We start from the raw sequence: 72,089 nt of genomic DNA, 5'->3' as shown, positions 1-72,089 counted from the left end.
CTGAACAATGGAGATAAGTTCTAAGAAATGCCTCGTTAGGTGATTTCATCATTTCGTGAACATCAGAGTGCACGGACACAATCCTTGATGCCGGCTGTGTGAGACAGCCGACTGTTCCTAGGCTACAAGCCTGTACAGCATGTTACTGTACAAAACAACACGAGGGTGAATCAAGCACAAAAGAAAACAGTGCAAGAGACACAATAAGCATGAGTTGCACAAGGCTGCTGCTTGTATTATGCAGCATATGTTGTTTTGCAGGAAACTATTTTTGTAAGTATAGAGTACACTCTAAAATAGCGATATTTAAATATAGTGTAGTAAATACATAAACCAGTAACAGCCATTTATTCTCATTATCCAGTACCATGTACTGAACGTGACAGTACATGTCAGACTTTTATATGACTGGCAGTGCAGTTGCTTCACACCTGCATCACCACAAACACGGGATAAGGCGCTGCGCTGTAATGTCACAACAGCTAGGACGTCCCTGGATGATGCGAATTTTTGAGCTCCATGACAATTTTATGGGACCACTGTCATATATGCAGTCTATACATGTTGACCAAAACATTGTATAGGGCATGACTATGTTTTTCTAGTTCTGTATGCCTCTCTCTCATCTTTAACTTATCAGTGTACGTAGAATTAATATTGTAGCACATCAGGTAAAATATAAGATCCTTGCAACTACATAATTCCATCCACCCCATAATTTTTACTTTTCTGTGTCACAAACCACATAATACAATGCTAATAAGCTTTACTGAAAAAAGTCAGTTGTCTTTTAAGTAAAATAAAATTTTAGTCTTTTCTATTTTAACCATTTCTGGTGCTACTCATTCCCATCTATAAATACTGGTTTCTCTCTAATGGCATTTCCCTTCTGTCTTCTCCAATATATATTTTTAAGTACATTTTATTGATTATGTTATTACGGTCGTCCTATTTTTCCTCTCCCCCTTATCTCCCTCACCCGGCAACCCCATGGCTTCTCCAATGTATTGTTAAAGCTTCCGGTGAATTTTTTGCTTCAAGTAGTTTTTTTAAATTCTAAGCTTTCCATTGGTTACTTTTCTCTATTTTCCACTTCTCCTGCTGAGAACCTCTATCTGTCCATTCATTATGACTATCTTTTAGGTTCATGTACATATTTCTTTTTTTTTTTTTAAGATTTTATTTATTTATCTTTGTAGAGGCAGGGAAGGAGAGAAATATCAATGTGTGGTTGCCTCTCATGAGTCCCCTGCTGGGAACTGGCCTGCAACCCAGGCATGTGTCCTGACTGGGAATTGAACCGTGATCTTGTGGTTCGCAGGCCTGCACTCAATCCACTGAGCTATACCAGCCAGGGCCTTCATGTACATATTTCTAATAGTATCTTTACTAATCCACTATTTGGATTATCTCACATTATGTTTTTATTTTTTTAATTGACAAGACTTTAAACTTTTTTTTAAAGATTTTATTTTTAGAGAAAGGGGGAGGGAAGGAGAAAGGGAAACATCAATGTGTGGTTACCTCTCATGTGGCCCCCACTGGGGACCTGGCCTACCACCCAGGCATGTGCCCTGACTGGGAATTGAACCAGTGACTCTTTAATCTGCAGCCCGCACTCAATCCACAGCTATACCAGCCAGGGTACTATGTCTTTATAATTGCTTCTACTCTTGACTATGGGCACATTCACATGTCTAGTAATTTTTAATTTTATACTGGATATTAGAGATGTGCTGTTATTTTACTCTGGGGAGTGTTGCTTTTTGTTCACACATGTTAATTTACCAGCTCCTAATTTTAAATTTATAGGGGCTTTGTGGTTGGTCTGTGCCCTTAATCTAAGACGAATTGCTCAGTCCTCAGTCAGACTTTTCAGCTAAGGTGTGGTCGGTCCTACAGGGTTTTCAGTGAAAAGCCCTATTATGTTTCCCCTGCCCCTTCTAAGGTGGTGGGACTCAGACTCCAAATTCTGTCTTCCCTGTGGTGGCAGCTAGATGTCTGTTGCCCTCTTTCAGCCTTCCAGCTCTTACTTACCTGTGCTCCTTGGAGTCTCCCCTGCATGTTTGCATTTCAACGTCAGCTAAGATTTGAGTGCAGGGTATATACAAATTTTAGGGCTTTCTCTGTTCCCTTTCTTTCTGAAATTTCCCCCTTAATCATCACTCTGGCAGCCCTAGGATTCAACTTCTAATTCAATGACTGTGGCTTTCTGCTTGTGTTCTAACCTCCACGTGGACTGGGGAGGACCCTTAGAAGACAAATAAATGCAATGCTCGTGCACACAGTTCCTGTCTTTCAGTGATCTAATCCCTTCCAGTTTCTGCCTTTTCATTTTTCTTCAGGGCTTTCAAATATTTGTTCCTTATGTTTTGTACATATTTAGAACTGCTATCCTACCACTACTTAGTTTTGGATTTTTAACTGAGAAAAATAAATCAGATCCAAAATTTCTTTAAAAAGGCAAAGACATGCCTCCTTTTATGCTAACAGTGGGAAATAGCAAATTATTAATTCAGAAGAAATAACAATGTATTTATTATGCATCAGCAATTATGGTATGGAATGAGACTGAAAGAACTGAAGTCCCAGAAATGGAATCATTTAGCAGATTTGTAGGTAAAACTTGACCAAGACCCAGGAAGAAGGGAAGTGTCACAGAATAGTGAGAAGAACTGTCCTGGACCTTCTCCTCGCCTGGGCATACTTTCCCAACACATTTACCGAGCCCTGTTATATTTCAGGTATTATGAAAAAGCACTAGGTATATGGAGATAAGTGGAAAAGAGTATCCCTCATAAGCTTAGAGTCTGATGTTGAGGGATAAGACAACAAAGATGTAAAAACACAAACAATTAAGTAACTGCCAAATGTGAAGTGATACAAAGAAAGTTAAGACTTATGAAGCAGAAAATTATGAAGGTTGGAAAAAACTAATTTAATATGGTGTTAAGGAGCTATCTTTCTAAGTAGGTCACATTTCAGCTGAATCCTTAAGAATGAGAAAGAATCAACTATTCCAAAAAAGCAGGGAGAAGAGGTACCATGCAGAGGGACAGGAAGCACAAATGTGTAAAAAAAAGTGAAAGGAGAAAGTAGATGGAACTTCATGAACAAGGGGCGAATGAATGGCATGTAGTGCTGATGAACGGGTAAACAGGACCTTGTAAGGCAATTAATGAAATGCAGTGGGAATACACTGCAGCTTTAAGCAAGGAGTAACGATCTGATCACATTTTTAAAAGGTATCTCTCTGCTTCCTATGCACAACGAGCAGATCAGGTGGTAGGTGACTCAAGAAAGAAATGATGAGGATATAGATAAGGACAGTGGCAGTGAAGAGTATAAGAAATGAATTGCTTGAGATATATTTGAGATAGGATTGAGTGAACAGCAGCAGAAAGAGAAAATAAAAGTCTGTATTCCAGGTATCTGGTCTGAGCAACTGTGAGCATAAAATGGAGAAGACAGGTTTAGAGCTCATTACATTCTAGTGTGGGAGACAAAGAAATAATGTTAGACAGTAATGAGTGGAATGAAGGGAAATAAAACAAGACAAAGGAATAAAGAATAATGGGGACAGTTTATATCAAATGAATTATGAAGGAAGACCCAAGTGCAGTGAAGAGCATTCTATTCAAAAGAACAGAAAGTTCCCAAACCTAAAGATATGAGTGAACTTAGCCTGTAATAGAACAGGAAGTGAGCAGGGTTGCTGGAGTAGAGCGGGCTGGGGGGCGAGGGGGGAGGCGAGAGAGACACAGAGAAAGGGCAGACAGGTGGCTGAGGCAGTTCACGTAAGGTCTGACAGACCAAGATAAGGACTTTGGCTTTGATCTGAAATATGCTGGGAATCATGATCTCATGGTTTAAAAGGATCACAGGGAATGACTGGAGGACAACAAACTGCAGAGGGCTAGGGTGAAAACAGAGGGACCAGGAAAGCAGCTGCAACTGGTTCAAGTGAGAGATCATGGCATCTTGGGTTAGGATCAAAGCAGTGGAAGTGGTGAAGTCAGAGGTATGTAATCCTAAAATCCCACACAATTTGCTGATGAATTGGATGTAGGATGTGGGAGACAGGAATCAAGGAGAACTACAATTTGTTTAACTAAGCAGCTACTTGAATGGTGGTGCCAACTATTGACACTGGAAGAGGGGCAGGCATCCAGGGACACTGGAATTGGGAACGTGGGTGCTTGCTTGCTGATAAGAATGATCCACAGGCAGTACTTCACAAACATCAGTGTGCACACGGATCACCCACAGGTCTTGTTAAATGCAGATTCTGATGCAGTAAATCTGAAACTCTGCATTAACAAGCTCCCAGGTAATGCTGATGTTGCTGATCCACAAACCTCTGAGTAGCAAAATCACTAAAAAACAAGATAAAGAGAAGAGGAGGATAACTTAAAAATCAAAATTGTTATTGAAGGTAAGTGAAATCCAGAACACATAGGGAGGAATTAGTCTAGAACAGCGGTTCTCAAATTGGGGTTTGCAGGCCAGCAACATCAGAACGATGCTGAAATTTGTTTAACAAGCAGATTCTTGGTATCCCAGCCATTCTGAATCAGACACTGGGTGTGTGTCTCAGCAATCTGTTTTAACAAAACTTCCAGAAGGTTCTGATGCATGTGAAAAGTTTGAGAATGAAAAAAGTACAATTTTTGTTAATCTGACACACACAAAAAGTAGGTAATTCACACCAGACTGTTATTGCTGCGTTGGCTGTCATTTTTTAAAAATTTGACAATCTAAGGGAAAAGAAGTTAGTGCCTTTAAGTAGTCAGGTACTGTATGTTTTAATAATTTTTGTACCACACTGATATGCCGTGGTACACTGGCTGAAAATCACTGCTTTAGTCCCATATACTTACTTTGCCTCCAATTTTATATCTTGAAGCAGATGTTCAAGAGGTTAATCTTAAATTCTTGGGAGCATCCCTCTCTTACCTCTCTTACCTTCATGTGTGGTCATTACATCGGGAAATGCTGCTCTAGGTGGAGCTTAGGCTACTTCCAAGGATTTCTAGACAGTTCAGGACTGGGAACTACAACCTTTGGACCCTACTATCAACCACCCTCCTCTATCCTTCCCTTCATGCTCAGCTATGATTCTATGGATTATGTTTAAATTACTCCCTTGTTGCCCTGGTTGGTGTGGCTCAGTGGACTGAGCACTGGCCTGTGAACTGAAAGGTCGCCTATTTGATTCCCGGTCAGAGCACACGCCTGGGTTAAGGGACAGATCCCTGGTTAGGAGTGTGCAAGAGGCAGCCAACTAATGTTTCTCTCATGTTGATGTTCCCCTTTCTTCCTTCCTCTCTTCTCCTCTCAGAAAATAAAATCTTAATAAAAATAAAATAAAATACTCCCTTGCAATACCTTCTAACTTTTGCCCTTCTTTCTTCTCTTTGTTCACCTAGTTGAGAGATTGGTAACCTTGTCCGGTAAAGGGCCAGATACTAAATATTTTAGGCTTTATGGGCTTGTATAGTCTTCGTTGTACAGTCTTTTTTTCTACACCTCAATGTTAAAACAATTTTTAGCTTACAGCCTGTATAAAAACAAGCCACGTGTTAAATTTTCCCTGCAAGCAAGAGTTTGCTAACCTTTTACCTAGCAAGACCTCAACCTGGATGAACCCAGCTTTTGTTGTGCCTACATGTTAAGTGTTCGTAAAGGAAATCAGTAACTGCAGATCAGTGTCACCATAAAACACAATCGTCAGCCCTGGCTCGTGTGGCCCGGTGGATTGAGCGCTGTTTGATTCCCAGTCAGGGCACAGCTCCCTGAAGGGGTGGCAGGTGAGAGACAGCCGCACATTGATGTTTCTCCCTCTTTCTCCTTTCCTTCCCCTCTATAGAAAAATATATTAAAAAAAAAACCACAATCATCAGCCTCAACTCATATATCACACCTTAGCCGACAAGTTTTTTTGTATTTTTGCTCGTTAGTATAATGGCTATTTCACCCCTTTTCCTCCTCAAACCTGCCACTTCTACTACATACTTTGTGTTGGCCGGGCACTTCTGGTCGGCACCAACCCGAGGCAAACACAAAGCTGTGTGTTTACCAAAAGTACATTATTAGAGATATTGCCTGCCTTGCTGGTCTTGACTGGCTTTCTCACGTGTCTTCAGTCACCACGTAGGTCTGATCTAGGACGGCCTCAGCTAGGAGTACGGGCTCTGTGGTCACTCCTGTTCCAGCGTGTCAGCCTGAACTACTTTACACGGTCGTACAGAGGTCTGAGAGAGGGCAGAAGTGTGCAACGTCCTTGAAGCCTGGGCTCAGAACTGACACCATCATTTCCTTATTCTATTGCACCTAGCAAAGTCATAAGGTCAGGCAGACCCAAGGGGAAGGAAAAGACACTGTACTGTTGATGGGAGGAGCTGGAAAGTTCACTTGTAAAAGGTGTAAACATTGGGAAAAGTGAGGGATTGTAGTTATTTTTACAATCAACCGACCCCAAGGTCATCTTGCCAACCAGAGGATGAAGCCCTCTTCCTTCAGTCCATCAAAATTTTTTTCTAGGCCAGCAATTTTCAATGGGTGTGCTATGTGGCACACTGGTGTGCTACAGAATCTTTAGTGGGTTTTGTTTTTTTTTTTTTAGAAGGGAAAGAGAAAGGGAAACATCGAAGTAAGAGGAAGGAACTTCGATCGGTTGCTCTTCAGGCATGCCCTGTCCAGGGACCAAACCCACAACCAGGCGTGTGCCCTGACTGAACTAGCGACGTTGTACTTTATAGGACAATGCCCAACCAACTAAGCCACATGTCAGGACAAGAGAATATTGGAAGTTTTTTTAAATCCTCGCCTGACGAGATACCCATTGACTTTAGAGAGAGGGGAAGGGAGGGAGGAGAAAACCACTGATACGAGAGAAGCATTGATATAGGTCGTCCCTATGTGCCCTGAGGAATGAACCTGACCAGGAATCAAACCCGTGACCTTTTTGATTTATGGGACAATGCTCCAACCAACTGAGCCACACTGGCCAGAATTTTTTAAACATGCAATACCTATTTAGTCAGGGGCATTCACTCTTTTCCCTTTATATTGTCAAATTAAAAGATGACAGCAGCCAACACAATAGCTGTCTGGTGTGAATGAATCAAAATCATACCAATTTGTCACATCGGCAAAAAATGTATTTTTGGTGTGTCACATTTTAATAATTGGTTTGTGTGTGTCAGGAGATGAAAAAGGTTGAAAATCACTGCTAAAGGCATTTGGACAGTGCAGAGGCCTTTGCTCCATATTGTCCACCACATTGGACAGTGCAGCTTTAGGCTGCTCAGTCTCCAACTGCGCTCATTTTCCTCTCCAACCACCGCTACTCCTGTTACTTCCTGCCGTGAGTACTACCGTACTGTCGCCAGGCAGCTCTCCCGTGGCAGGAAAGAAGATCCGGTCCTAACCTGGCTTTCCCCTCTCCCTCAGTCCGTTCTTATCTCAGTGGTGTCCCAATCTCATCGAGTCTACTTCAGGGATCTACGGACTCCAGCCTCTCCACATCCTTACTGTCACTTCCTTCTACAGAGCCTTCTGATTTCTGGCCTCAGCAGTTTCTCAACGATCCATTACTCCGGCTATGCCCAGTCCAATTTGTTCTGAAGAATGAATATAATTCCCACCCTCTTCAAGTTCCTGTTGGCTCCATGCTACTCATCCTTATACTCTTATTTACGTAATCTAGGACCATCTGTACTCGGTGTTTGATGAATAAATAAATTTTAGATAGTAAAGCAGAGGTATGTTGCCTAGGAAAAACCTAATTACCGATTTAAAGTCCAGATGACAATACAGACAAGCAGAAGCCAGCCCACGCCAGGGGAAGTACCTGCGTTTGTATGAAAGTACATTATACGTTCTGGCAACCATCACAGTTGCAGCTCATATGGAAAAAACTTTACCCTCAGACCTTGCCCCCACTCAAAACCCATTTTCCTTGCCTCTTGCTTTTTTCAGGCAGATCTGGTGGTATTTACCATCTCCCAATATTCTTACAGGGAAAGTAGGAATTACTAATTTTCATGACATTGTAAAATGGCCATATCCTAGTCACTGTTTTCCAATACCTAATTCGGGTACTGACTAAAAGTTCAGAATGAGAAAATATTTAGCAAGTTTGGGTTATCTTCTCGGTGCATATGCCAGCTCCTGTGACGGACACAGCATGAAAGACGTAATACCTGTGACACAACTAGCATTTCTCTTTTACTTCCTGCCATCACAGTGTCTTCCATGTAGAGATTTACATACAGCCTCAACCACTGTCCTCAACTGCTGTCACCTTCACCCTCGCCCATTTTAGTTACTCCCAATTATGCCTAGAATTAGGTGCTAAAGTATTTTTCAGTCTTTTTACTCCCACTCCCCACTTTTCCCGCTTGAACCTCATTGGAAAACGAATCCCTTGATATCTGTCCTCAAGTGTAATGGTCACATGACGGCTTCACTTCCTTCCCTACACAGCAGACACCAGAATGTATCAACTCAACTCAGCAGTATTTCCCTCAACTCCCTTGCCCCTTTTACTACTCACATTTAGCAGAACTTCACCCAATCCACCTAAGTATTCATTCACTTATCAATGCTGAATGCATACTGTATGTTCAACATTAATTTTTGCTTCCACTCCCAGAGTGCCATTACTAGAACTACACCACAGATATTGATGTCCCATAAATCTAAGTACTACATGGATCAGGTGAGGGCTCAATAGTCATTACTCAATCCTACTCGTGCTTCGTCTTTCTCATAAGATGGCACTGCTTCCTAGTTAATGGAGAGGAGGCTTGAGAACATGAACTACCTCACCTTAGTCCACCTACCCACAAATGTCTCAGCGCATATTACCTCCTTCTGTCCTTTATAATGAGACTTAGCTCTGATTCTATCCATTATTAATTCACTTACCTGGGGCTCTAGATCACCTCTTCTATTGAAGGAACTTCCCTGCATAGTTATCATTCTCCTTTATTTTCAACTTTGCCTGTCCCAAGGGCCTTTTCCCAAAAAGCCCATGTCTCCTCTTCATCCTCAAGTTTTAAAAAACCAACTCTCATTTGATTCTGTAACCTTACAAGCTTGATTCTGAGGATGGAAGCAAGAGTAGTATCTCAAGAGTAGGATCTTAACTGTGTATCTCAAAGATCCTAATCCCCACAGGCCCAACTTAAAAAGGGACCAGAATACTTTGTAGTAACTTTGACTCTTTCTCACAGAGAAAGTGACCAGTCACTCCATGTTTGCCTTTGTGATTTTACTCCCTTTTGTTGAGCATACATGACTGACAACTCTCTCACATACAGGCAAATTTGCAGCACTAGAAGCACTTCTAAGTTTTTGTTTTAAAAATTATATCAAGCTTACCAAAAAAATTACAAGTACAAAGAATTCTCCCATTTTTACCCATCACAATTCTTATCATTTTGCCACAATTTGCTTTATCAAAATTCATTCTCCCCATCTATGTATTTTTTCTAAAACATTTATATTACCTACACAAAGATCACGATCTTAACTTCCCACGTAGGTTTCCCTAAAGGTATCAATCACTGGACATGTCTATACAAATTCTGATCTCAGTGACATCTACATTACCACAGTAATTGAGTAAGTCAGCTAACATGTCAATTGTGCACGGGTCTAATGAGCTGAATGTTACAAATGGATCCATGCTCTGAACCTCGATGAAATCCATTGAGGAGGAACCCCTCTCCCTGTCCCCCCATGGTTGGGGACGTGAGGCTGGCAACAACCCAAACCAAGTTCTATGTAGTTTACGGCAGCCCAAAGCACCTTCTGAAAAATTTATCAAGTCCAGGATTGTACTACTGGCGGGCTCCAGGGACCCACAGCCCCACACTAACAGGGAACTGCAATTATTCCCCATTATGGAAGAATTTCAAGTATGGGCCATCGGCTTATTTTGCACAAATCCTTGCCCCTCTACACACTGTCCATCATTACTACAGGGAAGCCCTTACTTAGATTGGCTCCCCCAAGAGCTGTGGTGAAACTTGACTTAGACTAGAAAGTAAAAGTGTAACAAGTTCTGTTGTGAATCTGAGGACCAATGAATGAGCAAGTGCAAACGCTTCGTTACATTTCCTCTCTACAAAGAAAAGTCACAAAATCATTGTGAAATAAAATTTCTTATGGACACTCGATCCAGATGAACAAATTAAAAGAATACAGTATTAAGCTATAAGCTTACAGTGGAGCTTCCTGGAGGCAAAAAGCAGGTCTTAGCTAATTTTTAAAAATCTCTAGCATCTATTCATCTATTCAGTAAGTGCTTTAAGCTCTTCCATATGTGATAGAAATAAAGGTATATAGCAGAACACATACATGTAATTGCCAAAAAACTTTCAGGCTGATAGACATTTAGTAATTAATTGTGATTTGTGATATATGCTCTGCAGGAGTCCAGGGTTAAGACAGCAAATAATGAAGTATTGAAATAGTGGGGAGAAACCCAGTTATAAGAAACTCAGTTTAGCCAGGATGGAATTCAGTTTCTAGCAGAAGAAATATGTCATGTACGAAGGCTCAGAATTAGTAGGAAGCAGCACCTCCATAGATCTGAAGCAAGCTAGTGTGGCCAGAGCACAAACAAGGTGAGAGAAAAGCTAAACGATGGACCAGGAACTGATTAGGCAAATTTGTAAACCATGTTACATTGGACTGTTTACTTGTAATAAATATTCCACTAAAAGGAAATCACTAAAGGATTTTAAAGCAGGCAAATGAAATGAAAAATTTTAACATCTTTTAAAACAGGATGATGTGAAATGGGTTTTCATTAAGTGTTTAACTGAAAATATCATGTAAAATCAGAACATGGAAAAATAACATTTTTGTTTGTAATCCTTAAGAAAAACTAGTTATTTCATAATTTCAAAGTATATTCCTTAATCAACTAGTTTTCCTACAATTTGTCAATTTATAACTATTAAAAAGTCAGTACCAATGTTAGATCCGTCATTTTAAACCAGTTTCCTACAGCCTTTAGGATAAATACAAACTCTACACAAGGCCTACAAAAGCTTGGCCCCAGTCTTTGTCCCTTAGCTGACCCTGCCTTCTTTTAGCTCTTGGAATCATGCAGTGGTGTCCCACCTTTTAGCATCTCTGGGCTATACATTAAATGCACTATCAACAACTGACAAGTGAAAAAAGGTTTTAACTTATGATTTTGTGTTGAGCCACATGCGGCTCCCGGGGCTGCAGGCTGGACACCCCTGTAGCTAGGCTTTTTCCCTTTGCCTTTGGATCTTTGCCCATCTTTCTCTTTGTAAAAGCAACTCTGTACCTACTTGTTTTCTGTATTTCAATTCAACCATCACTTCCATCCGAGATTAGACCCCCACTGTATGCTTTTTATAGTAAATTTTACTTTCTCTCCAGAAAACTTATGTTTTATACAGCTCCCACCACAGGAGGACAAGGAACATCATCTGTTTTGCCCCATCGCTGAATCCCTGAGTACGAAACCCAACAAAACAGCAGGAATTTCAATTTGTTAACAATAAACGAATATCACATTAAAGCAAATGGAAGGCTAAATTTAGATTTAATCCAAGTCCTGCTGTCTATATCAGGTTATGGATGCAGAGCAATTTTTATTATCTCTAAAACAGGATAAAATATAAGAATAGCCACCATGTATAAAAGAACCACCAATATAGAGGTCTGGCAAAGTTTTCTTCATTTGTAAGCTTGGTGCTACATAACTGCATTTTTCTGAAGGTAAAAAGCAAGTAATATACTCTTCAAGATCAGATTAAAGAACTAAATCATTAAAACTGAAATGCAGCTCACCTGAAATTCAGTATCATGATATAACATATCCTTATTTTCACTATAATAATGACTTAAAAATATATTAATACTGCATTGAAAAATTTCTGCATTCTTGTCTTAAAGTGTTACTATTTTATTTTTCTTTTGTTGAGTATACATTTTTTTTTTACTGATAGATCAGATAAACAAGTATATAAAGGAAATAGTAAAACTTTTCTTTTGGCAGAAGTCAAGATAAACTGTAAAGATTAAAATGCCTCAATTTAACCTGAAGTAATGCTTCTGTCATACAAATTTTTAAGAAAAATAAAGACTATTTAAACAGATTCTCTTAGTTTATAACACATTTCCAGAATAACTCTCAAAAAAACCGAATTCAAAAATACTCATTAACTACTTTAAAAATATGTCAATACCATATGGCTTTATGAAATAACTTCTAAAATTATATATTTTTATTTAAAAAGGATCCCAAGTTTTAAATAAACTGTTAGCAATAACATTTTCTTCACTTAAAAGTGCATATTTCTGAGGATGCAACATACTTTTTGAACAAATAATTTTTACAGAATTTTAACACACACACACAAAAAATCACTTAAAAGTATTTTTAAGGGGGAAAAGTTTTCACCAAAAGTCATCTAAACAGACTGCAGTAGATGACACTGTTCCTTTTTCTTCTTGATTTTATAACATCAGAATTCTTGGTGAGATGCTTTGGTAGTTTTTAGATGCATCATGGTCTCTACCAAGAAACACTGACAATGATGTCCATGGAAATGCCAGTTGCCTTGATGGCTCAGTTTGAAGACACATTACTGGGCTGGTCCTCCAAATCAGCAGCAAAGGTGCTTTCTTCTCTTACATCAAGAGTTTGTTCGAATGAAGCTGGCTGAAGTGGAGTATTATCTTCAGCTTTGTTGGCATTATTTAAATTAAATGTAGTAATATCACATTCTTTGTCCAGAACACCAACTTCATCTTCTATTGTAACTATATCTTCAGTTTCAAATGTTTCCAAAGGAGCCAAAAATTTTTCACTTTGTAGAGGATCTTGAGGACCACTATTGTCACATTCTGTACTCTCCTTTACCTCGGAATCCTTGTCACTGTCACTGTCAATGGTAATTACAACTGGGGAACGTGAAACATTATCTCCATGGTGCTTCTTATGCTTCTTCTTATGCTTCTTCTTTTTCTTTTTATGATGTCTAGCTGTATCGGTAGCTTTCCCTTCATAAACTATCTCTACACTTAGGCTCCGGGTTCTTCTTTTTCTTCTCTTGTGTCTTGTCTCTCTGTCTGATGATCGGCTATCTGAAACACTATCACTCTCATTTTTGTAATTTCCATCCAATTTTGATGAAGATTTTTGGCAATGACCTTCCTTTACTTTAGAAGTAAATTCACGAGATGGCTGAGCCACTTCATTACTACCCTCCAAATGTCGAGTTTTGTATTTTCGTTTCCCTCCAGGCTTTTCATTTCTCACCCGGTCAGGTCCTGTAGATGCAGTCTTCGACCTGTTACTAGACAGGCTCCTTGATCTGTGCCTTTCATAGTAGTAGTATTTCCTTTCACTGTGATTATTTCTTTTCCTAGCATTTGTTCTTTCAGAAAAGGACTGAATTCTAAATTCTGGACTTGAAGATTGTCTGGAATAATGAGCTCTGGACAGAGTCTTTCTCCTGTAAGATGATTCATAGCCATCCCTATCCTTGTTTCTACTATAGTAAGTATATTCCCACTTATATCTGCTTCCATAGTTATTTTTTAAATAATAATGATCTCTAGTTCTGCTCCGTGATCTTCTTTTACCATGATCACTGCTACGAGATCTTGATCTGCTTGTGCTTTCACTACTTAGAGAAAGAGTTTGGCTTCTTCTCGACCAACTACTATCTCTTGATCTTTTTTTGTCTCTTCTACTCCTAAGTCTACTACTTTCCCTGCTTCTGGATCGTTTTCTTTTCATTCTTTTCTTACCATGGTGCTTTCTTCGATTCTTCTGATCATGCCCACTTCTACTCTGGGAATGTGAATCTGAACTTCTTGATCTTCCCCTCCTTCTATGCCTGTGGTTATATGGGGAATATACTCTGTCTCCTCTGACAGATGAGCTCAGGTCTCTGGGAGAGGATAGTAACGTAAATCGTTTCTCTTCCTTTTTTGACTTAATTCTTGTACCAGAATCACAATGACCTTTATTTATTTCCTCGTCCTTTCCAAGGACAGAGTGTGGAGATGAACATCTACTACCATCACTATCACCAGAAGTGTAAGACTGCTCTCGTTCCTGTGTCTTCACAGTCTCTATTTTCTCATAAGAGCCTAACTCCTCAGAATCTGAGGACAGTTCAACAAGTTCTGGGGTCCTCTCAGCTAATGGCTTAACAAACCCAACAATGACACAATTATCTGAAGAAGAATCACTGTCATTATTCAGGTCCTCACTGGTTTGCACTGCTGGTACCTGAGATGTGGCTCTTCCTGTTACAAGGTCTTCATCCGAACTATCGGAAGTATTTAACAGGGAAGACATGACAGCATGTACCTGCTCTGAGCTTGAGTAAGATGGCCCTGGAGTTTCATCATCCCACGGTGCCCGACTAACAGTGGCTACGTTAATATCCAGCTCTTGGGTCTCAGCTTCATCTGGAGATATTGTGATGACTGAAGAATCGGAATGGCTACCTTCTTCATAGGAAGGAGCAGGGCAATCATAATTAGCATGTTGATCAAAAGCAGCCATGTTAAAAGGAGATCGAGCAAAACTGATAAATTCATGTATAAAATGTTCAGTCCGATTCAGTAAAAAGGGCCTTAAATCAGACACAAAGGCCTGACTCTCCAAGTCATATCGAGTAACATTACTCATGATAATGTGCTGCACTATATTCACTAAAGATCCATGAGCTCCAAAAAGAACGGTAAGTTCACGTTTTAACCAGGGGACCAATCTGTGAAGACAAGCTGGATTTCTACGAAAGAATTCAGCTGAAATATCTCGGTAGCGACCACCATCTTCAATATTTCTAACACGGGCACCAGCTCGATAAAGAGTTCGCCTAAAATTAATAATATCCTGTTCCTGAATTTTCCGCAAAGATCTTTCATCTGTAGTAGTTGGCCTCCTTGGAATCTGTCTCATTAACTGAGAAATTTCACCATCTCTGGGTCTTGTTGAAATGCTTAATCCTTCAAATAGTACTCCACTATCTGGTGGAGTTGTTGTTCTTCTATTTATGGTACTAGTGGGTGAATAAAAAGCACTTCGCTCTCTTGTCACAGTTGTACGGTAGCGGAATCGCTGAACATCAGGGGTAGCAAAAGAACCCCTGACGACCCCTTCATTATATGGAGGTCTTAGGAAGTACTCCTCAAAGTCATTTTCTGCCCTCACAGAATGCAAAATAGAATCAAAGGGCTGTTTACATAGTGGACATTCAGCTTTGTTTTTAGACCACTCCTGTACACAGCGAAAACAGAACTTATGTAAACAGCGATCTAAGTAAGACACATTATCAAATCTATCCAAGCAAATAGGACACTTAGAATCAGGAGATGCATCAGCTGGTACTGTCTGTTGCAATTTGCTAGTGCCAGCTTTAGGTGAAAAGTTGTCCATTTTAAATTCCTTGGGTGCTGATGACATTACCTGTAAAAGGGAAAAATTTGTATCAGTAACCTGGTAAAAGAGAAATGACTAAACTTGAAACAGGCTTATGACTATGAAACATACTCTGGTGAAAATTAGTTCAGTAGTTCATAATCTTTGTAATATAAAGAGGCAGTGTCACCTAGTAAGAGTACATTAAGTACAAGCTTGAAAGACTAATCTCCTGGGTTTGAATCGGTTCCATACTAGGAGTGTGACTGTGCATAAGTTACTACCTCTATGCTTTAATTTCATCTGTAGGTCACCATTTCACAGGGTTTATGAAGATGTAAAAATCCCTTTAAAAAGTTACCTGGGTACATAGAAACTCTCAAATATGTGACATTCTATTCTTTAAAGTACAAAAGAAGATATTCCAAGTATTCATACTCAGATGTAACACATTTTGTCATGGTTATTCCAGGTCTTTAAAAAAAAAAAGACCACAAAAAAGAAAAACCCTGAAACATCATAGTCTTCCAGTTGGTGTTACTGCTGCTATGTATGGTTTCATATCTTTCAAATATATGCACCCCAAACAGTATAAACTACTAGTTTGTTTTGTTTGTGGTTAAGAGTATATATACACCTTTAAAATAACATTAGTCATAACCTTATATGGTGACAGGTGGTTACTAGACTTATCATGGTGATCACATAGTAGGTATGTAAATGTTGAATCACTACGGTGTACACCTGAAACTAATACTGTATTTCAACTATACTTGAATTTAAAAAAAGCATTCACGAGATAGTTTACCTGAAAGTTTACCTGCTTAAACCAATTCTGTGGTTTTTAGTGAAAGATTCTTTCACACACAAGCAGGATTTTTAGTAAAAAGTAAAATGAAATACTAAATGTAAAAGCACTCAAGTGCAGCGCATGGCTCATAGCAAATGCTCATTAAATGTTAGTTGCTGTTATGATTATTACTACACTGTTGATAACAGCAGTGTAGTAATACGCTATTACAGTCAATTCATCACAGATTCCTTCCACCCCCACTTAAGAAGCCTTTCTTAGCCTTTTTATTTAATCCAAGTCAGCCATAAAGTATCTTGAATTATGCTTTTGGTCCATTTCCCTTATCATCTTTCCCCACAAGAATAACTAGAATCTTAAAGATTAGTTTTGTTTTCTACTAAGTTTATCAGCTTATATTACTCGTAACTTATAAAATGAATTTACCAGAGCGGAATTCTAGTTTGCTTTACATTTTAGCCTTATTATTTTATAAAATCCCCCTTTAGCTGCAATTTACAGTGATATTTTATATATATTAAAATTTTTACAGTAATTAATTACAGTAATATTTTATATATACTAGTTTGTTCCTTTATTTTTTCCTGGGCCTGTTATTCATCTTTCTCTACATTCTCTATCGCAAGAAGTCCTGTCACTTGTCAAGTGAGTCACTCAACTTGCTGTTAAGTCACTCAAACAACAGAACTGTATTTTTCTAAACAATAGACTCATTGCCATACCAAGCTCCAACAACAACATCAACAACAAAAAAATCCCACAACAAAAATCTGAGATTGTGAAATAAGTATTTTACCATAGATTTCAAATTAAACTTACTCATTAGGGCACCTTAACTTTCTCAGAGCCATAACTTAATACATACTCAATGCGGCACAAGTTTTTTCAAGGAGCCCAAATATTTCTAGTCTTCTATTTTTTTACAGTGGCAATGCAAAAACCACCAGTTTTGAAGAAAATAGAATTATAAATACAGAACACCAATTGCTTTTCTGTTAATACAGTTAAACTCTGAAATCTTGATATTGTATAAATTTCTCAGCATTTCCTTCTACTTCTAACATTTTTTATTCTCATACTTGGGGGGGGGGGGTGGAAACCTTTAGGATAAGAATGCGTTTGGGTTAGGAGTAAAGTGTGGAGACGGACCTGGAGAGGTTATCAGAAGACCCGGATTGAAGACCAGGTGTCACCTAAAACTAACTCTATAACTCTAAACTAGAAAAAGCCACATTAACTACTGACTTAAGTTTGCCCTTCAATATAGTAAAGGGATTATAAGACTTTTAAACTGGTGAATATCAAGTTAACACATTCTATTGTTATTTATATCTTTGAAATACAGAATTTTGGTGTTTACTAAACCATTTCCAGTTCACACTAGTGAACTTTGCCTGTGAAGCAAAGTTTCGTTGGTTTGATTCCCAGAGTACATGCCTGGGTTGCTGGCCAAGTTCCTAAGTTCCTAACAGGAAGCATGTGAGAGGCAACCACACACTGATGTTTTTCTCTTTCTCCCTCCCTTCCCCTCTCTCTAAAAATAAATTAAAAAAATTTAAACAACCCCCCAAAAAGGAAAAAATTAAAAAACTATAACCTAAAAAGAATTTACTAAAGAAAATTATTAGGCAGTAAATTTGAAGTTCAAATAAAACAAAAGCTCAACTAAGTATGATTTTTAAAAAATGTTCTCTTAGTCTTACCTAGTTTTATAAGCCCATTAACCACTTTGACTGCACAAGTCCAAAGAATGTCCAGTAATTATCATTCATATCAGATAAAGAACAAATTAATTAAGAGTTCTGTTTTGTATTTCTACACAGGAATATCTTTAGCTACAAAGAATGGCATTCATCCAAAACATCAAACAAGAGCAATGAATGTAAATCATCAAGTACAGGATTTACTTCTTCAAAATCGTCACTCAATAGTACTAAAATTAAAATATTTCTAAGATACAAATGAAGTAGAATCACCATATGACCCAGCCATAGCACACCTATCTATTCAACAGAAATAAAAACACACGTCTACACAAAAACTTGTAAGTGAATACTCCTAGCAGCATTATCATAAAAGCTCAAATGCAGAAATAACTCAAATGTCCATTAACTGGGGAGGATAAATAAAATGTGGTATATCCACACAATGAAATATCTGGCAATAAAAAGGAATGAAGTTAAACATGCTACAAATGGGTGAACCTTTCATTACATTAAATGGAAAAAATATCAGTCACAAAGACCACTTGTTATATGATGCCATTTACATGAAATGTCCAGAACAGGCAAACCTATAGATGAAAAGTACGGGGTTGGGCAAAAGAAGGTTTATAGTTTTTCACATGGAAAATAATACAATAATTAATAAATAATTCAAGAATAAACTGTTTTGTGTACTCACAACTGCAAACCTACTTTTGCCCACTCCTACAGACTGTAATAAAGTTTCTTTTTGGGATGATGAAAATGTTCAGTTTAATCACAGTTGCACTCTTTAAGTATGCTCAAAACTATTGAATTATATATATTTAACAGATGAACTATAGGGATGAAATGTAAATTATATCTCAACAAAGCTCTTTATGGCACAAAACAGAGATGGCTAGAGACTGATTTAAGTTTCTGTGAGAGGTTGTGGTTTAGGTAGCAAAGGTGGGCCTGAGGGTAAATTTAGAGTTTTGGGCTCTAGAAGCCCCACCCTAGCTCTTTAGGAATTAGGACTTCAAATTCATTTCTCCACAGGAAGAAAATCAGTTCTTCTGATCCCATTTTCTTAACTGCTTCCAAGTTTTAAATAAAGCTTACCACCATTAGGATAAACTGATTAAGCCAAGCCTTCAAATCTGTAGGCTTTCACAAGAACAAGAACCCACAAGACCACATTTGGGGGTTATTTCAAATAATTAATCAAGCATTAGTGTCTGGGGAAAATGAACTCAGGGTTAGTGAAGAATCAGGAGGCTGAAATCTTTTTTTTAAAGATATTATTTATTTATTTTCAGAGAGAGGGGAAGGGAGGAAGACAGAGAGGGAGAGAGACATCAGTGTGTGGCTACCTCTCCAAGGGACCCTACCGGGGAGCTGGCCTGCAACTCAGGCTTGTGCCCTCACTAGGAATTGAACCAGTGACCTTTAGGTTTGCAAGCCAGCGCTCAATTCACTGAGCTACACCAGCCAGGGCAGGAGGCTGGAATCTAAATTAGACCAAAGACTGGATATTTATAAGACTACATAGTGATATAAACAAAGTTGCAATAGTATGAAGATCTAAGAGTTTTATAAACCAGATTTCCTATAAAAGTTATCTTCTATGGCATTTCCTAAATTACCACAGAATATAAAATCAAACCACCAGCTGATTATACTTGTAGGAATGATGTTAATTTTAATGCAGGGCCAGGGCTGAGAATCAAAACCACTTAACAGCTGTGTGATCTAAAGGAAGTTATCTAATTTCTTAAAACCTTAAGTAATAGTACCCACCTGAAAAGGGAAATATTCCACAAAAACACTTAGAATAGTGCTTGGTGAGCATTAAGAACTGAATACCATTTCCCTATGTTTTGTGAAAATAAAGTTACTTCTGGCCATTTTTATCACCCATAACTCATAATAAAAGCCCACAGACATGACAGTCTGAAACAACTTATCTTCCTTCCTAACAAAATTATTGTGCTTAATATACCTATGCAAAGTAGCTACAAAAGATTTGCAAGTGGATCAACTGGAAATACATCCCAAGTATTTAAATTTTAAAATGAGTTGGATTCTACCTCTTGTGACCTTAAAGAAATCACTGTACTGCTGAACTGCAATTTGAATTACATGTATTTAACAGATGTAGAAGTTATAGGGACGCTTGATCAGATCCTATAAATTTTAATTCCAATTCCAGCAATAAAAAGAATTGCTTGGGCCCTGGCTGGTGTGGCTCAGCGGATTTAGTGCCAGCTTGTGAGCCAAAGGGTCAATGGTTTGAATCCCTGTCAGCACACATGCCTGGGTTCCAGGCCAGGTCCCCAGTAGAGGACCGCTGGAGGTAACCAACACACTTGATGTTTCTCTCCCTCTCCATCCCTCTCCCTCTAAAAATAAACAAAGAAAATCTTTAAACACACACACACACACAAAACAAAAGCTTGGGAACTATTCCCCTCTAGAGCCTCACATTCCAGACAAGCATGTTTGTTTCCACTGACTATATAGCTTTGCATATCATTGACTAAAAACAAACAAAACCCCCCAACCCTCCCCACTATTAACTAAAATCTTGGCTCTTTCTTAATTTATCTTTTTGAAAATTTATTTATTTTTAGAGTGGAGGGGGAGAAAGAGAGGGAGAGAAATATTAATGCACAAGAGACACATCAACTGATCGGTTGCCTTTCTCACACTCTCACCTGGGACCCTGACCCACAACCCAGGCATATGCCCTGACTGGGAATTGAACCGGCAACCTTTTGGGTTACACTGTGCCACACCAGACAGGGTCTACTTAATTTATCTTAATCTTTAAAATTACCTGCCAAGAATTCTATTCACTTTCCCCTTAAATCACCATTTGCCTCATCTCAGTACCGTCCCTTCCAGTGTAGGGATCTGCAGCCCATGAGGGAAGCTATACCCACTGGATGGACGCAGAATTCAGCCCTAGCCCACAGTATAGAACATTGCACAGACAACCCAAACAATCACCGTGACAGTAGCTTCCTTTGGTAGAGAACTGCTCCAGGGCAGGATTTAAAACAAACACCAGGTGCCTTACACAACCACAATGAACTAAAATACTGTTATTCTCATTTTACAGACAAGCTCAAAGAAGCTGGAGAGCCCATCCAAGGTCACACTTCTGACAGTGGACACGACGTGATTCAAAGTGGAACGTTTTATGTTGGGTTCCCCCCCAAACCCCCACCCAGGCCAAGGTCTTTCCAGTATGGGCACCACCGGGAGCGCTTCTGGGAAACGTAGCCCTCTCCCTCCCACCGCCACAAATCCACAGGTGTACCGCAGATTCTGTCTGCCAGCTCTGCCCAGACCCAGACGACCTGCTCCTTCACCTTTGGGCCTCCCTTCAGACGGCAGTCCCAACTCACTCAGCCCTTTCGACCCCCGCGCCCATTGTTTCCGCTCGCACTCACCTCGGAGAATGTCGGCGCATGCCTGACTGGTACGCTGGAGGCAAGCTCCTGGCGGTTTAGGAAGCTAGGGCGGTGACGGCAGGATCCGCGAAGGCGCACCCGGCGACTTCTCCGCGGGCCCTCCGGAGCCGGAGCACGCGGGGTCGTTTCGCCCTCCTCGCGAGACAGCGGAGACCCCAGCGGCCGTTGCGACCCCTGAGACGTAAAGCGTTCATCACCATGGTAGCTTGGAGGCGGTGGTAGGAACAAAACCCACCCCGCGGTCCTAGCGCGTTAAAATAAAATACCCGCCGGCGAAACGCAGGCGCGTTAGGAGGACACCGGCACTGAGGGCGGGGCTTAGGACGCCCCGCCTCCCCCCCTTCCCCCACCACCCGTCCGGTTCTAGGCCGCAGGGAGACCTGACCCCCGGAGGCAGAAACTGCTATTATCACCGTCTTTAATCTTGTTACTACTAATCTCTGGTCCTTACAAAGGCAGAAACTTAATGTTCACTCCTAACTTACCCGAAAAAAACACAGTAACCAGTTTTATCCTATTTAAACCTCACCAAAGTCTGAGAAGTTACTAAAATTATTTCTAGTGTATAAAGGAACTGAGCTACCTCTTAAGAAATAACACCGAAATTCGAATAGAATCCAAAACCAGAGCCCAACTAGTAAAGAGATTTACTCCAGTCCGGGGATAAAGAGATTACCTTAAAGGACATAGCCTTGGAATCTTCGTAAAACAGAACGCGTTTCTCTCAAGACCGCTCTCTCCCTTCTCCACAACCTGAAATTAGGATTAAAACCCTATTTTTAGATGGTATTTGAGCTGTACAAAGAGCGCATGAGCCTAAGGCGGCCCACTGCCTCAATCTACCCTCTGGCCTCCGCTGTGAGCGTTCCAAACATTCTAGGCTGAACCTGGTATACCTGCCCGCGAGCTAAACCGCCATCCTTTAGGTTAATATTTGATACGAGCTAACGTTCTAGGTAAATAAACGCTCAATAAACGCTTGTTGATTGGCAGACATTAAGCCAGGGAATTGGTGCCACGTTATTTCTTCTCATATCATTCACATCAACAAGCCCTTGGGTTATAAAAGACTGGTTTCTTGAAAACGGGCTAAATTAACACGATTTCCCACAACGAGCCGTCACCGTTATATAAATGTGGTTAGTATTTTTGTTTACGTCAAGGACGAATATAGGAAAGACTACCAATATGACATGGGAACAGATACGAGAAGAAACATTAATTCTTCCAGCGTTAGACCGATGCTATATATAAAACGTTAGTTTTTCAAATAAACTTTTAAATGCACATGACGGTACATTACCTTGTATTAACACTGCACTGCAACTGAAAGGACCGGTTGACGAGGTACGCCTATCTCTCTAAGCGTCAAGAGAGGGGAAAAAAGCCATTTTTAAACATTTTCTCGTTTGTCTAAAACCCTCCCTGAAAGGCGGGCTAGGCCCGCGATCTCGCAAACCGGCCCCCAGCTCCGGGCGGAAGAGCCCGACGGGCCGATGGGAAACGCTCGTGGCGGCAAGTGGGCGGGCATTCGTGCCCAGATGTAAGATGGCCGCTGCCACCCGGCAGCCGCCGCCCCGGAGGTTACTCTAGGGCCTGCAAGTCCTGCCCGTTCCCGTAGACCGCCTTCGCCTCCTTACCATGAAGCCAGTGAGTCGCCGCACCCTGGATTGGATTTATTCAGTGGTAGGTCCCGGGTCAGGCGAGGCTCCACGCTGTCAACTCTAGGCCTACGAGCTAATGCTCCGGTGGTTTCTTCAGCGTCCAGAAACTCTCAAACCCATCCCTGAATTTCACTCCCTCACCTTAACCCCGCCTCTTCCTGGAGGACACGCTCTTCCGTTTCTTACGTAGGGAAAGCCCAGTGGGTACGCCTCTGGAATTCTATTTATTCGTTTGTCACCTTAGCAACGTACATGGCAACCAATGGGAGTGGGGAGCTGGGAGCCGGGAGGAAGTACTGCTCTTACTAGTGAATTTTTTCGCTTTTATTCCCTTTCCTATTTTATTTTATTTTTTTTAGTTGCTCCTCGCGATCGTATTACTCTCCTGGGGGTATGTCATCTATGCATCAACAGTAGCGGCTGGACGACAGCTAAGAAAGAAATACCCAGACAAAATCTTCGGGAATGAATGAAAATTTGTAATTCCTCATGTTTTATTCTATGAAAATACTTCTTTACCTCAATCTTACCTGACACATGTCTAAATTTAAAGTAAAATACATAATACAAAGGTTCCAAATTTATTTTTGCATAGTCCTTTATTTGATTTTTTTAGAGTGAGAGGCGGAAAGACAGAAACATCGACTTGTTGTTCCACTTATTTATGCATCCATTGGCTGGTTTATGTGCCCTGACTGGAGATCAAAACCCGCAACCTTGGCGTATTGGAAGGACACTACAACCAACTGAACTACCAGGCCAGGGCCTGCATACAATCCTTTATAATACACCATTAATATGCGAACTTTTCAAATTCTTTTAAATTCTTATATAACAAAGCAACCTAGATCTGACAGCCTTTGAGTATGATTATAGATGGAATGACATGCTCTTCAATTTAGAGGTTTTAAAATACTTCTTTTAAAATGTCTCAGAAAGCCACCTTTAAAACAAAAGTGTGTAATTTCTGTTCTTATATTTACTGCAACATTTTATTGTTGCATACCTACACATAAGCTAGTTAAGTACTATGTAAGAAAAAAAACTAGTGTGACTATTTTTCTACATCCTGTTTTCTAAGTCAAGAATGGTCAGAAAAGGGTGATTGCTCATATCATTTTTTTAGCATTCCAGTTTTTACTCATCCTTAAATAAATTGCAGTTTTAAACTGTACAGTGTTTGGGAAGAAACAGACAACACATACCCAAGAGTACACTTTATTCAAGTTACTTTTTCAGAAAACATATTCAGTAAATATGGTAATGTAGCAACAAAATTTGGGCTCATATGCCTATGAAATTTTAAATTAATCTTCAATGATGTTGATCAGGAAATTTCTTCATTGGTGGAATTACTTCTCCAGTCTCCAGAATTGTATCACCCTAGGAACATAAACATGCATTAGCAGAAAAATCTTGTCTGCAGAGGTGTATCTATCCACTTGGGCACAACTCATACTAAAAATGTAGTTCAGCTTTGGCATTCCCACTGTAAAAGAGGGTAACAAATCAAAGGCTGTCTAAAGATGGGAAATCAGTATTCAAATTTTAAGGTTTAAGTAAAGGGATAGAAGAAGTTTTACTCAAACAAAATGACCAGAAAGGGCATGAAAAGTGGCTTTCACAGGATGATAAAGAGATGTTTGTTTGCATGGCCCCAAGAAATAGGAGAAGCCCTAGAAAAGTTACAGGGAAATACCTTCAGCTCAGTATAAGGAGGTAATGTATACCCAGCAATTAAATATAGGCAATCACCAGTTTACTGTTTGACCCAGACAGTAGAAACAATGTACACTTTGCCTGGGTAGCTGTCATTTCAAACCTAGATAGAGTGTGTAGCAGAAAAGGCTTTGGAGACTGGAACCAAGTGGTGAGAATCCTGCAGACTCCATGGACAAGCTGTATAATTGTAGGCAAATTACTTACTTAGCTTTAGTTTCAGCTATGTGTTCAAGTTAGATTCAGTCACCATGACAGTTCATGAATGACTGTGTAGGGTAGAATTATCCTCCACCCCCTACCCCTGCCATTTCCTGACCTGTTACCTGGTAAATAAATAAACTTATATTTAAGCCATTACACATTTTGGGGGTAATTTGTTACCACAGCTAATATTACCCTAACACAGAAATTAATACTCTGAAGTGGCACTAATGCTGCTATAAGAAAAACTGAACCACATGGCACGGACACTGGCATTGGAAGGTAAAAGATGGAAATAAAAGGCAGTGATAACTTGGAAGCAGACTGTCTTATCAACCTGAGGTTCTAGAAGAGGTAGCTGGAAAAACAGTTATAATATGTGTTTGAGTACTTGCTGCCTTGAGAAAGTACTTTAGGAAATAACTCAGGCAAGCAAGTGACTGATTTCAAAGAATAGAATGAAAAAATTCAAGTCCTTTCAGGATTAGAAAATCATATTGCTTCTGAATCTCTAAATAGTAAGGGTTAACACTGAAGAAACAGAAGCCCGATGAAGCTCAGTAAACAGAGGAACCTATGGTAAAGATCAGATTGAAGTGAAGGTAGCCTTTGATCCAGAGTCCGTTTCAGGTAGTCTCCACACAGCTGACACTGACTTGAGATAGGCAGTTGCAGGAGGACCAAGTAGAGAACCTGGGAACCGTATAGAAAGCACAGATGAATGTGGGACTAGCTAGAAGTCAACAGACTCCTACCAAGTATTTTTCTTTTCATGCCTACCAAATGTTGTGGGAACTATATGGTCAAAGAAACCATCATACAGACAACTAAAGCCTGTGAATGTCTGAGCTTAAAACAACCTCTGGCACTCAACCTTCTGTGAGCAGAAGGCAGATAAAAAGACTGTAGGACCCTAACACAGTCATATATCCCAGTACCCATTTTAGATGTGGTCAGGGTTGATGATAGAAAAGAAAGAACCCCTTGGATACAGCCAGGGGCCAGGAAGAACAATGAACAAAGGTATTACTTTGAGAAGACAAAATCAGTTTCCATTCAAGTAACTACCTATACACAAGGGTTAGGAGTCTTCATAATATTTGACACTTTCAGAGTTGCCAAGAACCAGTGACTGCCAAGAACCAGTGACCCTGTCTGAAACAACATCACTGAACAATGGGTGTGGTGGTGGTAGGAAGCCAGGGATACAGTTTACTTGCCATCTTAGTTCATCGATCCTCAAATCTCCGAGAGAAGTCATATCTAAACCTGACAGACACTACTATGCATCATCTGGACATCTTGGATTTGAGGCTGGTTGCAGTGATGGAATGGGACTTTGGGATTTTCCTTAGGGAAGGAACTGTGTATACGTGTGGGAAGAAGGAAGCAAAGAACTATTTTGGCTAGAAGGATGGACTATGGCAGGATTCCAGTCATGGGAGGCTGAGAAACAGAAGAATGCACACAGCTACCTGGGACAATGAGAATGAGTTCTGGCCAACAGGATTTAAGAGAAGTGATATAAGCTACTTCCAAGTTTAGGCCTTAAAATCATCTTGAGACATCCAACCCTCTCTTCCCCTTATATGATTTTGGAAGCCTCATTCTAGATGGCATAACCATAAGACAGGAAGATTGCCTGCCTCACAGTGTCTGTGATATCTGTAAGAAACTGTTTGTTTTGTTAAGCAATAGAGATTTAGGGGTGTTTCTTACTGCTTATTCTATTCTGTGTACAAATGAGCATTCTTCAGGTCCTCAAATGGGAAGCTTCTCAAAGCGGTCAATGGCACAGAAACAAAAAGAATCACAGTGGCAAAAAATAGAGAGGTAGGAGAAATGCTATGGAAGGAAAGAAATCATAAATGTGTATATGGAATAATAAATAAATTCCTGAACTGGTGAAACCAGCAAGATAATTGCCTATTTTGAGACTACCTACGCCCTGACACACATCAAGTATACACAATGAAATATAGATGAAACCCCCTACTATTTCCTAAAGCAGAGTTCCAACTGGAAGGTTAGTCAATTTTGATGTTTCTCCCTAAAATTCCCTTCTGTTGCAACAGATAATGGATTACTGTGACTATGTTATTTGACTGAAGCAAGAATCAACACTTTTATTTTTCAAAATTACAGAACTTAGAGATTGATGGTAGTTTATTATCTGTGACAAGAGATAGAAAAAAACAATGTATTTTCATGTTAAACAATACCTTCACAAACCAGGAAAAATACCAACTGACTACTGTGTAATCTTTTAATGCTGAAAAGACTCATTTTAAATTAGAATAGCTTATATTTTCATATTATAAAATTTAAGCACACATTAACAAATTTTAAATTCACAGATAGAGAGAGACATTAAGGTCAAAGTGCCATAAGAAATAACAGTTTGGACACAGTAACAGGAATTCAGTTGCTATTACTATTTATTACATTACCATGCTCAGGTGTCTGCTCAGGCTAAGTGCTTAACTGCGCATAAACACAGGATACTTACCTTCAGTTCACTTTATGACTACAAAAGTCACACAAGTTTTACAGACAAGCTGAAAAGAAATGTGTGCACCTCACATTTCAACTGTAACTGCTACCTCACACTATTTCCTCCTTTTTTTCCCTTTTCGAACAAGAACATACAAAACTGGCACTTGAACTGACAGTGAGAAGAAAGACACATTTTAGTTTAACAATCACTTGGAGGGGGAAAGAAGAAAAACTACAAACAAAAGAAAAAGACTTACTGGGAATATTCTGGGCTTCCTTTCAACAATGGCATATGGTTTTTTCTGAAATAAAAGTAATGCTTTGTTAATTATGGTTTTAGAGTCTCTTCTAAAAAAATAGATCCTTTCCCAAATGTTTAACTTAGTCCCAAATTTTCGCCAGACTCCAGACTCATACAACCATTTACTCAAGATCTCTACTTGGCTGTGAAACGGGTATCTCAATCCTAACCACAAACCCCTATCTCAGTATATGAGCCTTTAAATCTCCCAATTAAGGAGGCCAAAAACTTGACCCCTCAGCACATCCTGTTGGTTCTACCTTGAGATTACATCCCAAGTCTGTTTCTTACCACCCCAGTACTACTATCCTTGTCCAAGCCTCTAGCATTTTTCATCTACGTGTCCCCCCACAGTCTAATCTCCACACTGCAAGCAGACCAGAGTGATTCTTTTAAGATGTATCACTCCTGTGCTCAAAGTTTCTTAATTCTTAGAGAAAAAAGCCCAAGTTCTGGTGGTGATGTCTAAGACCCTGCACAATCTGGCCCTCAGCTACATCTCTGAGCTCCTCCTACCTTTCTCATTTTCCTTATACTACAGTCATGGTGTTTCCTTTGCTGTTAGTCCAATCAGCTGTGCCTGCCTGAACATTAGAGCCCTTACACTTAATGACTCCTCTAGCTGAATGCTCTCCTAGTTATCTGCTTGGTTCATATCTTCATGTTATTTATGTTACTCTTCAAGAAGCACTTCCTCAGAAAGGCCTAATTCAAATAGCAGACTCTGTGATTCTTTAGTCTTTTACCCTATTTAGCTCTTCTTCTACAGACTTAGCACCTCCATTACATACCTCTTTGTTTACCTATTTATTACCACTCTCTAAGACTAAACATTTCATGAGGGCACGGACTCAATATGATTTGTTCCCTGCTGAATCCCTGTGTTTAGAACAGTGCCTTGTACACAGGAGGAACTAAATACATATTTATAAAATAAATGTACTTATTAAGCATATACATCTGCATGAAATACCAAGCCAAAATAATTTAATTACTGGCATGATGTAAAACTCAGAGAAATTGAAGCCAAAAGCAGGAGAGAAACGAAACTTAGAATACAATGTGAAGACATTAAAGTGCCCTTTTCTTTTAAAATAGAAATGCTTTATCTTTCTTTTTTAAGATTTTATTTAATTTTAGAGGGGTGGGGAGGGAGGGAGAAAAAACACAGATGTGTGAGAGAAACATTGATGTGTTGTCCCCTCTCACATGACCCCAACCCAGGTCCTGGCCTGCAACCCAGGCGTGTGCCCTGACGGGGAATCGAACCTTTTGATTTGTGGGAGGACAGCCCACCCACTGAGCCACACCAGCCAGGGCTAAAGTATCTTTGAAAACATTTTACATAATACACCCCTGGCCAGGTGGCACAATTGGTTGAAGCTTTGTCCCATACAGCAAAAAGTTGCAGATTCGATTCCATATCAGGATTCAATCCCTGGCCGGGGCGTGTAAAGAAAGCAACAGATCTATGTTTCTTTCTCTCCTTCTCTCTCTCCATCACTCCATCTCTCTTTAAAATCAATAAACATGTCCTGAGGTGAGGATGAAATAAATAAAAACATTTTACATGAAACCATGTAAAAACATTAAAATCTCTTTAAGAACTCAGGCCTGAGGCAAAAAGACAGTGAAATGTCATCACAGAAAGTAAAATTCAAGTAGGCAGCAAAGGTGTTACATGAAGCAAACTGGCTACAAAGGCTATTAAGAATGCAGTCCAGCCCAAATCAAGAGGATATAAGGCAAAAGAGAGTCCTACTGACATTTTTAAAAAATATTTTACTTATTTATATTTTTAGAGAGAGGGGAAGGGAGGGAAAACAAGAGGGGTTAAAATATCAGTGTGTGAGAGATACAGGGTTGCCTCTTGCATGCCCTCATCTGGGGACGTGGCCCACAACACAGGCACGTGCCCTGACTGGGAATCAAGCCAGTGACCTTTCAGTTCACAGGCCAGCAGCATTCAATCCACTGAGCCACAGCAGCCAGGGCCCTACTAACATCTTTGACTCAGGAAAAATCACCTGGAAGTTTGAAACCCTCAGATAAGCAACTATATTGTTTTGAATTGTTGACCTAGTAACTGATGCTTGTTAAATTTACTTCTAGAAAAATTCAGTTAAATATATATGACAAAGTAAATGAAATCCAGAGCAAACAGGTTAATGTCAAATATAATCATTTCCAAAAATAATGGGTTAATCCGTATATTGTTATTTAGAGTATTTGTAATGTGTAAGGTAATCTGGTTTTAAAACACTAGTTTTAAGATTCTAGTTAAAAGTACATTTGATTTAGACTTGTAATTTTAAGTTTAAAAAGATTTTCCTTCTTAAGGTCATTAATTTGCCCTATAAATATTTTTATTTATTTATTTTTAGAGAGGGGGGAAAGGAGGGAGAAAGAGAGGGATCAAAATATCAATGTGTGGTTCCCTCTCATGTGGCCCCCACTGGGGGTGTGGCCTGCAACCCAGGCATGTGCCCAGACTGGGAATCAAACTGTCAACTCTTTGGTTTGCAGTCCATGCTCAATCCACTGAGCTACATCAGCCAGGGCTGCCCTATAAATACTTAAAAATATATAAAATTTATAAATGCGTCTAAAACATTTATGAGAATTTGATTATATTTGTAAGTGGAATTATTTTAGGAGTGTCCAACTGGGATTGATCCAAAAATAGTAAGCACCAAGAAAGAAGACTGTATTTTACTAGCTTTAAAAGCAGTTTAACAGAATTTTAAAGATAAATTTAAAGAATTAGAAAAATATTTTTAATTTGAAACAAATTGAATATTAATTTATATTCCAGATAACTGTGAACAGTTCTTTTTGCACATAAAAACCACTCTCAGATGTTAAAAAACTGACAGAAAGTACCGTACTTTGCCATGGATAATGCACACTTTTTTGCCCAAATATTTGAGGGAAAAATAAGGGTGTGCATTATACATGAGTAGTACTAATTCTGTATCTACATAAATGTTTTTAATTATTTTATTTATGCTTTTGTATTAGAAAGCAATAAAGATACCTGTATGCAAAATAATACCCTGGAATACAATAATCAGTTTTGTTTGTAAATATAAATAAATAAATAATTGAGTTAAAAGGTTAAAATAAAAGATATTTTCCCTGAAACTTTCAGCCCAAAACATGGATGTACACTATACACGAGAGCACATTATACATGGTAAAATATGGTAATATTTTGTCTTTTCTAGGGTCCTGCATGTTAAGACAGTGAAAAAAACACAGACCTATAATGATATGAAGTGGCCTGCACACTTGCAGGTGAACATAAATATAAAACTTTGTTTAAGCCCATCAACAATAGAAATATAAACTATACTCTCACCTTTGGACATATAAATTGTTAATCCCCTTTAATGGTTGCATTAAAATTTTCTATTGGTGTACGGGTATATAGTGAAAACACTAAACCCCAACTCTAATTCCTATATTAATCTCATATTTTTAAACATAAGACAGGCCACATCCACTGGGACATCCCCAGAAACTAATGTGGAAACACACGTTCCTAAGCAATTTTCCCTCCTCCCCATGACCAGAAAGCCCTCCTTTCCAAAACCCTACTTATGAAATTCCAAGGCAAAGAATTTTAGTCATAAATGGCTCTGAACTTTGGTTTCATCCCCAACTTAACTTGAGCTATTTCTTCCTTAAAAAGTGTCTCCTGCCTTCACTTTCCATTCCTGCTAACCAGATTCTCATCAACTAATACCTACTAAATGGTGACGATCTCCAGCTGGTTTGTCTGATGTCAGTGCGTACTTTCCTCCCTCTAATTCACTCCACCAATCAATGTTTTTTATGTTTTCCTAAATGTATCATTTTATTGTCACGTTCCTGTTTAAAATGGAAAGCTTCCCACTGCCCACCACATAAAGTTCATCCCCTTATGCCTAGTTTTCAAGAGCTTCCATTAATTGGCTCCAGCCTACTGAGCCAAAAGACCTATATTCTAGTTCTTTTCAGTCTTGGGTTAGATATGGTCATGCCCATTACTGATTCCTTATCTTTCTTTTTAACTGGAATAACTCTTCTCCGACACACGCTTACCCAAATCACACCTATCTTCAAACTGTACTATATAAACTTCTTAAGGTCAGGAATTTTGTCTTATACATTTTTGATAGCAGTAAAGGAAGAGAACATAGTAGGCACTCCATAGTTGTTGATCAATGGATATATGTGCTTAGTGAAAAGAAAAAAGATGTCAGTGATCAGAATTTTAAAGAGACCACCCAATCAACAAAGGACAAGTCATGTTAGAAGGAATTTTCTAAGAACCCCAGTTACTTGTTTCTCTCCTTTCAACAGGTTAACTTCAGCTGGATTACCTACAACTTGTTAGGCAGTCCCTAACTTCTGTTTTTATCTTGAAATATTTTAAACTTACAGAAAGTTGTAAGAATTATAAATATATATATATATATATATATATATATTTTTTTTTTTTTACCAAATTACTTCATAGTAAATTGCTGACTGGTTTACTACTTTAGGATATTTCCTACAAATAAGGAAAATATTCTCAAAATAATCACAAAAGCCATCAAAATCAGGAAATTAACATTGATACACTACTACCTTCTACCTACCCTAAAAAACCCATTTAAATTTTACCAATTGTCTCCATAATTGTATGAAATTCTCAGGAAATCCCATCTGACTGGACTTGTTCTTCATTGTTTAAGCTATTTAAAATTTTGACTCTTAATACCATCTTTAATCTTTTGACTAAGCAGATTATGGCCTATTAATCATGAAATGCATTTAGCTGAAATGCCTATTTAGTCTTTTTCAATCTGGAATGAACCTTAGTTAATCTTTAACTTTCACCAATCTTGACACTTTTAAAGGCAATAAGTCAATTACGCAGAAAAGTCCCTCAGTTTAGATTTGTTGTAAGTATCCACATGATTAGATTCAGGTTATGCGTTTTTGGCAGGAATTCTGCAAAACTGGTGCTGTTTGCTTCTTATTGCATACTATCAAGCAGCACACAATTTGTCCCATTATTAGTAATGTTAATTTAGATTTCTTAATTAAGATGTTCTATGCCAGCCTTCACTAACACAAAATTACCTTTTTCCCTTTGTAACAAATGAGTATGTTGAAAATAGGTATTTTGAGATTAATCTTAGTATCTTTTGATGTTCTTTGGCTGAATAAAATATTACTATGACTCAAATTATGACTCAAATTATGACTTTTCTGGTTCTATCATTTCTTGACTGTTTATTATTTAGCAGTCTATTAAACAAAAAAGCTTTCTCTTTTCTCCATTTATACTTAATTATATGAGTATGGACTAATGTATTTATATTTTATATATTAGGTTGTCTATCATCTACTACTATCTTTATATACTTTGATGCCAATGCCAATTCTTTCAAGCTTACTCTGTGTCTTTTTGATTTATCTCCATCATTCTTTGAACAATTCTTTACTTTGTGGCACAACAAGCCAATTTTGTATTTTTCCTGCCCCAGCCCTGAAACTGTCCATTTTTCCAAAGAGCTCTTTCAGTGAAGAATTTTATTTAGAAAATAAGATCAGGCTGCTAGACATGCTAATTTCCATGCGGTAGCTCTGCCACCAGGAGCTGTCAGTGGACAGAGCTAGAGAATATCCACACTGACGTCTATATTTACTTCTGTATCTGTCAATAAATATTAAAAACAAGTTCACACCCAGGCTTCCAATTACATTCCAGTGGCACAGAGTTTTTTCCCTTTCCAATTTCTGGCAATGGGAACCTGAGTGCCCCTATCATCAATATATGTGACTTACTTGACCAATGCTCTGTGTATAACTGATCTCCTGTCACAACCATCACACTCCAATATAAACAATACCCTCCCTTCACTCAGGTTCTGACATTTTACTTTGTGCTGCCACCTCCATCATTGCCCCGAATCACCCTTCTTCCAATATCCCACACCAGGCTGCAGCCACTGCTATTCTCCAAATAGGTGCACTTACCAATACCCCTTCCCCTCGTAGAAACCCACTCAGGATCTAACACTCCTCAGTGGGCACAAGAATACCCCCCTACTCTGTGTGGGTTACAACGCTCCATGCTAGGCAGCCACCACTGCTCTCTCCCATGCCACCCCCGAAATGCACTCTTTCCTCACCATGCCTGGCTCCGACACCCTACACCAGGCTATCCGTTTAGCCTTCTCAATAAGAACTGGCTCATTTCAACCACAACATCCAAGATCTTTCAGTGAAAAAGTTCAAGCTTTTGAACACCTTGGATTCTAAAGAAAAAATGTTGTAAATATCAGATAGAATAAAGGAAAGGGAAATAGAATGATGACAAAGATAACCTTTGACTATTTTGAATTGTTATATTATACCAGATCTCCACTCAAAAAGAGAAACAGAACTTTTTTCTCCCTCCTACTAAAAATCCTGAATTTACACTACTATTATTAGGTCACTAGATCCTAATCAAGTGTAAACACTGTTTCTATGAGGAAATGCATTTCCAATTGCAAGCAACAAAAAGATTAACTTTTTGAAAAACCATACATTACTTAAGATTTATTAAACCTTTTACTTAAAAGGATACAAAGTTGTTCAAAATCAGTTACCAGTGACAATTTATTTCCACTAAGTAAAGCAGGGTAAGGCATACCCACATAGAAAATCATTTTGTACAATATTAAAAATAAATTCTGAGAAACACATGTTTAAAAGGTACTTACATTCACATGATATTTGAGATAATAATGAATAATCCAGGCAGGTATAAGTACATGAGTGAAAACAAGGACACTGTGTCGGTATGTCTTATAGATCTGGGGGGGAAACATACAAAACATAAACAGGTATTCTATGTTACATTTGTGGCAAAGAAAAAAAAACCAAACCACCAATGATATAACCATGTCATGCTTACTTAAAAATTTCTAAGTAATCTTTCCTTACAGTCTATAGCTAACCTCACCCACTCAAATATTTTTACTAAGCATAGGCCCTCTAGGGGATAGGATACCTAGAGTTCAGGGCAAGATGCGCTAAGACAAGTAGCATTTTGCAAATCTATAGTAAGGCATTTATAGATTTTTCTTTTAAAAACTTGTAAAAGATCCTTACAGTAAATTTAAGATAAAACATGACATATAATGTTAATCAACTTAACCAGAGTAATCAAACTTACAGAATTTTGCAGATAAATTTATCTCCCTGATTTATCATTTTCCACAATCAACTCCATTTGCATCATTCTAGGTGTGAGGCAGACAACCTGAGCACACTGATGCTGGAAGAGTGTTTTACATACTGACATAGGAGTGTTTCAAGCTCACTTTGTGATGCCTTTATACTATTTTAAGAGAAAGGCAAAAGAGAACTAAAAAAAAAATGGAACTTTTCCATGGCAGCTAATTTGTCTGAAACACACTTATCCTTTTAGGAAAAGGATTCTAAGTGTTGTAATAGATATGATTGTGGAAGAAAAAATAAACTCAAAGTAAGTTAAGATGGATTTCAACAAATGATTAATTACTTAAAAAAAAAGTTTTTATTTATTTTAGACAGAGGGGAAGGGAGGGAGAAAGAAAGGGAGAGAAACATCAATGCGTGGTTGCCTCTTGTGCATCCCCTCCTGGGGACCTGGCCTGCAACCCAGGCCTGTGCCCTGACTGGGAATGGAACAGGCAACCCTTTGGTTTGAAGGCCTGCGCTCAATCCACTCAGCCACACCAACCAGGACTGATTATTTACTTCTTCACATCACTAGCTGATGGGAAGGATGTCTACTTTCAACCAATGGCTGCCAAAATGAACAAGTAATGTGACGGATATAAAGGGTGAGAGAAGGGTTGAATTAGAGTGCAATTTTACCACCATAAATAAGTATCTAATACCACTTTCTCAGAAAAAAATTGCACCAAACTTTGTAGACTGTAAGAAAGCAGACACACACATTTCAATATAAACTTCAATTTCTAGCTCTATGACCACAAGTAGATCACTGAATTTTTGTAGGCCTCAGTTTCCGCTCATTCAAAATGAGAATTACGAATCGTTTTCTACTTTATAGGAATAAAGCATTAAGTAAAGTAACACATATAACCTTTAGCAAACTGACCCACACAGAGTAAGCACCCAAGTGTTACTTAGTATTACTCCCATTATTGTCAGCCAATGTCTTAGTTGAGAGCAATTCTGAGATAGTGTTCATCCCTCATAACTGATGTGATTTATGACCTCAAAAGTATGTCCAGAGACCCTAAAAATAAAGATAACTTTTTTAAAAAGATTTTATTTGTTTTTAGAGAGAGGGGAAGGGAGAGAGAAAGAGAATGGCAGCACATTGACTTGTGAGAGATCCATCCATCGGTTGCCTCTCACACGTCCCTGACTGGGGACTGGGCCAGCAAGCCAGGCACGTGCCCTGACCGGGAATCGAACTAGCAACCTTCGGATCAGAGGCCGGGGCTCAACCCACTAAACCACAAGAGCCAGGCCTAAAGACAACTCCTGAACGGTGCCTGTCTGCAGAGTAAAGTCCAGGAATGGCATTTCTCTTAAATGAAAAAGTTTGTTAAAAGTACACAGTGATAGTTTAGAAAGGTGGCTCCTGAACACGACTCATTATGCGTACTAACAGGACACTGTCTATTACGGCAATCACACGGGGCACAGCACTATCGGCTAGAGACTTATTGAGCCTTCTAGTAGTAGGCTGTAGTGTTAGTTGGTCTCTGCAACCTCAACCTTAAAAATCAGCCAAGTGTCCTCAAATATTAAAATCACAGAATTTTAACAACTGAATCCTTGGTTACCAGTCTGAGGGAAGATTCGTACAGTCAAAAGAGAACCAAACGTGCAGTGTCCTGCCAAATCCAAGCAAAGATTCCCCTCCTTCTGATCATACTAGAAAGCAGAGGCAAGATTCTCCCAAAGCCATACGTGCTCCCGGATTCCTGACTCCCACCCACTCTTGGGACAAGGCAGCGTTCCCGCTGCACCTGTCTGTTGAACCTGACTGTCCCTCGGGGAACTACCGGGACTTGCCGGCGCAAAGCGATGCCAGTCCTGGGTGTGGCCGCAAGGAGCAGGCATCCCAGCAAGCTGGCTGGGGGTCGCAAAGGATTGTGTGTACCGGGGGTGGAGGAGGGAGGGAGGCCGTTCACTCACCAGGTTCTTCCAAGGGGCCTGGTCTTGAAGAAACTTATTCCAGAATCTCTCCATAGGCCACACCCTCTGAGGGGGCAGCACCGGCTCCCGGGGGCTCAGCTCCTGGTCCTTCAGCCATCGCCTTCTCAGTTCTCGCAGCTGCTGCAGCCGCAGTTTCTCGTCTGGCGTGTACCCTGTCATGTCGCCGCTGGTACCCAAGCAGAAGAAGACGGCGCGTCCCCGGACCCGGGTCTAGTCACTCGAGCGCGCCCCCGCTGGGCAGAGCGACCTTGCGAGGACGCCTGGGAGCGGCGCGCGGTGGTGACGCCACTCCGGCCCTGCCTCTGCCGCGGCCCCAATCAACGTGCAGTAAATGAGCATGCGCAAAGCTCTACACTCACCTTTCACGGTCTCTGGTTACCAGTGAGTGTGCTATAGAGGGGAGGAGACATTAAGAACCAAGGTCAAGAGGTCTTGCGGTTCTGATAAGAAAGAACCGGTGTATCTGGACGGTTGCGAGTATGTGATTCATTGAATTATCCAAATGCAGAATTCTTTACTTGCCTTTCCCACCTTGGAATTCCTCTTCCCCGGAGTTTGTGGAGGCCATGACAGCCAATTTAAAATCCCAGCCGTGTCCGTGACTGGTAAAGTGGCCTTGAGCAGCTATCTCAGTATGTTTCTTCATCTGTACTGCAGAAGTAAAAAGTAGTTTAATATCTAGGAGAATTAGACGCCTTCACAATTCGACTCAGTAATCCCACATCTAGGACTCTGTCCCAAAGATATGATGGTAAAAATATGAAAGGAATGTGCACGACTATTCATTGCAGCACTATTTATAATACAGTAATAGGAGTTGCCCCAAATTCCTCATTAGAGAACTGGTTGAGTAATTATAGTACGACAACATAATGAAGTACTCTATATACAACTGTGGACTGCTCTCCAGAATATTGTGTTAAGTGGAAAAAAGCTACAGGTAGAAAAGTGTATGTAGTGTGTAACCTTTTACCCCCAAAAGGGAGGATGGTAGTAATAATACTAAATACTAAATAATACTATATATATCGTGTGTACACACACACGTTTGGTTACATAAATAATGGAACTCGGTTTTTTAAAAATGTTACCTATGGGGGAAGAGGGGAATAGGATAGAGGAGACAGGGATAGAAATTAAACTTCTCTGCATGTATCTTATTTAATAGAATTAACTCTAGAACTATGTAAGTATTTCATATTACCATAAAATAAAATTAAATTTAAAAAAAGCAGCCTGTGAAAATTAAGAGAAAAACACACAGATCTAATTGATGTGCATGGGGGTATAATCTTGAAAGTACATCATTTGAAGTAACTTGAAACCATCAAATTGCTTACTGTACATCTATACAGAGATGAACCTCAAAGACAAAAAGAGCTACAACAAAAAAATCTCATTATTGTAAGTAATCATATTGTTGGTAGTGATGGTTGTGGAGTTATTGTTAACTGAAAATAAATGGTTATGCTGGGGTTTTTGTAATGGGAGAAAGGAGATACAAATGTAAGAGTTTAAAAACTCTATAGTCTTTAATTTGAATATGTATGTATATATCATTTTTTCTCATTGAATGGCCTAAGAACAATGGCCAACCTAGTAACCACGAACATCTCTAGCTCCTAGATTGTGATCTCTAAGAATCATTTAACATTGAAAGGAACTAAGACTCCTTGGAGCAGCAGTTCTCAAACATTTTGCTCCCCAAACTCCTTTAAACTCTTAAAAATTGTTGAGGACTCCAAAGAGCATTTGTTCATGTGGGTTATATCTACTGAATTAGAATTGCATTAGAAATTAAAACATTTGAAAATATCAAAATATCCATTAACAATTATTTAATGAGAAGAGTACCACTGTTTTTACATTTTTGTAAATTTCTTTAATGCCTGGCTCAATAAATGACAACAGGAATCTTATAACTGCTTCTGCATTTAATCATGATGGCACACATAATGTAGCCTTTGGGAAACTTCATACACATTTGTGAGAGAATGAGAGTTATGAAGGGCAAATAGCAACTAGTATTATTATTAAAATAATTTTGATCTCACAGACCCCAAGGAAGGATCACAGGAACTCCCAGGGGTCCCCGGGTCACACTCTGAGAACCACTGCTTTAAAGAAATAGCTAATTTCAGGTCTGAATTAGGAAATGTAAAAGAAGCCTGGAACATCTTGTCTTAGCAAAAAGCAGGAAAGTTTTTAAGGGCTAGTAGATTCCCGTCAAGATGATTCAGGAGCCAACCTGAATAGACTTCCACTCACCAAAGATGGAACAATTTAAGCATCAATAAATATAATGATGTCAGTGGGTTGAAAAATATTAAATATGTTCACACAAAGTTCATAATGCTTTTTTAAAACTCAGTTATCACTTTTAAATGGTGGTAGGGAATTAATTTCTTATTTGGAAAAGTGGTAAGTAGAGGAAAAATTAAGCATTCTTCTGGCCTCACTATATAAATTGCATCTTAGAGTAATAAAATAGGTGATGAGGGGAAATTTCTTCAAAGAAGCATAAAGGCCTAGTAAAAGAAGGAGGGATGGCAGTTAGAATATCACTTTTCTGCAACCATTAATTCATTAATGAATCACAGCATTAATCAGTAGCTGATCAGGAGCTGCTGATGTCTCAAAAAGAGAGCAACTGGGTCTCCTGGTGGAAGGCTGCCTCACTGCCTGTGAAGGGACTTTGCCAAACAAAAAATTCACCCTGAATCTGATCAAGTTTCTAGATGTAACTACTCATTTAATGGAACTACAGGGAACAGAGGAATTCCTATACAATGCTGAAATGATACGTTCAGAAAAATTCAGGTTATAGAAATGGCAGAGAAGCAATTCCTTTTCTTAAAACAAAATTATATATAGACGTAGACATAGATATAGATAGAAAGAACCCACAGATTAAAAGAGACAGTGGTCATTCAATAACAAAACAAAACCTGATTTAAAAATGGGCCACAGACCTTAACAGACACTTCCTGGAGAAGATATATGATAGCAAGTAAGCATATGAAAAGATGCTCTACATCATATGTCATCAGGGAAATGCAAATTAAAACAACGAGATACCACTAAACAGCCATTCAAGTGGCCAGAATTTGAAACCCTGACAATGCCGAATGCCAGGAAGGCTGTGGAATACGTGGGGCACCGGGAACACGCACACTGCTGGTGGGGATGCAAAGTGGGACGGACATTTTGGGAGACTCTTTGCCAGTGTCTTATAAAACTAAACATCCTCTTAGCATATAATCAAGCAATTCCATTCTTTTGACATGTACCTAAAGGAACTAGAAATTCATGTTTACACAAAAACCTGCATACAAATATTTATAGAACTCTATTCATAATTTCCAAAACTTGGAAGCAACCAATATTTTCCTCAATAGTGAGTGAATAAATAAACTGTGGCACATGAAGACAATAAAATGTTATTTTATGCCAAAAAGAAATGAGCTATCAAGCCATGAATAGACATGGAAGAATTTTAAATGTATATTATTAGTGGAAAAAAAAACAATCTGAGAAGGCTATAAGCTGTATAAGTCCAACCATATGACATTCTGGAAAAGGCATATAACTATGGAGATAAAAAGATCAGTGGTTGCCAGGGCTGCTGGTGGTGGGGAGATAAATAGGCAAAGTGCAGAGGATATGCAGAGCAGTGAAGAAGGTCCGTCTGGAGAAAGCCCAGCCATTGTTAATATAACAAGAAAGGTTCCCATGACATCGGTGTAACCTGACAGACAAGGAGAGTGGACTGAAATGCACATGTGTGAACAACAGCAACTTCACTGTACTAGTCGGTGGGGGCAATAGACGCCACTGAGTGAGCGTGTGTACTGTGTGGCCGTTGGCATTCAAAATGACTGAGTGAGTAAAGGAATGAATCTATGTTAAATTTTGCATTAAGCTTGAACATTCCTCTGGGGAAACTATTTGGATGATTTAGAAGCCACATCTTTGGGCAGCTGGTGATTGGCAGTTTCATCAGGACAATGCGCCCACTCATGCATCACATCCCTTGGAGAGTTTTTTTTGCAAAACGTCAAGTCACCTGGGTGACTCAGCCTCCCTAGACCCCAGATTTGGAGCCCTGTGACTTCTGGCTTTTCCTAAAACTAAAATCATCTTTGAAAGGGCAGAGATTTCAGACCATTGATGGGATTCAGGAAAATACAACAGGACAGCTGATGGCAATTAGGAGAACTGTGTGAGGTCCCAAGGTACCTACTTTGAAGGGGATCAAGGTGTCATTGTCATATGTATGATGTTTCTTGTATCTTCTTCAATAAATGTCTTTCATAGAACATGGCTGCAGACTTTCTGGACAGGCCTCAGATGTTACTATACATTTGTCTAAATCCATTGAATGTGCAACATAAGAGCGAACCCTTGGGTAAACTAAGAATTTAGGTGATTATAATGCCAGTGTAGGTTCATCCTTATTTTTTAAAAGATTTTATTTATTATCACAGAGAGGGGAAGGGAGTTTGAAAGAGAGGGAAACCTCTATATGTGAGATCACATCGATCGGTTGTCACTCATACACCCCCAACTCCAACTGGGGGCCTGGCCCGCAACCCAGGCACGTGCCCTGACTAGGAACCAAACTCACCACAACCGTTCACCTCACAGGCCAGTGCTCAATCCACTAAGCCACACCAGCCAGGGCCATCTCTTTTTAAAAGTACATCATTCTGGGGAGTGATGATAATGGAAATGGCTATGCATGTGTGAGAACAAGGAGTGTATAGGAAATGCCAGTACCTTCAACTGAATTTTATTGCAAACCTAAAGCTGCCCCCCAAAAAAGAAAATCTTTTTTTAATTAAAAAAGAGAGACAGTGTGGGAAATTTGAACACCACCTCAGTCTTTTATGATATTAAGCAATTATTGTTAATTTTTGTATTTGATAATTTTTTTAATTTTTCATTTATTGATTTTTGAGAGAGAGAAATAGTGACATCTATTTGTTGTTCCTCTTGTTTATGCATTCATTGGTTGATTCTTGTATCTGTCCTGATTGGAGATTGAACCCACAACCTTGGCATATCAGGACAATGCTCTAACCAACTGAACTACCTGGCCAGGGCTCTTTTTAAGGGGACAGCTTATCTCTTGGAGATACTTTTTAAAATATGTATAGATGAAAGGATACGATGTCTGGAATTTACTCCTTAGTAACTGGAGAGGGAGAAAGCGGTATGGGGGAGGTAGACTAGCAATGAGTGTGTCATCGTTAAAGCTGTCTCATAGGTAAATAGAATTACAGTAAGTATATTCCTTTCACATAATCTTGTGTATGTTTGAAATTCTTCCAAATAAACTTTTCAAAGAGCTGTACCTTGGAGTAGGTTTCTTAATCCTCATTTTGTTTAGTGACAGCCACACCTCGGATTAAAATTCCGCAGCTTCCTTGGGCTGGAGCCCCCAGCCCTGCCATGAATGTGATCCAAACACTTGGTGCTCAAGTGAGAGTGTGTCCCTGAGTGATTAATCGTCTGGGAAGGACTGCACCGAGTTCCTCAGCAAGGCATTTGATAACTCAAATAAATATTTCCTTTGCACTAGAGTTGAAAACATCAAGTAATTTCTTGAATTTGGAGCCATTTTTCTGACTTATTCTGGAAAATTACTACCCTTTCCCCACCTCCCACCACCACCACCACATTTAGAGGGAGAAAATCAGTACTGTTTTGGAAAATATGCACCTATGCCACAGGCTGCAGCCTACCACATCTCCACCCCTTCCCATTTAGTTACGTCTGTGAAACGCATGAAGATGAGTTGAATAAAAATAAAGCACAGTAGTGGAACCTGTTCAGGTAAGCCCCCCTGGGAAGTGTTTGTTCATAATTACTGTATGCTCCCACAAGGGGGCACTCTAGCTTACTGACAAATAATGCAATTCAATTGGGTTGCATACACAGTTCATTAACCAGCCCACAAAACTTGGAAAGGGCAAGGTTGGAGTAACTAAAGATATCTTAATATTCTTCTGCGGTTAATAAAGCAGAGTAAGCTGGCTTCTCAAGCATTTAGGAGCCCAAGGCAATGTCCATTTGCTCAAGTGTTCACTTGTAGTTGGATCCCTGCACTTTGCATGGCAAGTGATGCCAGTCAGACAGTGTGGAAAGAGCGACTGATTAAAAAATCACTAGCTCTGTGATACAGGAGGCAGCCTTGCCTCAGTTCTCTACAAGAATCAAGAACTCAGATTTGCATGTGTATTTACAATTACTTGGGAGCTCGGTGGAGGCTATGCGATGACGTGGCACACTATGAAAATAGAGGTTTCAGTCATTCGGAGGTAGGGAAGTGGCAAACGGAGCCACCTCGCAGCAAAGACTCCATCTTTGTATATAGGGACTAGCAACAGTTCATTCAGTGAGGTACCAAACAGGCAAAATGAAAAAGTTTTCATTATCCCTCTTTATTGTTAGGATTTCTGTTACTATTGCAATTTGGAGGATGCTATTAAGCACTGAAACAATGAAACCCAACAAAACAATGAAAAGGTTAAAATTAACATCTTTGTTTAAAAGGAACAATAAAAACAATGCTCACTGACTCAAATAATGTTCCAGCATGTTAAGGATTAAGGCAATACACATGAAGCAGAAAACCCTAGAATGCATCTTTCCACTACTCAATCCCACACCTTTGTTTTTGTTTTATTAAAACGTGTCTATTACGTGAATTGTATTAGTATTAGATTTTTGTTTGTATTTAATCTGATAATTTTGGGTTTGTAGTTTAAGAAGAATATAGACACAGATTGTATTTCTTGTGAATATTTCAGTAAAGTTATAATGAAAATATATTTTAAGATTTTATTTATTTATTTTTAGAGAGAGGGGAAGGGAAGGAGAAAGAGAGGGAGAGAAACACCAATGTGTGGTTGCCTCTCATGTGTCCCCTACTGGGGACCTAGCCTGCAACCCAGGCATGTGCCCTGCCTGGGAATCAAATTGGCAACCCTTTGGTTCACAGGCCAGCACTCAATCCCCTGAGCCGCACCAGCCTAAGCAAGTTACAGTGAAAGTATATTATTCGAGAAATATGCAAGAATTTATTTGCCTTCCTATAAAATGGATTATCACATTATCCAAATTTGAAAAACACTGTTGTAAACATCATACAAGTTTGTTTATTTTCTATAATGTTACTAATGACCAACAAACAATAAACAAAAGAAAAAACAGAGTGAACATGTACTCATAATGTTAATGAGAGAGACCTGGCTCTTCCTGCTGATGCATAGAAAGAATTACAGATCAACAAATCTATTTGCGTGTGATCAGGGTTTATTAGTGATCTAATAAATTAGTGATCTAACTTCAGGGTTCCCATAGAAGAGAATGGGCCTAGCTAAGTTAGGTGTGAAAGACACAGGTTCAGGGCAAAACAGGGCAGTGAAAGGGAGGCCTGAGGCGGGGTGGCCAGACAGACGAGTTCTTGGTTCTGAGGACCTACATAGTTGGCAGGATGGGAGTAAAAAAAGTTACATATTGACTGAAAAAAGTTACGTATTGGTCCCAAAGTATCATCTTGTGAGAAACAAGTGGGATGTACCCTTCAACAGCCCCTGCCTTGGCTGGCCTCAGTGTGCCCAGCTGATGGAGGTCAGCTCCTCATCCATATTCCCCAAGGCTACTACATCTGAAACAATGGCTTACTCTTTACTGGCCTATTTATTGAGAACCACTCAGAGAAGCAAGACTAACTACAATGGGCTCAATTCGGTTTACCTTACACCAGGAAGAAAGTTTTAAATATCAAAACCCAAACGTTCCTGTGGCCAAGAGCAAAGTTCTCTGTAATTGGCTTACTTCAAACTATATATATCCTAACAAAACTCTAAGTTTGTGCCTAACCACGTGTAATTACGTAAGCCCTCTCCCAGCAACTGTTTACCTGTATCAAATTTCTTTCAAGATCTCCCACCACCAAATCCTCGTAATTTGTGAGTGCTCATAGCAGGAACCGCTCATGCCTCCACTCATCCAGTAAACATTTAACTTTGCTTTTTATATGTGCCAGACACTGAACTATGCTGAGAATACATTTATGAACAAGAGTTAAGGAGCCTTACAATCTAATGAAGGAAGACAAATACTGTTATATCCACCAGATGCGAGAATAACTTTTGAAGACCTTTCAGGGTTTTGATCTTATTTTATTGGCCAAGCTTAACCTGTGCAGGGGCGAACTCTCGGAGTGTCCTGAGACTCGGTGCCCAGAGGGCTGCGGACGAGAGTCGCGCCGAGTGCTTACAGCTAAGTCCTTATATAGGGACGAGCAAGCAAGCGTTGAACAGAAGCAGACATGGCAGTTAGCTATTTGCGGACAGAGACCTCGCGCGGGGAACAGGGTGGGGTTTCAAAATTCAAAACTAAACAGATTACAATCTGCCTATCTTGCTCTAAGTAGGGGACTCACATACTGCAGGATGTCTGCTCAGCCTTTGTTTGCATGCTGTTCCTTGTTTCTGTTTTGCTGTGGTCTGGCTATGTTCTCAATTTCCCAGATCTCAACAATACAAAGACAGGTAAGTGCACATACTGGCTATGGTGGATGTGTGAACAAAGACTCCGGCCTTAGGAAAATAAACGTATCGATTTTTCATTCATCCATCCATCTGTGTGTTTATCACACGTTAATCTCAAGACCTACCAAATGGCAGTACTTGCTGTCGGTGTCAGGGATACAGAGTTAGACGAGACACGCCCCTCCCTGCCTGCAAAGAATCCACAGTTAGGGGGACAGAGAAGTAATAAATACTTGCAATAAACAGGAGATAGTGGGGCTTATATTGTTCATGGCTGCAGAGGGAAGGAGTGACCATCGACCGGGGTGAGGTCAGGGGAGGCAGCGCACTAGAGAAGGCGATAGAACTGGGTCACGAAGGATGAGATGCTGGGCAGATGAGAGGGTATGCAAAGAGGAAGCACCGACTACTACGTTTCATTGTCTCGGCGTGTTTAGATTTAGGAGCAGCTGTTCAGTCAGATCCTCTCCCATTGGGGAGAAAGTAAATGATTGGTAGGTACCAGAACAAATGACTGGGTAAGTCCAGCTTGTCTATTAATTATATTTGATTGGTCTGGGAGATCTGGCCCGAGGCCTCAAATCCAAATCCCAGTCATGGTTTTTAGGTTCTTTGTAACTTGCCCTCATTTCGTCTCTGGTGATTAATTTCACCCCCTTCTTCTGCCCTAGTCCTACATTAGTAAGACCAATGGCCTTTCTACTCCGCCACAAGGTCTCCTTATTCACTCCTCTCTCTTCGCCTTCTGCCAGTATTTATGCTTCCTTCCTCTCTGCCAGGCTACAGTTTAGCTCAAGTCTCACCTCCTTCTGCAGAACTTTGACCTCTGACCACAGATTTCTATTCCTTTTGGGCATTCAAAGGACTCCTTATGTGTTAAATCTATGCCAGGTATTCCACAAATGGCTCAGATGAACAATTTTGCTAACATTCCTCTCTAACTAGCCAGAACATACCTGGAACATCTATGATGGGGAACCAGGCACATGCCTTATCTTACAGGAGGACATCCTGGAGTAGAGTTAATTGAGAAGATTAATTAGCATGAAACAATCAGTAAGCGTCTGCTGGCCAAAGCTGACAAGCCCTGTTATCAGATTGGAAATGTCACCAGCTGAGCTGTGGGAAGCATCTCCATCCACAGCCTGCCACCCAGACCCCATGCAGATCCTGTAAGTTCAAACCCTGTCAGAAAGCACTCTGTGGTTCCACTCCCAGCTGTTCTGCTGGACGGTCTCAGAATTTACCAACCATGTGCTTACTCTGAAGCCTGCAGAAAAGAGTCAGAATGCTCACAAATGTCTCTTCAGGGAATCTGGACCCGAATGCCTTTCTCTGACATCATCCTCTTTACCTCCTTCCGGTTGTTCCTTCTCTCCTGTGTTACCCAGGGCAATTCACAAACGACCCACAAATCTCACTGGCTTAAAATGATGAAAGAATATTTCCTGTCCCTGCCACACTTCCTTGTAGGTTGTGGAGAATCAGGGGAGGGGCAGGCTCCACAAAGGTGTGGAAGGACCCAGGCTGATAAAGGCTCCTGTGGCCCTGGGCGGTGACCTCTACTGTGTGACAGGTGGGGAGAGGAGATAAAAAACAGGAAGGGTGACGCAGGTATTTTAGGAGCCAGGATAGGAAGAGGTGTGCATCTCTTCCAGCCACATCCCGTCTGTTGGAACTCAGTCACAGGTCCCCACCCAACTTCAGGGGGTTACTGCAAAATGCAATTCAGCTGCTTCCAGGAAGAGACCCGGATGAACTTGGTGAACAAACTCTCCATCCCACTTGGTTAGGGAGAAATTCATGTACAAGGCCTGTTTCCTCCATGCGGTGCAAAGAAACACCCTTTGACATCTTATTTAATTCTAGCAATGTGACTGATGGGTCAAGTTCAGTCCAACTGCATCTGTAACAGACATCTGGACCCTACATCATGCACTGTCTTGTATAATTCTCAGGTTGTCTCACATACACATTTCTTACTTCTTCAGTGGGATTTCATGGTGCGAGAGGAGGAGGCAGGCTAAAAGTGCTGTTTTTCATAGGAAGGAGAAAAAAGTAAACAACTTCAAACTTTTAGAAACTTCACTGAACATGTATCCACAGCTTAGGATATTGCCAAATTAATCAGTGCAGGAATTTGAGTGGAAAGGTATTTATTTCTAAATAGACTCTTAATATCAGGAACAGTTCATTTGGATTTAGAAGCATCAAAAGGCTATTTTAAAAATTTGAATGTGTGGTCTGAGGGGAGGCACTCCTGGTTGTACTGACAGAGGACTCCACTAGATGGCCCCAGCTGAAAATATCACACACCTGGCAATGATCAGCTTTCTGAAAAATTGCAATTCTCATGCCTTTTCATGTATGTAGGGCACTTCATTATCAATTATAGGTGGTTTTCTTAAAATACTATTGATGTGGCAAATTTCACCTCTTAATAGGACATGCAAACTGTTTGTGGTAAAAAAAAATTTATCCCAAAGTTTATCTTAATGAAGTGTTTTGTTCTAAACAGACCATTTAAAACGAACGACCTAGCAACCCTGAAATGACAACCTGGCCCCCAAAGTGCAGAATCAGCAGTGACGTCTGGAGAGTCCAGAAAGCAGCTCTAGCTGTAAAATTCCCTGGTTCCGAGTGGGTTTGAAAGCAAACACAGATTCTACTCCTCCTCTTTTTCCAGCCCTGTTTTGAGACATACATATCAAAACCCAGAGGTTATTCTGTGGTGCTATATGGGTTCTGACAACTCCAAATAAGTCAACAAAGCCGCCCAATTAAAAAATATGCTTTGTAACTTAAGTGGGATGATTATAGTAAAAAACTGCAACCCCAGTATTTAGCCACCAGAGCCTGGTGGGAGGTGTCATAAGGCATCTCCAGGATTCCTGACGGGAGAGAACAGGGGACACCAATTCTCTTTCTTCTATTCGTGCATCCATGAATACCGGCATCCTTTGTATCAGGTGCTGGCTCTCAATGCAAGAAGGGAGTTCGTCTGATTAAAAATAAAGAAAATCAAGGAAATGTGTGGTGGGCCATCTTCCCTCCCCTCCCTCCCCTTCCCAAACCTGCTCAGAGGAGACTGGCTAGTGGTGGGACCTCCCGCCTCTTCTCTCTCGCCCTCCCTCCAGCCAGTCTCATAATAGCAACACTGGTTTATTCCCAGAAACAAAGAAAGTCAACACCAGAGCCTTCTTCCTTCACTTCTACCACCCTTCCAGATGCTTCCTGCATTTAAGTGAAGCCCTCACACAATACTCAACATTACTAAGCCATTCTAATACACACCCACAATTGCAGACAAGAAACACAAGGTAATACATGCAGGCTAAAATAATGTCTCACCGGCAGTGTGGTTTTCTTATTATCTCAGATATACCAAGAACAGTTTCCACTCCGGTTCTTCCAAACTATGGCAGCCATGTATTTCCTTATCCATTGGATTCTGGACCACAGAATTTGCACGTTTGTGTGCACAGGGAGTTGAGGGATTAAGTTTGGCCAAGCTAGTGTGTATGTAATTCCACCTTTGGCCATAATAAAATAACAGCGACCTTTTTGACTTAAACAACTAGAAAACCAGACACACTTGGAACACCTACTGTGAGTCAGGCCAGGCGTCGGTCCCTTTATAAAAGCAAAGATGAACAAGATCATGTGTCCTTAAAGTCAAAACCAGGATTTCAATACAGAATTATTGAAAATAATTCAGGGCAAAGTGCGACTGAAAAGTACAGAGTGAGCTATCTACTCATCTAAAAATCATTTGTTGAGTACTAATTATATTCCAGGGACAGTGTTAGGGTATTTAAATACAATGGTGGGCAAAATAGCCACAGGACTTCTGTTCCTGAAGACAAGACAGACATTAATTCTTTCTCCTCATTGCCCAGAAAGGCAATATTAATCCACTCTAATAAAAATATTTCTTTAAAAAATACATGACCTCAAACATGTCCCAGAATCAAGTAGGAAGAACAAATGGGCAGAATGTCCTTAAAAATTCTATCCGGCCCTAAGACTCTATTACACTGTGTATTTTTTTTAATTATCTAGAATATTGATTTATTCCTATTCAAACAAATTGGTTCCATTTCTTAACAGTAATGCCTTTATTGGTGATAATGATGATGAAGATGATGTTAAGCAAACTATCTCAGTTACTGTGATGTGAATATTGAAGAGGGAGTAAGGATACTCATTGGATAACAGCACCAGACTTTGGGTAGAGAGTCCTGGGTTCAGATAACATCAAACATAATCCACTTTGCAAGTATAGCTATCTCACTTGTCTGACCTCAGTCTTCTAGTTTTAGAAGTGAGAATGATAATAGTGTTTACATTAGAATATCAATGACTATTAAAAGAGCTCTTGGACATTAAAGTAGGCAATGTCAAGTGGTTGGGAACCGCCCTTCCTGGTTTCAGAAGCTATAACCCCCCCCATGGCTAAGGCTGAGTAAAGGACCTTGGGACCCTAAGCCACTAAGGAGACAAAGCTTATCTTCCCAGCAGAAGCACTGATTCTGCTCCTTTTGCTTCACCCTGCCAGGCCCCCCTGCAGGACTGGTTAGCCAATGATGGGTAAGATTCCTCTAGGGATAAATTACCTAAGACAGGCGAGGTCACAAGGGGGCCCTCAGGGAAGGACTTGGGGGGATATGGAGAAAGGGGGTGATGGACCCTCACCCCTCGGCTTTGACATAGGCTGAGTCCTCATTCTGTGTGTGAGAAGTCTCCTAATCTCTTGGCTGCCTTACTTCCCCTGTCTGACTTAAGCCTGAAAGAGTGACAGAGGGTGGTGCAGCCCTGTGCTGAAAATGGCGGGTTCTCCAGATGATCGGGCCTAAGAAAGAATATGTAAAATCCTGTGAAACCTGCTTTGCTAATACCCTTTGCTAATACCTTCTGATACGGGTCCAAGAATGAAGAGTTCGTTTCCCCAAAGTTTTATGGCCCTTTAGCTATTTGACCCTGACTCAAAATGGGCCCTCAGAGTTCTTTGAATATTATCTATTTGATCATTACTGCCTGACAATGATTGATGAGCTTTCCGTATACGCCCTCTATTACTATGCAAATTAAAGCCAATAAAAGCTTGTCAAGGCAAAGGTCAGCACACTCTCCCCTTGAGAGAGTGGCCGTGCTGTCCCTTTTCCTTTACAGGACTCAGTAGTCTGTGTGAATTTGTCTCGTCTCAGCCATAACACTGCAGACACTGTGGGCTGGAGCCTGTGTCATCAAGTAGGTGGTTGGATCTATGAGTCGGGAGGACAAGTCTGTGTGGGAGATTTGACTATGCGGATCACATGCATGCCAATAACTGAAGCCACAGCGTGGATGACGGTTACTAGAGAAAGAGTCTATAGAGAGGAGGGACAAGGCCTGAGACTAAGGAACTCCTAATTGGATCTCCTGGGATATCTTGTCCAGAGTAGCAAACTTCTTGATGAGATTTGGAACTATGAGTGATTGTTTTGGTGGAGAAGGAAGGGAAGGGTATTTTGACAGACGGAACAGAAGGAGAGGGGCCTGAAACCACACGGAATATCCTGGGAAAGGTGAGATGCTCAGTGAGGCTGGAGGGTGCACGAGGGAGTGACGGGTGCTGAGGCGGACGAGGTGGACACTGAATGATTGTGTGTGCCAAGGAGTTTAGACTTTCTTGTAAACAGTCCAGGAAGTTTTATAGTCAGAGTAACAGGGTTTGTTTGTCCAAAGAAAATTTATCCAGCAATGAAAAGGTCGGCCCAGAGAAGGAAGAGCTCAGAGACAAAAAGACCCAGTCGGGAGGCTAGTGCTACCACCCAGCCAGAAGAGGTAAGGGCTCCTCAACTGCAGTGGCAAGGGACAGATGTGTGGCACACAGTGTGGGCACAAATAGGTTCACAGTGAAAGGATGTGAAACAGAGTTCATTCTTGTATTATTATTTATTAATTATTTTGTATTATTCCGTACAAATAACTGTAAATCTATTTTTGCCTGCCCCTGTATGCAGGAGATATTTCAGAAGTAGCACAAGCAAGACTTGCTAATGGATTGAGTGTGAAGGAGAGAGGGGCATCCAAAGGGGAACCCAGGCCCCTTAGAGAATTAACGGAGATACACACATTCAGCAGTGTCACTTCTGAACAGGCTGCCAGGAGAATCGGAGCAGAATCATCACTTCTAATGAGATGAGGTCATCCCACAGTCCGTGTGGCCTCTGAAGTTCTTGGATTCCAAATCACAGGTGGTAAAAGCAGCAATGCTGGACAGTAACCTGTATGACTACTTCTTTTCTTTCTTTTTAAAAAGATTTTAGTTATTAATTTTTAGAGAGAGGAGAAGAGAGGGAGGAAGAGAGGGAGAGAAACATGAGTGTGAGAGAGAAACATTGGTCAGTTGCTCAGGGGAATTGCACACCCGACCTTTCACTTTTCAGGACACACCTTGACCCACTGAGCCACACCAGTCAGTGTGTGACCACTTTCAAAAGCATTATATCACTTCACGAGTGACACAAATACCTTATAATGACCAAATATTCCCAGTTCTTCTCTCTCATCTCTTGTATCATTGCTGTCACTTATTTCACTTATAAACTATAATTGTCAAATACATTGCTATTATTACCTCAAACTATGATTTGTTAGATAAAATAAAAAGGTTTTATTTTACCTTCACTGTTTTCTTTCTCTAATGCTTTTCCTTTATGTAGTGCACTTGACTTTCTGACCTATGTGACTTTGCTTCTCTTTGAAGAACTTCTTTTAATATTTCTTGCAAGGTGGATCTACTTGCAAAAAAAATCCCTCGATTTTTGTTCATTTAAGAAAGTATTTCTCCTTCATTTGCGAAGGATAATTTAGATACATATTTCTAGGTTAATGGGTTTTTTTTTTCTGTCAGTGCTTTAAATATTTTGTTCCTCTCTTGCTTGGGGAAAAATTGGTTGTAATTCTTATCTTTACTGCTCTACAGGTATGGTGTTTTTTCCCTCTGGATTCTTTCAAGATTTTTCCCTGTATCCTCGACCTGCTGCAGTTTAAATATGAGATGCATAGGTGTAGTTTTTCCAGCCTGCTATCCTGTTTGATATTTCTGAGTTTCCTGGATTTGCGAATTTCTGTCTAACATTCATTTGGGGAAATTGTCATTATTGTTTCGAATATTGCTTCTGTTCCTCTCTCTCTTCCTTCTCCTTCAGATACTTCTATTATGTGTCTGAGAGAGGCAAGCCAGGGTCAAAGCCTGGCTCTGATGCCGAAGCCCATGATAATTCCATGATACTTCAAGAACAGTTTGCTAGCAAATATTTAGCTTTAAGCCATGAATTACTCAACCTGAAGAACTACAGTGGCAGAAGAATATAAAGTGAGCCTGAGCGACAAAACAAACACCAGTGTGTAGACTATGGGCAAGGGACGGGGAGGGAGGAGAGACTGCAGTAACGGGGCACTTAGAATGTCAGGTTCACCCCTCCCCACAGCAGCGTGAAGCAGGCATTATTATCCTCATGTGACCAGTGAGGTGATGGACCACAGGGAAGGTTAACCTGCTGCAAAACTGTCCACTTAACCAAACTTGGCTTTTGTGCTTTTGTGCCTTTATGTGCATTCCTACTCCCGTCCCCAACATTTCAATCCTCCTTCTTGATGCTCTCAAGTAGGTGAGGTTTCCTTTGAAATTTGAAAATCTCATCCTTGGTAATTTTCCTCCCACCCTTCCTTTCTTCTTCTTTCTCCTCCCATTTTGTTATGTGTTTTACATGTGTTAATTAATGTTCATTGTTTCATATCAAATCGTTTCAGGGTATATTGTGTACCCTTCAATAGCAGATTTTATTCTTTCACTTCAGGGAAATAAATTTTCCTTCATTGTGTTTCTGAATAACTTTTACCCTCTATTGTTGAGAATGCTATTTTAAGGACAATAGAGCTGAACACCATATTTGGTCTAATTGTTTTAATTTGTTTGTAATTTTCTGCTGTGTTCAAAGTGGTTCTTTTAAGTCTTTCTTCAATGCCAGGAACACTTCAGTTGCATCTAAGCTGTTCCTTGTTTCCCAATTTGTTTGTTAGACCTTAATTATATTATTTTCCTTAGCCTTGCAATTTTTCTTTCTGTTGTTTCAGCATTTTGTCTTTGAGCTCTTATTTTATTGATAGCATATTTTTATTAAGTTTTTTCTTTAGCACAAGGCAATCTGGGGTAGCTTTCTTCTGTTTTTTTGAGTCTCTCTCTCTCTCTCTCTGGCACATTTACAAGGTTGACATGCTATTTATTTTCCTTGTATTCAAACTACAGTTGGGCAGTTCTGTGTAACTTCATTTTCTCTGATTGAACGCACTTCTTAATCTTCTTACTTTCCCTAGGAAACTATTTATCACCCCGCTGGGCAACAGTCTGGGGGCCGGGTGTCATTTTCTATTTACTTTTCTGTAGCCTGAGACTGGAGAGTGGGAAGGAGAAGAGCTTCTCTGGAGCTGCCTGCAGTCCTGGTGGGGATTCTGCACCACATTCTTTCTTCTGAGTCCCAGCCCATGTCCTTCAGCAGGGCGGTCCTCCCAGCGAGAGCCAGGCTTTGCCTACTGCATGGGCTCCCCGTTGGTTCCTCTCACTCAGCGGCAACTTTGGAGCATGGCCGGCCTCCGCGGGAGCTGCCGAGTGCAGAGACCGAGTATTTCCCGCACCTACTCAACCTTCTGGCCACTTCTTTTCAAATCAGAGTGTATTCAGGGTATCAGAATTTCCGCAGTTCTCTTTCTGGGGAGTAGGTGTTAAGAGCCACTTTTCAAACTTTATGACCTGAAGTTATACCTTTTTTCAATTTTTGATTGCTGCTGATGAATTTTTGGCTTTTTGAAAAATGATATTTTGTTCACTTCATTAGGTACTTGGGGAGAAATTTTCTGTGATATGACTTCCTTTACTTTTGTTCCAACTTTCAAAACAAGATTTAAACAAGCACTTCTGGTTCATGGAACACACTTAGAAAAAAAAAAAACCAAAGCATGAAATTCAGAGTCAAGGTAAAAATAACATTAAGGGAGAGGTGGAAAGCAGAGAGCCTTAGGGGATTTAAATATTGAAATGGTTCCTAATTTTATATTTACTTAAATATCACATGTTTCTAAGAGCTAAGAAAAGAAAAAACTGGCCACGACACTTTTAAGTTTTTACCTTTTCCAGTGATAAACTGCACTGAAGGTGAACAGTTGCAGGTTAAAACAACCCCATATATTAAATATATATTCTAAGAAGAAACCCAAAGCATCGTCATCACCTAAGGAACCAGAGTGGCGCTCAAATGCGTCCCACGCACGCCGTACCTTTTTCCTCACACGTCTAATTCTAAGAGCAGCTGAGCCAAACCTCTCTGACTTCACCACGCTTGGCACTTACTTATCTCACAGAGTGGAACTAATTCTCTCATTACTTTTAGAGATTAATTCTGTGTGCTGACTTCAACAAGACTCGATGTTTCCCATTCGCGCTCAGCCACATTTTAAGCAACACCCTGGGAGAGAGAGTTGGTGCTGTGTACAGGGATTTCACTGCACAGCTCACATCGAGATCAGCAAAAGGGCAGATAAATCCCTAGGTACACTTTTAATTTTGTTGCCAGAAAGAAAGAAAAAAAAAAAAACCCAACCACTGTTGAGAGTCCATCAGGCTCAGCTTCTCTGGTGTGACTCTGTGAACTGCAATAGGCAGGCAACAGCCCATCTTGGAGCCTGGCCGCCCTGGAATCGCAGCTGCCAGCCAAGCCCAGGCGGCTCGGGCCTTGCAGCCCAGCAATCACGCCGCCCAGCGTTGTGGGTCACGGGTTCCAGGGGGCTGCTGATCTTCTTTTCAGCATTTGGCAGGCATGCTTCTCCATGAGCTTAATTCTCTCCGTGCTCCTTCGATGACTCACAGTGATTGCTTCCCATGTCACCTTAACCTAGTGAGCAGATTTGCAAGAGTTGTTTATTCATTTTAAAGCATAATCATGCTTCCCAGTCACAATGACCGAAGAGGCCAACCGCCATTACCACCGATTTCCTGGCACGCGTCGCGATGCGTGGTTAGGAATAGTCGTTGTGGGGGAGGGCAGCAGCGGCTGCACACCTGTGCTCTGGACTCAGAAACCGGAATCCTAGCTTGGCCACTAACTGACTGCATGACAGGACCAGGTCCTTACCTTCTCTGAATCTCAAGTTCCTTTTCTGTAAAATGCTATGATAATAACACCCACTGTGAGGAATTCTTAGTCTTCTGCAAATGATGCAGCTGCATAAATGGGCATCGTCTTATTATTTTATTAGAGAAGGCTGGTACCAAAGGTTCAAGCTTAGATGCTTTAAATTTTTTCACTTTATTTTTATTTTTGATACTGTTACAGATGTCTCCCTTTTACCTCCCTTTGCCCTCTTGAGTTTTTGACCAAGAAAAATAGATACATAGTGAAATACTTCTGACATCATGCTTTTTATTTTCAAGTTTTAACATTTTATTTTTAACGGTATAAAACTCCTTGTTTCATGAATAAGAACATGGAGAAATATAGAGATTCGAAGAGGTCACAAAGCTGACTAGAAGTAAAGCAATACTAAAACTTCAGTAACTTTATTCTGGGGCCAGTCCTAAAATTAGTTTCCTGTGCCTGCAACAAACCTTTCCAGAAGGTCTGGAGTGGCCCAAAAGTTCATTTGGGTTTTTTGGTTTTTGGCTTTTTTTTTGTAAGATAGCTCTAGTAGTGCTTAGTTGTCTTTAACTTCACCGTAAACAATTTTGTTAGATTGTATTGTGACAGCTGTCATATCAGTGTGCATTTAAAAAAAGTCAAGATTGGTGAATTTTTGTGTAGCCATTTTAATATTGAAAATGGAAGAAAAGTGACATTTTGGGCATATTATATGCTTTATTATTTTTAAAAAGGTAAAAATGCAACTGTAACACACACAAAAAAGGTTTGTTCAGCATATGAAAAAGATGCTATGACTGATCGAACACATCAAAAGTGGTTTCTGAGGTTTTTGTGCTGGAGATTTCTTGCTGGACGATGCTCCATGGTCAGGTAGACCAGTGAAGCTGACGGCGGTCAAATCGAGACATTGAGAACAATCAACATTACACCATGCAGCATGTAGCTGACATAGCCAAAATATCCAAATCAATAAAGTTATTGGTGAAAATGAAAAGTATGTCTTTTATTTTATGGAAAAAAAATCACATGAACTTTTGGCCAACCCAATACTACCTACCCATGTCTCTTCAATATTTTGTTGTCTTTTCTTAATATTACAAAATACTTTCCATGTTCACATACAAATATTACAAAATGCTTTCCAATTTCACACATAGCCACAATGTACAACTGCAGACTTACATGTGAAAAAAAACTTAAATGACTACAATTGACTCAGTTACCAATCTAAATACCTGTAACAAAGGTTTTTAAATGACTTTCTACCATGTCCAAATAGGATTTCCTCAAAAATGGAAAGATTTTTTAATAGTAGGAAATATACTAATAGTAATATTTGTGACAGACTAAAGATGGCCAGGCATTTTTTGACAGTCCTTCTACTGGGAGGTGAGGTCCGTTGGGCCTCCCTTGAACCTGGGATGACCTGTGACGGCTTTGATCAGTTCACGAGGGTGGAAGGAACCCATGCCAGTTTTAAGTCTAGCCTTTGAGAGGATCGGGAGCTTTCATTTTGGTTACTTAGAGCCCTGAGCCGCCTGTCAGCAGTCAGACTACCCTGTTGCTGTGTGCACAGAGAGGCTTTGGGACTGTACGGAGAAGCACCAGGGCACAGCTGAGTGCGCCCTTCCAGCCTTCTCGTCAAGACTAGGAGCAGGTGAGTAAAGCCACCCCGGACCCTCCAGACAACCTCAGGCGCCAGCTGCATACTGTCGGGTGGCCACACTCCACGTCAGGTGGAGAACAGTGTCACCTGGCTGAGTCCTGCCCAAATTCCTAACCCACGAAAATCGTGACATGTAATAAAATGGCTGTTGTTTTATTTGAGATAGTTTGTTAAATAATAATAGACAACTAGAACAATGGCCTAACACATGGAAACATACAATCTTAAAATTCACATGAAAAAATATCTAACTAATATATACAAATCTTTAACCATGAAAGCATCCCCAAGGGAGACCAACATTCCTGTGCTATTGTTGGGTGTAGAGTTTGTGCAACCTTTTCAAAAGGTAATTTGGCAAGGTGCATTCAAATATAAAGTTTTCAGACTCAAGATATAGAAATTTCACTCCTATGCATTCCTTCTAAGGAAATAACATTCTAAGGGCACAATGACCTATGTATGAAGATATTTTCTACAGAGTGATATGTAACAGAAAAAATTGGTAACAGACTAAATGCTCATCAGCATAGGAATTGTTCAATAAAATATACACATCCCTCTAATGACATTGCAGCTATTAAAAGGGATGCCTGGAAGATATTAAACCAAATTTGTTATGATGTTTGTTATGATAATTCTTGAGATCTAGAATTATGAAGAACTTTCCATTTCTGCTTTATATTCCCCCCATTGTATACTACTTTTATAAAAGAATAATGAGTATTTAAATTAAAAACATAAAGATACAGTATTTAAAAGAAGTCCTCCATATGATTCAGCCTAGTGGGACTTCTGCTCCCTTGGGACCCACCTTCAAGAGTAACAAAAACTCCCCATTTGTCTGGCTTGTCCTCTGTGTATATTATGCTATTTCCTCTTGGATCTTGTGAGCCAAAGGTGTTTCCATTGTTCCTATGTGACTAGTAATGCCCTCTTAGAGAACGAGGCTCTTGAGCTCAATGTATCTTGATTTGGAAAAAGAACTAACTGATACAAAACATTCTCCCAAATGATTCAAAAACCACTTAGCATCAATAAGCATGAACATGATTTGATCTCACACATCCAAGACTTCAAACATTGGTAGATGTTTTATTTGCTTATTCCCACCAATAATTTGTAAAAAAAAAAAAAAAAAAAATCAGTGCCAATACCCTAAAGTAAACATGAGGCTCTGTACTTGGGGATGACAGGTCACTAAAGGAAACTCCAAACAAGGTCCCGCCCTCAAGTTACAAGTCTGTTTCTCCCTTCTGCTTCAGGGGATGTAAAACACCAGCCGAATTAGTGAGGCAGCTGAGCCCACAGCAAATGCCCTTCCTGTGCAAACATCCTTGGTTGTCTGGTCCTATCACAGGGGCGGTGGGCCCAACCACAGGAGACAGCAGGAACCACTGAAGGAGCACAGAGTCAGATGGGGAACCGAGTGAGCCGAACAGAAGGGGGAAATGTGAAGTGACAGGGCTGCCTGCCCTCCCCTGAGTTGAAGGTTTATCATTGTCCTCCTCTCAAGGGCTCCAGTATGCTCCGAGGGCCATTTGCAGAGGTGACTGGAATGTCAGACCAATCTGAAAGAGCCAACATGGCCTTTGGAAAAGCAGTTCTCCCAGCAAATATTACTGAATAGTATTTCACAGTGTATTCAGAGCAGTTTTTAAAAATCCATTTACCAATTTTAAATATTTCCAACTTTTGACAATTATAGATAAAGCCACTATAAACATTTGTCGAACAGGTTTTTGTGTGGATATATATCTTCATTTCTCTTGGATAAATATCCCGAAGTTGAATTGCCGGGTCATATGGTAAGTGTATGTTTAACTTTTTAATAGTTGCCAAACTGTTTGCCAAAGTGGCTATACCATTTTACATTCCTGACAGTGATACGGGTGAGCTCCAGTTGCTCCTCCTCCTCCCCAGCACTTGGCCTCACGTGGGTAGTGCTGCATTGCTGTGCATCTCACTGATGACTAATGATTCTCAGCATCTTTTCATTTGCTAAGTGGTGGATTGGAACTACATGACTTGCCATTTGTCTCCAATCTTCATCTGCTTTATCATCTTTGATGGTTTGCTGGACAAATTAAAATTATATTTAGTGATAGTTTGAGGCCCAGGATGATGTTATTTTCCTCCACAAAGTATTCTTCCTTTCCTCCCTACAGAATGCTTGAGTATATTAGCAGTCTGGGACCAAGGTTTGAAGTTTTTGCAGGTTTAAATAAAATCCATACTTCTTCCTCCCACCCCTCTGCTTCCAGGTTGCAGCCTCTGAGTGTCTGAAGCCAGAGGAAGGGAGATTATAGCAGGGCCTCTGGCTTCAGGGGGATGAACCTTTATGCAACTGAGTCCTCAAAAGCTTAGCTTTGAGTCTCAGCTGCTTCTTGGGGGTTGCCAAAGAGCCTCAGAGCCAAATTTCAGCCCTTTTGGGTTCCAGGATACAGAGTGGGTCATTTCCTATGTTCTCACTGAAGCTTTGTCTTTCAGTTTTCTTTTCACTGTCAGTAATTCCTCCTCTTCAAAAAGGTTTTGGTTCACCTCTTTAACTCTCATTGTTTCATTGTTCTCATTTCTTACTATCTCATTAGGTGTCAGATACTTGCAAGAATGTGTGCGTATGTGCAAGCGTGCACACGCACACACATGCCTTAGGCTTGGCTGGAATCATCCAGTCTGCCAGTTCTGGAATCTGGAATGTGGGCTAGTATACAAATGGGAGACCAAAAATAATCAAATAAACAAGTGATTATACATTGAGTAAGGTGGTAAAAAGTGTTTTTAGGAAAAATAAGGCAGAATAAAGGAATGGCAGTGGCGAGGTGGGAAGAGTTGCCAGGGAAGATCTTTCCAAAATTATAACATTTGAGCAAATCACTATGAAAGTGAGAGGCCATTGTTTTAGGACATTTGGGGAGTAGCTGGGGCACAGTGTGTACAAGGAGGGCTGGGAAGAAGAGATAAAAATATGAGGTGAGAGAGGTAGCTGAGGGCAAGGTCATGCAAGGCTTTGCAGGTCATATTGTCTTTGGGTTTTATTCTGAATGAAAAAAGGAGCTATTAAAAGTTTTAAGCAAAAGAGTGACTTGTTCTTACCTGCAATTCAAATAGATTTCTTTGATGAGAATCGACTCCATAGGGGGAAAGGAAGAAGAGGATCCAGTTGGAAAGTTATTGAAATAATTCAAGAGAGGAAGTGAAATATGAAGGAAGCCTGGGTGAGGAAAACAGCAGTGGAGGTGATGAAAAGTGTTTGAATTTTTGTTTTATAGTGTTTTGCAGGTAATGCCAGCAGGATTTACTGCTGGGTGTGGAGCATCCACAAAAGACAGGTAAGACAGTGACGGCCTCTCCTGCGGTGTAGAAGATGGTGCAAGGAGGGGATCGTCCGTGGAGGGGTGGAGTATGTTGGTGGAGAATCAGGAGTTTGATTTTGAACGGGGTAAGTTTGAGATCCCTGTTAGATATTCAAGTGAAGATTTGAGTCGATGGGTGAGTATGAGCCTGAAATTTAGAGAAGGAGTCAGAACGAGAAATGTAAACTTGGGAATCATTGGTGTACAGGTGCTTTCAATGCTGAGAGACTAGGATGGTATTACCAGGGGAGTAAATAAAGACAAAGACATAGCAAGATTTTAGGGCTAACCCCTGAAATGTTTTAACACTCAGCAGTCAGTAGGTAAAGAGGACCTGACCAGAGGAGGAGAAGGAGAACCAAGAGCAAGCAGTGTCTCAAGCCAAATGAAGGAAGTGTTTCGGGAAAGAAGCATAACCCACAGTTCTTAGAGGTGCAAGTAAAGTCATGTTCAAGTTACTGTTAACATCGCCAGGAGCTATTTCAGTAGAATAATGAGAGTGACAAAGTGAAAACAATTCCTCCTTTTCTTTAAAAATAGCCTTGATCGAGCTTAACAGGAAAGATGCTATTATTTATTGTACCAACATGAGATTTACAAATTTTCCTCTGAAAATTAGTGACAGTTAGTGTGAATTACATCAATGAGCCAACTGCTCAAAGACACTTTACTTATTCTTAGAGTCTCATCATTAGTTAAATTAGTACTTTTACTATTCTAGAAAGACATACTTTTACTTAAGAAGAGGGAAAATTTTAAGAAAGTAAATCTAAGCAATTAATGGCACTTGATAATTCTGGCATTAGAATGACATTCATTCTTTTTAGCAAAACCCAAGAAAAAAATTCTAACGAGGCCTGCTGGGTTGCAGCAAATAATGGTCTTTACGCAGTTGGCTTGACCAATAAGAAGGAGTCGCTCCTCATCTCCGCCATGAAAAATGCTCATTGGTTTGTCCCTTTAATTAATTATTTCTCTGGCCTCAGAAATAGCTTTGTCTATTTTAATTTCTAGATTGTTTCTTATTTTTCATATCCTCAAATTTCTCATGTTTATCCGAGATTATCATATTTTGTGCTATTGGAGAAGATGGTATTACATAATTTTTGAGCTCTTATAGAAAACAAAAGTAACATTTGGAATCTTATGAGAATACAAATAAGCTTTCATGTCTACAAGTTCTCAAACATTTTTGTGAGTAATATAGCATTTAATAATAGAACCTCAAGTACTACAGTTATTTCTAAATTGTGTATATCTCTATAATTAGTTCTTTCAGACATTGGTTTAAACATAATTTATTTTCTTTCTCCATGGAATATATTTATTCTTTAAATTTCCATACAGAATAAAATACTCAATACTTTTTCATCAAATGATTTCCTGATTGTCTTTCAGTTAAAATTTTTGTTTCAATAAGATATTAAATATCTTTAAACTACTTAAGATATTTAAAATTGGGAATAGTTTCTTTTTAAAGCACATTTTGATAACTCTTCTAGACACAGAAAATCTTTTGGTTTGAGGAAAAATAAGGTGAATGAATAGCATAGATACCATACAACATAATGGTTAAGAAGGACCATGTTGGAGTCAGTAACACCTGGGTTCAAATCCCAGGTCTTCTACTTCCTAGTTTCACAAACTTGAGCAAACCATTAATCTTTCTTAATGTCACTTCTCATCTCTAAGTGGGAAAAATAGCATCTGCATCACAGGTTATTATGATGATTTTATGCGATAATTAATACATGAAAAGCACTTAAAACAGGGTCAAGCCTTGGGTAGGTATTGAATAAAATATAACTATTCTTCAGCTTCATCATTATCATCATCATCACTATAATCATCATGTTCATCATCAGAATTGAATGATCTCCAAAGTCAAGTAGTTTTTTTAAAAAGAAGCTAGAGTAAAGCTCAATCATTACTAATAGTTGGGACTTGGTTTCACATGGGTGATATTTACTTATATTATGGCTGTAATAATAAGATACACTAAAGGGGAACAGGCAGGATGATTCGTTGCATTCCTTTTGATGGATAGCAGGTGTTTTTACATACAAGTGTTTATTCATACACATCTCAAGCCTGTCCGCGACCCCAGAAGGGAGGTAGTAGATAACCATTTTACAGATGAGGAAACTGAAGCTTAGAGGAGTGAAGTGATTTGGCCAAGACCATACAGCTGTTAACTTGTACAATCACTAGTCGACTTCAATTCATTTGACTTCAAAGTCCTGTTTTAACTAAATTTCCACATTAGAGTTCCTTTGTGGGCTCTGCAAACTGGACCACTCACCCTCATCCAGAGTTAGATCTGAATTGAAAACGAGCTTGTGAGTAACACAGACTTTATTAGCCCTCAGCTTTTATTCTCTCTTTCATGAACAATCTAATCACACCCAAAGTACCCTAGAATTCAGAGGGCTGGTAACCATGCCTGCTACCTGCGTGCAAGGGGGGATTGCCAAAAAACGAAATTGTCTCTGGAGGGTGGGCCACTTGTAGTATAGTCTTCGCCGGCTGGGTGAGTGTTCTGGGAACCATCTGTATCAGTGTGCCAACTGGCATTGTTGTAAGAGGCTGCATTCGGCTTCCATGATTTTTTTTTGAAGACTCTTAAAGCATTTGCCCATTTCATGATGGGTGATTTTACGAATGCACCTTCACACACTACACTGAGTGTTCACTAGTCTTTAACCAAAAATGGCCTGACCTCAGTGCCCCACCCTCCCCATTCAGCAGATCTCATCCCGAGCAACATTTTTCCTTGTGTGTTTACCCAGATGAAACAAGTCCTCAAAGGGAAACATTTTGCAGTGTGTAAGAGGTGAAACAAAAAACAGCAGACGCATTAAAAGGCATCAAAACCGATGAGTTAAAAAATCATTTTGAGCAGTGGAAAAATATGTCTCAATAGGTGTAATGAACCATATGATCTCACCTTTAACTGGAACATAATCAACAAAAGAAAAAACCAAACAAAATATAACCAGAAATGTTGGAATTAAGAACAATCTGACAGTAACTAGAGGGGAGGAGGGAGAGGATAATGGGGAGAAGGGTTTTCAAGAACCGCTATGAAGGACACATGGACAAAACCAGGGGGGAGGAATATGCTTTTATCTAGCACTTACTTCTGTAAGGGAGGGAGTTGGGTCTGGTTGGAGAAGGGGTGGAGGAGAGGTGAGCGGGGGGCATGCAGACAACTGCACTTGAACAATAAAATAATTTAAAATAAAATTTAAAAAGGAAAAAGTACAATGAAAAAAATTTTAAAGAAAAAATAAAGGATTGTAAAAAAAGAAAGAAAAACAGGTGTATTACATTGAATGGAGAGTGCTTTGAAGGTGACTTAAATTTAATCATGTAAGCATAAATGCACAATTTTTAATAAATAAATTTCAGGGTTTTGGGGGTCTCCCCTCGGATAGCCTGACTGCCAGCCCTTCCCTGCATCGAGCTGGACTGCTTCAGTACCCGGGTTAGTGTCCTGACTGAGCAAATCTGATGGAGCCAGATCTGGGCTGATTGTACCTCCTGTGGTCCCATGAACATAGTCACGATAATTAGCAGTCAAGTTTGGGATGAAGAAGTTGCCTGACTCAGCAAGACTGGCATTTCCTCCCACACAGTTCTTTCCAGCTCATTGGCAATGGTATCCAGAAGTGGCTGGAGAATTCTGATAACAGCTTGCTGGTCGGATTCCAGAAGAATAGCTCAGATTCTGCTGAAGACTCATGGGAGAGTGGAGAAACACTGACAAAGGAAGTTAATGATGACCACTCCAGAAACTTTACCTCCAAGAATATCTTCACAACTATTTAAAGCGTCCCCTTGGAGCTAACTGAGACACCAGAAAATGAAACAAACCCCATGAATGGAAATGAACAATCAGGCTGTGACCCACTTAAGTAGGTGTTGTGCGTCACGCCAAAGGCCTGCCATAGAGTGCGTCCTGGGTTAATGACTTGGTGCCTTTGTTTCACCACTTTCAGATGGAAATTACACAATTGTCTCTTTATTCCCTTGCAGAAATATGCCCTCTTCTTTCCTCACCTCCATTCTTGGTAGCTTTTTCTAACTACTTAACCATTCCATAAAATGCAACAATGAAAGAACTAGAAAAGGTAGCTGGCTCAAACAAGTGTGGAAATGGACATGTTACAGCTATACATTCCATGCAATATTAAAGCCATGAATCTTGAGGGAAGACATCATGCATTTTTATAAGTTGTGGGTGATGTTTGGCAACTCAGAGTGATTCGCAGTGTTCCCCAAGGCCTTCCAAATTTGGGACCAAATCAACTTTTCTAGTTACATCTCTTTTATTAATTAATCTATCTACGCTTTCAGCTAGTACTGACTAATAGAAATATGTGAGTAGACTTATGTCATTTTAAAGTTTCTAGGAGCCCTTAAAATATCAAAAACAGAGGAAATTAATTTTAATAATATAGTTTAACCTAGTGTATATAAAATATTATTTCAATACACAATCATTATAAAAAAGAATTAATGAGATTTGTTACTTTTTTCTCTTTGCTATCCAAGATTCTGATTCTAGTGTGTATTTTAAGATATAGCATCCCTCAGTTTGAACTAGCCACACTCAAGTGCTCAGCAGCTTGATGTAGCCAGTGGTGACCTCATTGGTGAGAACAGCTGTAGTCAAAGAAGTTGGAAGAATAAACAAATAAGGAAGTAGTGCAAGTTCTCAGAGGAAAGTAAACATAGAGAGGTTGAGGGTATTCTCGTTATTGTGTAAACTTTGCACCAATAGCTGAGAACCAATAGTCACATTGGTTCACAAAAATCGTATAGGTTTTAAGTGTACAGCTCAATAAAACATCATCTACACAATGCATTGTGCTCCCATTGCCACAAGCAAAGCCTCTTTCCATCTCCCTTAGCCAGAGAGAAAGAGGGTGGGGGTAGTGGAGGTGAATGAGTCTCTTAAACTCTCTACACATCACCTGCATGATGGTGATAATAGCATCTCAACCAAGCTTAGTGGAAAATTTACTTAGATAATGTATAATGCTCCTATGGATTTCTCCATAATTATTAGTGATTATACCTTGTTACTTTATAGGTTCAGTCATTCTAGTATAGACGTTCCCATCTAGTAAACTCTTTGGAATGACTTCTTCATGTCAGTGGAAATTTGCCTTATAGCGACAGTGCAATAAATGGCTATGTAAAATATTATTTCATCCAACTCCAAGGGGCTGCCTCTCAAAACAGTCACTTAGGAACAAGAGCCGCTGGAAAGTGATTAATGTCCTCCCTTCCCCACCCATAGCAGGAATTGGCTTGTGTAGCATCATCAGTGTCTACTGAGAACCAGGGACCAGACGAGTCCTTTGCCAGGGTGCTCCCAATGGAGTTCTTGCAGATAATTCTACAGCATGCTATGGCTCGAATTCAATTCTAAGTGCTAGTTGTGTGACTAAAAGCCTAAAGGAGCAAAAACACAGCCTCAAAGTCCTGCCTGATTTAAAAAACCTCTAGCAACAAGAGACTTATGAAGCCATACCTCCAAGAGGTCCCGAGGGGCCAAAAGAGGCACTTTCACTTCATAGCTCTCCTGCTAACCAAAAACGCAGGAGAAGTTTTCAAATAAATGTACATTCATGAGGAATAAACAACTCTCAGCAGAAAGAAAACAAAAGAGAAACGCAAGGCTGGCCATCTCTAATCAGCAACACACATTTAGGAGTCTTGTTAGAAATGGTATATGCACTCAGAGGACCCATCTGCTTTTAAGTTGTATCTTTACATCATCAGCTTATTCTGGAAACGATATATTTCGAAGATATCACACTGCCCATAGTACTTGGATGAGCTCCAGTGCTCAGGGTCTTGAATCCTTAACTGATCGGGCCTCACCCAAGGGAGTGGTGCATGACACAGACAATTTAGGAGTCAAGACCCTGGCTTTGAGCCAGACTGGCTAGGCTGATGATTAGAATTTTGGCCTTGCTCATTATTAGCTTATGACCTTGACATATCACTTCACCCTCTAGGCCTCAGTTTATTTTTTTTATAAACTATGGATAAAAAGATACCTACTTAAGAGGATTGCTATTAGGATCAAATAAGAATGCCTATAAAACGATTGGTGTAGCACCTAGCACAGGGCAAGATTTTAATAAATGTTTCTTCTTGTCCCATACAAGACTGGTGAAAATGTGTCTAAGTGGTTCCCTGAGACTCTGTCCTTCCAGAAAATTGACACAGAATAGTGATCTATCTAATGCCAACAATTTATGCACTTGGAGCCGGACCACTGCCCTGGCTCCACACAAGTCCTGAGGAAGGAAAACATCTGTGGCTAAGGAAGCGCCACCTGTTATAGTGGGGAGGGCCCTGGGAGACCACTGAGTCCAAACTTCTCTTTTCCAGGTAAAGACATGAAGCTCTGAGAGGTAAAGTAACTTGTCCTATGTCAAGAGCTAGTTAGAGGCAGGGCTGGGGTTCAAATTCACGTTTCTTGACTCTTAACTCTGTGATCTGATTTTGTGGTGAAACGACTCCTGAAATGGCAGAATGGAAATCATCATGGAAAAACCTTCTGTATTTCTAGTTTATCCCATTAACCACTCATCTGAGATTCCACCATTGTATCGCAACATACTCTCTCAAGAGTAAACAGAGTAAGTGGTTCCAAGATGAACCTCAGAAGGAAGTTTCTATGCTATGGGTCCTTCCAGCCATCACCATCATGGCAATTTTGCCTAAACTTGTTTGAGAAAAAGGCATAATGCAGGAAATACTTCATCAAATGCCTGTGACTATTTATGCCATAGAATTGGAGGAAATCATAGAAATCTATACCATGACCTAAACCCAAGAGGTATTTGTGGAAGTGAAGAAGGTTGTACCGGACAGCCTCTCCGAAATGGCACCCAGTAACCCCACTACCTGGTATTCACACCCTGGGTAATCAGTGTGGACTGGATTTATCGACTTGCTCCTAACAAACAGAATATGGCAGAAGTGAGAGGATGGCAATTCTAATATTAGGTTATAAAAGGGCCGTGGCTTCCATCGTGGGGCCTCTCTTCTGCTTTTCCTTGAATTGTTCATCCTGGAGGGAGCCGACCGCCATGTTGTCAGGCAGCCTCATGCAGAGGGCCACACAGCAAGCTTGGAAGCAGATCACCCGAGGCCTGCCAATAACCATGGGAGTGAGTTTGGAAGTAGGTTCTTCGGCCTCAGTCAAGCCTTGAGGTGACTGCAGCTCTGGTGGGCAGCTTGACTGCGACCTCGGGCCAAAGGCACCCAGCTAACCTGCTCTCAAATTCCAGACCCAAAGAAACTGTGAAGTAATAAATGTTTGCTGTTTCAATGTGCTAAATTTTGGAGTAATTTGGTATACACAACTCTAAATAACAACTGCAAAATGCAGACAGGGCTGGGCTATAGCGCCCCTGAACAGAGGATCTGATGCAGTTGTCCCTCAAAAAGCAAATATCTTTATTTTAATCCCAGTCAGTCAGAAAACCACCTACTCATTTTCTATGAGACTTCCCTAAGGCTCTGTGAAAATCCGACAATTACTACTTATGGAGGATCGCAAACCTATTATCTGGGCTATGAAAAGTGGGAAAGTTCAGTTTATTGTTCTCCGCAGTGCCTGGCCCAGGCTGGCTCTCTATAAATATTCATGAATAAATGAATGAATGACTCATCCTAAAGGCATAACTGTGGATCTTCGCTAGTGTCTCGGGGATAATATTTTTTTGAGTAGCTTTCATTATTTCCTCAGTAATTTCTAAGTAACCTAGGTGTTACTTTCTTTTCTTTCCCACGCATTCCATCTGCCTTACAGATAAGCCAAGGGTAGTATTGCCCTGGGGAAGAGGGGGTTGGTATCACCTCACACAAATGTCTTTTTTGTCTTAATTCCATAGCAAGATGTACTTGAAAGCCAGACATTGCAGAGAGAAAGAAATAATTATAAATTCTAAAACCTCCTTTTTTATTCATAAGAAATAATGCTTATAGCTTTCTTATAAGAAAATAGATAGTTTTCCTCTAAGCCATGGGTAGAGTGGACTCAGAGGTGACCCCAATAACATTCCTGTCAAGACAGGAACAGGAAGTAAAGAGTCTTTCACCAAAAGAAGAGTGGCCAGAATGGCCATCCTGCTTCTGTTTTCCACCTTTGCTTCAGGGAGGCTGTGCCAAAGAAAACCCCAGCGAGTCTGGGGAAAGGAACACTAGGGCATTTGTGTCCCAGGCCCAGTTGGGATTTGGAAGGAGATTGCCTCACAGAGCATGTGGGATACTGTTGTAGGACAAAGGGCACATGTACAGGGCCGAGGGGGTCACAATATACTACTACCACCGAAAGGACCCCCTGCTAGGCTCGATTGTCTGTCACCAAAAGGAAAGAAAGACATCTCTCAATGCCAGAGATTTGTGAAAAGGAAAGGAAATGTTTATTTAATGCTATGCAACTTAAAGTAGTGACCTAATGTCTTCACTAAAATAGCAAAGTCCTTTAGGATACCCAGAGATGCCCACGGTGCTTCCTTCTCCCCCTGCCCTAATTAGGGTACCGTAACTCTGGAAAAGAAGCAAACGTCCGGGATCTAGGCTCCTGGCACCGTCAGCTGCGGCACCGTCAGCTGCATCACCGTCCAGGCAGGATCTCTAATTAATCCAAAGCCATGTGGCACTTTCTCATGGTCCCCTGGCAAGAGTTCTTTGTACCCATTTTCCAGGCAAAGTCTCTCCTGCTTCCCAGGCCACGTGGCCAAAGGGAGCACCCCAAAGCCGCACGGTCCTCTTCTACCAAAGCTGCAGGGGTCTGCACTCTGGCCAAACCACATGGATCTCTTTTCCTGGCAAAGCCAAGAGGGGGTCCCCGCTCTGGCAAAGCCACATGGCACTCCCCCCAGTGGCTGCCATGTCTGGGTTTAAATCCTTGAGCCAATCTTCCTCTGTACCCCCATTTCTGATTCCTCCTACAATCAGTTACACCTGCCAGCATTTCTGTATTATTCCAAGTTTACTGAGCTGCCATCGTGAGTCTGGGCAGGTGTGGCCCCATGTCATGGAGCCGATCTTCTCCAAGCTCCCACGCAGGCACTGTAACTAGGGAGACCTGCCCCCCAGTCACATCTTGGGGGGGAGTCCCTTTCTATACCCCTGGCTCAGAGCATGCCACTGCTAGTTAACATGTCTAAGCAACCAGCCAAAGGCTATAGATATGTTAAATGACCCTGCCATGGATTAGCTGCAAGGCTGTGGCTGTACAAAACAGCTTTGCATGTTCCTGCTCCATGTGTCCCTTCCCCCAACTCACACCTGAGAGGGAAGGGGTGAGGACATCTTATATGTCTTTCTAATATTTCCTAGACACCTTGAGTTCTGGACCCCATTCCAAATCCCTTTTGGGGGCCCCCCTCTTGGCTGCACCCTGTATCAACATGACAGCAGTATCAGGAACACAAAAGAGAAGTTATATAAAATAAAGAAGTTGTATTAGTTGCACTGCTTAGTATTTATTTTGTTCAATTTACCCCCGGTTCACAAGTAGGTTCACTCAGGTTTCGCTGGCTTTGGGGGAGCCCCAGAGGCTCTGATTTAGTCTTTGCACAGCCCGTTGCCACAAGAAAGACAGGAAGGACTGTTGTAGATGTGACCAGGTCCCACTTTCCTCTGTCTCTGAGTGTCAACATAAAAATAAGAAGAAGAAAGGGAGGTACCTGTGCAGACCCCTGCAATACCGGAACCAGAAGAGAGGAAGGAACTAAGTCGACGTACATTCAGGCCTGGCGCATTTTCCGTGCTGGGCTGGGCTAGCAGGCGGGGCTGATTGCGGCTGCACACGAGCCACCTAATTGACTTCTCACCTGACCCAGATCCTGTGGAGAAAGCAAGAGGGCTTAAATAAAAAGAAGGGAGGCATGTAAAAAAAAAACAATAATAAAATTAATTAATTAAAGCAAAATAAAATTTTTAAAGATTTTTCTCAAAATCCACTGTTCCACAGCAGCACTACTTGGCAAGTTCTGCCTCTGCTGTTGGTGCTCCCGGAGTAAACTTTCATCTCTCTGTTGCAGCAGCGTGGCCTGTGTAAGCACGGGTGGGTAGCCTGGGCCTCTGTTCACCTTGGCCCTGCCAGCTGTTAGTTGCCTGAACTTGACTTGAGCAACTTCCTCTGAGCCCCAATGATTATAATTAATTAAGGATAACAAAAATCATAATAAACAAGTATAATACTTCAGGGCTTACTAAGTGAAAAGCAATTTACAAAGCATGGCACATGCATTATCTCATCATTTAATTCTCACAATCATCATATATGAGGTAGGTGCTCTTTTTATCCTCAATTTCCAGAAGAGAAAAACTGCCCAAAGCCACACAGCTTCCAAGTAGCAGCAGGAGGAATTGAATCCGGGTCTGACTGATTGCAAAGCCCACAGAGCTTGATGGCGCTACAGGAGGACCCCACAACGGGGTAGGTGTGCTGAGCACCTGGAAGCGGAGGGATGCCCGATATTGTAATTTCCCTGCTAGTCTGTATCGATAGTTGGTTCTGAATATCTGCACTGATCCCTGTGGAGTCCGGGCAACTCTTCTCTGTGCGTGTACACAATGTTTAAACAAAGTCCTGCATTCATTCTGACAAAAACTTTGGATCTATAACTATGACTTATCACTTTCCATTAGGCCCACTGGGGCTGGGAGTCACATCACTGCAAGCTCCCCCTAGATCTAGAGACAGGTGCCTGCTGGTGACTGCCTGCGGCAGCGTACCTTAAAGCTAGTGACAGCCTGGGCAGGTTCCCAGCTGGTGAAATTAGCCTGCAGGATCCTTGTAGGCAAAGGTATATTTTAGGACAGCAGTACCGATCAGCATCACAGAGCAGACCTGATCAGAACACAGCCCCTTCCAGGTCTCCTCTAATGTCCTAATCACTCCTCCTCACATTTGACCCCATTGCATAGATTGCCTGTGTGGATGCCAGAATCTATGCATTGGTTAAATCAACAAATATTCATGCATGTACCGTCCAGGAACTGATTAATAATGACTTCTAAAATAAATATTGGCTATAATAAAACAAATTGTCTTCTCCTAGTGTTACAGAATCTACCCTTGGAGGGGGCCAGATGCTATTACCGAAACAAGCCCCCTCCCCCGGGGTCTTTCTGTACTAGGTTCCGTCTTGCCTGCTGCCAGGTAGGAACTGTGGCTCTCAATGATAAACTTTGGTAAAAAAGAAAGGAACTATTTATTCAAAAGTTATACAGATTTACAATAATGGTGGGATGTCGCCATTAAATCTGAAAGTCC

General features: G+C 40.3%; 3 protein-coding genes across 4 annotated transcripts; 1 reads left to right on the top strand and 2 right to left on the bottom strand.

Moving 5' to 3' along the window:
• Nucleotides 1–12,532: 12,532 nt before the first annotated feature.
• TOPORS (TOP1 binding arginine/serine rich protein, E3 ubiquitin ligase) lies at nucleotides 12,533–23,221 on the bottom strand. The gene is made up of 5 exons (XM_037159883.2): nucleotides 23,052–23,221; nucleotides 22,715–22,772; nucleotides 22,088–22,164; nucleotides 21,391–21,585; nucleotides 12,533–15,484 (listed from the first exon to the last, which is right to left on the bottom strand). The coding sequence occupies exons 3-5, from the start codon at nucleotides 22,097–22,099 to the stop codon at nucleotides 12,626–12,628; spliced, it is 3,066 nt and encodes a 1,021-aa protein (XP_037015778.2). The 5' UTR covers nucleotides 22,100–22,164; nucleotides 22,715–22,772; nucleotides 23,052–23,221; the 3' UTR covers nucleotides 12,533–12,625.
• SMIM27 (small integral membrane protein 27) lies at nucleotides 22,929–23,659 on the top strand. Its single transcript, XM_037159887.2, has 2 exons — nucleotides 22,929–23,097; nucleotides 23,435–23,659. The coding sequence occupies exons 1-2, from the start codon at nucleotides 23,053–23,055 to the stop codon at nucleotides 23,546–23,548; spliced, it is 159 nt and encodes a 52-aa protein (XP_037015782.1). The 5' UTR covers nucleotides 22,929–23,052; the 3' UTR covers nucleotides 23,549–23,659.
• A 618-nt stretch (nucleotides 23,660–24,277) lies between these two features.
• NDUFB6 (NADH:ubiquinone oxidoreductase subunit B6) lies at nucleotides 24,278–37,270 on the bottom strand. 2 transcript variants are annotated; one of them, XM_037159885.2, is made up of 4 exons: nucleotides 36,982–37,261; nucleotides 34,542–34,634; nucleotides 27,752–27,796; nucleotides 24,278–24,458 (listed from the first exon to the last, which is right to left on the bottom strand). In XM_037159885.2, the coding sequence occupies exons 1-4, from the start codon at nucleotides 37,159–37,161 to the stop codon at nucleotides 24,390–24,392; spliced, it is 387 nt and encodes a 128-aa protein (XP_037015780.1). In that variant the 5' UTR covers nucleotides 37,162–37,261; the 3' UTR covers nucleotides 24,278–24,389. The 2 variants fall into 2 exon arrangements, with proteins under 2 accessions (XP_037015780.1, XP_037015781.1); XM_037159886.2 differs by lacking the exon at nucleotides 34,542–34,634 and having other exon boundaries at nucleotides 36,982–37,270.
• Nucleotides 37,271–72,089: the final 34,819 nt, after the last annotated feature.

This window comes from Artibeus jamaicensis, unplaced genomic scaffold (assembly GCF_021234435.1).
Source record: "Artibeus jamaicensis isolate MK-2021 breed Jamaican fruit bat unplaced genomic scaffold, CSHL_Jam_final scaffold_1964, whole genome shotgun sequence".
Classification (NCBI taxonomy): domain Eukaryota; kingdom Metazoa; phylum Chordata; class Mammalia; order Chiroptera; family Phyllostomidae; genus Artibeus; species Artibeus jamaicensis.
Note: the sequence above shows the minus strand (reverse complement) of the source record. Positions and strands in the feature narration are given on the sequence as shown.

Bases quoted from the DNA above. Each gene is read 5' to 3' on its own strand.
- NDUFB6 (XM_037159885.2), bottom strand. From the start codon at position 37,161: ATGACAGGGTACACGCCAGACGAGAAACTGCGGCTGCAGCAGCTGCGA. The intron at 34,635-36,981 runs GTGAGTGAACGG...TTTCCCCCCCAG, and splicing joins AGGCCCCTTGGAAGAACCTG to ATCTATAAGACATACCGACA. The intron at 27,797-34,541 runs GTAAGTACCTTT...CTTTTATTTCAG, and splicing joins ATCTCAAATATCATGTGAAT to AAAAAACCATATGCCATTGT.
- SMIM27 (XM_037159887.2), top strand. From the start codon at position 23,053: ATGAAGCCAGTGAGTCGCCGCACCCTGGATTGGATTTATTCAGTG. The intron at 23,098-23,434 runs GTAGGTCCCGGG...TATTTTTTTTAG, and splicing joins TGGATTGGATTTATTCAGTG to TTGCTCCTCGCGATCGTATT.
- TOPORS (XM_037159883.2), bottom strand. The intron at 15,485-21,390 runs GTGAGTGCGAGC...TCCCTTTTACAG, and splicing joins ATGCGCCGACATTCTCCGAG to GTAATGTCATCAGCACCCAA.